Here is a 72,089-nt window from a genome sequence, read left to right as displayed (position 1 = left end):
GTAAAGAGACTTGCCGGTAACGAGATTGAACTAGGTATTGAGATAACGACGATCGAATCTCGGGTAAGTAACATACCGATGACAAAAAGAACAACGTATGTTGTTATGCGGTTTGACCGATAAAGATCTTCGTAGAATATGTAGGAGCCAATATGAGCATCCAGGTTCCGCTATTGGTTATTGACCGGAGACGTGTCTCGATCATGTCTACATAGTTCTCGAACCCGTAGGGTTCGCACGCTTAAAGTTCGATGACGGTTATATTATGAGTTTATGTGTTTTGATGTACCGAAGGAGTTCGGAGTCCCGGATGAGATCGGGGACATGACGAGGAGTCTCGAAATGGTCGAGACGTAAAGATCGATATATTGGACGACTATATTCGGACATCGGAAAGGTTCCGAGTGATTTGGGTATTTTCGGGAGTACCGGGGAGTTACGGGAATTCGTATTGGGCCTTAATGAGCCATACGGGAAAGGAGATAAAGGCCTCAAAGGGTGGCCGCACCCCTCCCCATGGGCTGGTCCGAATTGGACTAGGGAGGGGGGGCTTCCTTCCTTCTCCTTTTCCCTTCCCTTTCCTTCCCTCCTACTCCTACTACTTGGAAGGGCTCCTAGTTCTACTAGGAAAGGGGGAATCGTACTCCCGGTGGGAGTAGGACTCCCCTAGGGCGCGCCATAGAGAGGGCCGGCCCCTCCCCTCCTCCACTCCTTTATATACGTGGCCAGGGGACACCCCATAGACACAACAATTGATCCCTTGGATCTCTTAGCCGTGTGCGGTGCCCCCCTCCACCATAATCCACCTCGGTCATATCGTAGCGGTGCTTAGGCGAAGCCCTGCGTCAGTAGAACATCATCATCGTTACCACGCCGTCGTGCTGAAGGAATTCTCCCTCAAAGCTTGGCTGGATCGGAGTTCGAGGGACGTCATCGAGTTGAACGTGTGCAGAACTCGGAGGTGCCGTGCGTTCGGTACTTGATCGGTCGGATCGTGAAGACGTACGACTACATCAACCGCGTTGTGCTAACGCTTCCACTTTCGGTCTACGAGGGTACGTGGACAACACTCTCTCCTCTCATTGCTATGCATCACCATGATCTTGCGTGTGCGTAGGAAATTTTTTGAAATTACTACGTTCCCAACACGAGCCTGGAGGCAGGTTCAGGAGCCAGGAGCGGGCGCCATCCTTGAGGGCTATGGGACCAGTTCGCCATGACTTTCTCGTCGCCGTTGGCCGCCTCGATGCTCAGCTCATAGAGTTGCAGGAACTCCGCAGGGTCAGGGGTGCCGTCGTAGCGAGGAGGCAGATCTGGCTTGAACTTGCCCGGCCAGGCGACGCTACACAGCTCGGGGGTGAAGGCGCGGCAGCCGGCCGTGGTCACTGGGGCCCGCCTTGGAGGTGGAACTTGGTCTTGGCGCCCGTGCGCTGCTACGGCAAGTAGCGCGGGGCCTTGCCGCAGCAAACAATCCTGGCGCGGCGGTGCGAGGAGTGGCGGAGCGTTCTCTTGTGGCTGAGGGACTTCTTGACAGCTTCTTTCTTCACGTGCAGGCGCCGGACGCGGTGGGTCACGCCGTGGAGCCGTGCACCTTGGCGCTAGGGCGCCGTCTTGGTGTAGAGGTGGTGGAGGTGCTTCGTGAGCTACGTCACCCGTGGCTGGCGAAGGGCGAGGCAGAGAGAGGGACGGCGCAGGGGAGCCCCTGCGGCGCGGACAAGCTCGGCGATGCGGTCAAGCCAGTCCTCGTAGAGGTCGTCGACTGGGCGGTAGCGCAGGAGCTCGTGCGCCATGAGGAGCGCGATTCGTGCGTCCGTGGGAACGCGACGAGCGTGAGACGACAAACCGGCGGGAGTCAGTGATGGAGTGGCGGTGCGGCCGTCCTGTCGCACCGAGGGATGCAGCGAGGATGCTTGCTGCTCGTTCCCCGCTGCGCCGGTGGCGGCGTTGGCGGCAGGCGACGGAGAGCGACGGGGTGGCCCACCGACAGGGGCCGTCTGAGCAACGCGGGTGGCGAGGGCAGCCCGACGCTCGGCGCGGGCACGGCGTGCGCCATGGAGACGATGAAACAACGTGACACGGAGCAACGGAAGGGGAGCTTCGGCGCACCCCTACCTGGTGCGCCAAATGTCGGATCATGGGTTCCGGCAGAACCCTTAAGGTTCGAACATTGGGGTGCGCGCGAAGATTTCCCCTCTACTGATCCACGTCCTAACTCAGCTAAGATCTTATGAACTAACTCGACAAACTCGCAACACAAAGGACATGAGATTTATACTGGTTCGGGCCACCGTTGTGGTGTAATACCCTACTCCAGTGTGTGGTGGTGGATTGCCTCTTGGGCTGAGGATGAACAGTACAAGGGGAAGAACAGCCTCCTAAGGAGAGGTGTTCTTGTGCTTGGTGAACTTGTGGTTGTTCTAGTCTCTCTCGATCTGACCCCCCTAGCTATGGTGGCGGCTAGTCCTATTTATAGAGGCCCTGGTCCTCTCCCCAAATATTGAGCGGGAAGGGAGCCAACAACGGCCAATTTGAAAGGGGACAGCTAGTACATCTTATCCTGACAAAAATGGTCTTCGCCTGCAAAAGGCTCTGGTGGTGACGCCGCCTTGGGCTCCATGGTGACCTCCGTCTTGCCGCCCTACTGGTCTTGGTCTCGTTGCGCCAATATGGAAACCTTTGCTTGATGCCTCGGTACTCCGCGCATGTGCTTGCCCCCTTAGCACCAAAGAGGAAACAAGGACGCTGCGCGCGCTGGCGCCCGCCTGGCGCCCGCTTGGTCTCAATTGTCATGGCTCAGGTCATGAGAACCTCGTGAGGTTTGCCTTGCCTTGATCTCTCCACCCTTCGCGAGCCTGCCTGGTGAGGCCGCTCCTGAGGAGGTCTTGCGCCGTCCGCCTCGCGGGGCATGGCCCCTCGCGAAGGTCTTGAATGCCTTGTTGATGAAGATGGGCCGCACAGGCCTGCTAGCAAAGCCACGCCATGGGCCGCAAGCAGGCAAGTCTGGGGATCCCCGTTCCCAAAACGCCGACAGCAGCCGTGGCGGTGCCCTTCCAAACCAAGAAGTCGCCGATGAGAACTAAACGATCAATGTGTCAGTGCAGAGCGCTCACATGAGCGAGTGCGAGACTACGAGCTCCGCTAGATCCGCATTAACGATGCATGACGTGACACCCTATTTGCGGAGCTCGAGGACAAAGAGGAGGACAACAAGGCCGCCGCCTACCAGGTTGATAGAGATGCAATGGATTCGGCCACGGGCAATGACGATTAGGCCGGCAGCTCTGGGGTGATCAACCTCACCTCAGTAGGATTTAGAGTAGTTTTTAATGATCTCTTTTGCATTGTAAAAATGCAGAACTACTGTCCATCAACATTGCATGGATCTAGATATATTTTTTTATCATTTCTGGTGTTTGTTATACTTTTCTTAATGAAACACTCGTATTTCATTTAAGACACGGCTAGGTCGTCGGTTACAACACGGGTTACATCATCATGATAGTTATCGAGCCACACACATTTATTGTTAGTAGTTATCCTTGCACCCAACAATGTCGGCACATATGCTGCCTTGTTGCAACCACATTGAACATGCACCACACACGCCTGAAAGAACCGAGTTTCGATCTTCAGCTTAATCGCCTTAAAAATATGGTGTGTGTTATACTTTCATGATTGAAGATAAATAGATCGAAAGTTTCAAAACAAAAAACATTGCACTGATAAGTGTCTGCTTTTTTCAGGGGAAAGTGTTGGATGGCGGCGTCCGATTGAATACTGTTCGCAGACATTTGAGGGCGTTCCATAGGGCGTGTTTGGTTGGCTGCATCGATTTTAGCTGCATTGCATGTGTTTCTTGGATGGGTCTGGCTGAGGTAAGACAGCCTAAAAACCAGTATCTGCATATAGTTTGGTTGTCCGCATCTAGGCTCACTGCATGAGGGAACTAATATTAACCCACCGTTTGGTTAGCTGTGTTGCAGTAAGCGCACATATCACACGTTGTTTGGTTGCAAACTGCATAAGGTGTTGTCGCCACTTCTCACTAGTGGTGACCTTACCACACATGATTCGAACATAGTTTCAGTCCTAGCTAGGAAACAAACCGTGGTTCATCCGAACTACTCCCTTCGTCCCATAATATAAGAGCTTTTTTACACTAGTGTAGTGTCAAAACACTCTTATATTATGGCACGGAGGGACTACTATCAAATGGTAGTAAAAAATATTAAGATCCATACAACTAAATAGGGAAAAGTTCATCGATACTAACTAGGTGGAAGTCCATCCTCTTCCTCTTCTTCTGCTATTGTTGTTTCTTCTTCTTCGGCTTCTTCTTCTCCTCATCTGTTGCTTCTTCTTATCTTTTGCTGCTTCTTCTCCCCTTCTTTTTCTTCAGATCTTTGTCTGATCTCTATTTTCCCACATTCCCTATGCCCGCTCCATCCTTTTGCTCTTCCAGACTTCGTTGTCAAATCGCTCTACACTAGGGCCAGGGCTGACAGCATCGTGAGGCGTCACATCTTTCTCCTCAGGCACCAGTTCATCACAACCCCATTGCAGGATCCAGTTATGCAGAATGCAACAAGTAAGTGAAGGAAATATGCCCTAGAGGCAATAATAAAGTTGTTATTTATATTTCCTTATATCATGATAAATGTTTATTATTCATGCTAGAATTGTATTAACCGGAAACTCGATACATGTGTGAATACATAGACAAAAGAAAGTGTCCCTAGTATGCCTCTACTTGACTAGCTTGTTTATCAAAGATGGTTAAGTTTCCTAACCATAGACATGCGTTGTCATTTGATGAACGGGATCACATCATTAGGAGAATGATGTGATGGACAAGACCCACCCATTAGTTGATGTCGCTTGAAGCTACGTCGGTATTTCCCCAAAGAGGAAGGGATGATGCAGCACATCGGCGGTAGGTATTTCCCTTAGATATGAAACCAAGGTTATTGAACCAATAGGAGAACCAAGCAACACAACTTAAACAGCACCCGCACACAAATAACAACTGCTCGGAACCCGACGTGTTAAATGGGTTGTCAATCCCTTCCGGGGTACGGTGCCTCAAGATAGGCAAACGGACATGAGGTAAATTTGTAGTAGATTGATAGATCGAACGCAAAATAACTAAATAAAAATAAATTGCAGCAAAGTATTTTTGGGTTTTTGGTTTAGTAGATCTAAAAATAAAAGCAAAGGAAAATAGATCGCAAAGGAAAATATATATGAGAAAGAAGACCCGGGGGCCGTAGGTTTCACTAGTGGCTTCTCTCGAGAAAAATAGCAAACAGTGGGTAAACAAATTACTGTAGGGAAATTGATAGAACTTCAAATACTCATGACGATATCCAGGAAATGATCATTATATAGGCATCACGTCCAAGATTAGTAGACCGACTCCTGCCTGCATCTACTACTATTACTCCAGACATCGACCGCTATCGAGCATGCATCTAGTGTATTAAGTTCATGGAGAAACGGAGTAATACAATAAGAACAATGACATAATGTGGACAAGATCTATCTATGTAGAGATGGATGAACGAAATATGCCCTAGAGGCAATAATAAAGTTGTTATTTATATTTCCTTATAACATGATAAACGTTTATTATTCATGCTAGAATTGTATTAACCGGAAACTTAATACATGTGTGAATACATAGAGAAACAGAGTGTCCCTAGTATGCCTCTACTTGACTAGCTCGTTAATCAAAGATGGTTAAGTTTCCTAGCCATAGACATGTGTTGTCATTTGATGAACGGGATCACATCATTAGAGAATGATGTGATGGACTAGAACCATTCGTTAGCTTAGCACTATGATCGTTTAGTTTATTGCTATTGCTTTCTTCATAACTTATACATGTTCCTATGACTATGAGATTATGCAACTCCCGAATACCAAAGGAACACTTAGTGTGCTATCAAACGTCACAACGTAACTGGGTGATTATAAAAATGCTCTATAGGTGTCTCCGATGGTGTTTGTTGAGTTGGCATAGATTGAGAATAGGATTTGCCACTCCGTGTTTCGGAGAGGTATCCTGGGCCCTCTCGGCAATGCTCATCATTATAAGCCTTGCAAGCAAAGTGACTAATGAGTTAGTTGCGAGATGATGCATTACGGAACGAGTAAAGAGACTTGCCGGTAACGAGATTGAACTAGGTATGATGATACCGATGATCGAATCTTGGGCAAGTAACATACCGATGACAAAGGGAACAATGTATGTCGTTATGCAGTTTGACCGATAAAGATCTTCGTAGAATATGTAGGAACCAATATGAGCATCCAGGTCCCGCTATTGGTTATTGACCGGAGATGTGTCTCGGTCATGTCTACATAGTTCTCGAACTCGTAGGGTCCGCACGCTTAACGTTCGATGACGATTTGTATAATGAGTTATGTGATTTGATGTACCAAAGGTTGTTCGGAGTCCCGGATGAGATCACAGACATGACGGGGAGTCTCGAGATGGTCGAGACATAAAGATTGATATATTGGACCATCTTATTCGTATACCGGAAGTGTTCCAGATAGTTTCGGATAAAACCGGAGTGCCGGAAGGGTTACGGAACCCCCCGGGGAAGTAATGGACCTTAGTGGGCTTTATGGGAGAGAGAGGGCAGCAGCTAGGAGGTGGCGCCCCCCAAGGGGAGTCCGAATACGACTAGGGGAGGGGGTGCGGCCCCTCTTTCCCTATCCCTCTCCCTCTCCTTCCTTCTTCTCCTACTTGGACTAGGAAAGGGGGGAGTCGATTCCTACTTGGAGTACGACTTACCCCCTCCCCTTGGGCGCGCCCCCTAGGGCCGGCGGGCCTCCTCCTCTCCTCCTTTATATACGACGGAGGGAGCACCCCATAGACACACAAGTTGTTCTTTAGCCGTGTGCGGTGCCCCCCTCCACAGTTTTACTCCTCGGTCATATTGTCGTACTGCTTATGCGAAGCCCTGCGTCGGTAACTTCATCATCACCGTCACCACGCCATCGTGCTGACGAAACTCTCCCTCGGCCTCAACTGGATCAAGAGTTCGAGGGACGTTACCGAGCTGAACGTGTGCAGATCACGGAGGTGTCGTGCGTTCTTTACTTGATCGGTTGGATCGCGAAGACGTTCGACTACACCAACCGCGTTACTAAACGCCTCCGTTTTCGGTCTATGAGGGTACGTAGACACACTCTTCCCTCTCGTTGCTATGCATCTCATAGATAAATCTTGCGTGATCGTAGGTAAATTTTTTGAAATACTACGTTCCACAACAGTGGCATCCGAGCCAGGTCTATTCGTAGATGTTATATGCACGAGTAGAACACAAAGAGTTGTGGGCGATAATAGTCATACTGCTTACCAGCATGTCATACTTTGATTCGGCGGTATTGTTGGATGAAGCGGCCCAGACCGACATTACATGACCGCGTTCATGAGACTGGTTCTACCGCCGTGCTTCGCACACAGGTGACTAGTGGGTGTCTGTTTCTCCAACTTTAGTTGAATCGAGTGTGACTACGCTCGGTCCTTGTTGAAGGTTAAAACAACACACTTGATGAAAAATCGTTGTGTGTTTTGATGCGTAGGTAAGAACGGTTCTTGCTAGAAGCCCGTAGTAGCCACGTAAAACTTGCAACAACAAAGTAGAGGACGTCTAACTTGTTTTTGCAGGGCTTGCTGTGATGTGATATGGTAAAGGCGTGATGATATATAAATTGTTTTATGAGATGATCATGTTTTGTAACAGTTATCGGCAACTGGCAGGAGCCATATGGTTGTCGCTTTATTGTATGAAATGCAATCACCATGTAATTGCTTTACTTTATCACTAAGCGCTAGCGATAGTCGTAGAAGCAATAGTTGGCAAGACGACAACGATGCTTTGATGGAGATCAAGGTGTTAAGCCGGTGAAGATGGTGATCATGACGGTGCTTTGGAGATGGAGATCAAAGGCACAAGATGATGATGGCCATATCATATCACTTATTTGATTGCATGTGATGTTTATCTTTTTATGCATCTTATTTTGCTTATCACTTATTTGATTGCATGTGATGTTTATCTTTTTATGCATCTTATTTTGCTTAGTTCGGCGGTAGCATTTATAAGATGATCTCTCACTAAATTTCAAGGTATAAGTGTTCTCCCTGAGTATGCACTGTTGCTATAGTTCGTCGTGCCGAGACACCACATGATGATCGGGTGTGATAAGATCTACATTCACATACAACGGGTGCAAGTCAGTTTTGCACAAGTAGAATACTCAGGTTAAACTTGAAGAGCCTAACATATGTAGATATGGCCTCGGAACACTAAGACCGAAAGGTCGAGCGTGAATCATATAGTAGATACAATCAACATAGTGATGTTCACCATTGAAAATGTCTCCATCTCACGTGATGATCGTACATGGTTTAGTTGATATGGATCACGTGATCATTTAGATGAATAGAGGGATGTCTATCTAAGTGGGAGTTCTTTAGTAATATGATTAATTGAACTTTAATTTATCATGAACTTAGTACCTGATAGTATTTTGCATGTCTATGTTGTTGTAGATAAATGGCCCGTGCTACTGTTCCTTTGAATTTTAATGTGTTCCTAGAAGAAAGCTAAGTTGAAAGATGATGATAGCAACTACATGGACTGGGTCCATAACTTGAGGATTATCCTCATTGCTACACAGAAGAATTACGTCCTGGAAGCACCGCTAGGTGCAAAGCCCGCTGCTGGAGCTACTCCAGATGTTATGAATGTCTGGCAGAGCAAAGCCGATGACTACTCGATAGTTTAGTGTGCCATGCTTTACGGCTTAGAATCGGGACTTCAACGGCGTTTTGAACATCATGGAGCATATGAGATGTTCCAGGAGTTGTCGTGGGTTTGTCACGGCAGATGTCCTCGTGAAAGGACTTAGTCGTGGAGCCATCCCTATGGGTTAGCTTAAAGGGGTTAAACCGGACAAGGGGACACGAGGGATTTTATACTAGTTCGGCCCCTTCGTTGAAGGTAAAAGCCTACGTCTAGTTGTGATTGGTATTGCTAGGGTTTCGATGACCAGGGAGTGAATCCGCTTTGCCTGGCTCTCGAGTAGTTGTCTGTTGTCCCTAAACCACGGCCGGGTCATCCCTTTACATACATAGGTTGACGCCCGCCGGTTTACAGAGTCCTGAGGCCGGATCATAAACGTGTCCAGCTCGGTCTCTATTCCTTTAACTTACAATACAAGTTACATGAAAAAGTCGGTTTACATCTACAGGCCTATACCCGCCTTTGGGCCTTGGGCCTTCGTAAAGCACCTCCATCCTCACGTCTTCGTGGGCTTCTATATTTATGGAGCTAACCCGGCCACTCCTAACCGGTTTACCTCCAGTAATCATATCCCCAACATTAGGCCCCAGATTGATTTGAACTTGTTCATGTCAATCTTCAATACTTAGAAAAATTCTTGCCCTGTCACCTTCATATAGATCTGGTAAACCGCCATGATGTCATCCTTTAGATCCGTAGTAAACCGCCATGACGTCATCTATTCATTGAAGCCGAAGATTCCCTTCATTAATGAATATCCAACCATCGAGGTGACATCCTTATTAACTATCCATTTTGAGCTCCTCGATTCATGCACTTGTCCCTTATCACTTCGCCTTATAAATAGGACCACGGGCCCTTCTCTTTTTCCCCTTCGTCTCCTTCACTTCTTCTTCCTCCTTGCGACGCCTCTGCACCTAAGCGTCGCCGCCGTCACCGAGCTTCGCCTTCGTGTCTCCGCCGGCCGCTGCATCAACCTGGTTGCACCAGAGAGCCGCGGCATACCTCCGCTACTTCAACAGCCACTGTAAGTCCCTTCCTTTCTCCGTTGTAGATCTACCTAGGGTTTCCTCGTTCGTCAAAGTTCATCGAGGCTCCGGCACTGTTCTTCCCTATTTCTTCTTAGTGCATGGATAAAAACTTCAAACTTGATGTATTCCACATAATGGCTTAACTTCTGTTACCAAAACAAACCTTTACGCGCATAAAACACTGATCTGGTCCTTTGTGAACTGCTTCGGGATCAACCTTTTAGGTCTAAATCCTTTTATTTTCCTATCTTACGGTAGATCCAAAATTTCCCTGCAACCTTATGAAATCTGTTTTTACCTTACTTAGTCATTTTTGCCTTAGATCTGTATCCTCTTTACCACATAGGCGACTTACCTTTGTAAAAGAAATCTATCCTATACCATTAGTCCCCTGGTGAACCGGACAAGCCTTTTACCTCTGTTGTTATACTCCGGTTTAACAACATGTGCATACCATTGTTCTGATATTGCCTTGTCATTCATTATTGTATCAGCCTCCGGTTTACGCAATTTACATACCTGTATGTCTTTATTCCGTCGCATCTTATGTATCACCATGAATGATTTGTAAACCAGTATTTCCTTTCAGCTTTTCGCTTGCAATGGCCAAACAGTTTTATGCTTGTAACTGGGTTCCTTCCCGGGTTACCGAACAACTGCTTAACGGAATGGTCAAGATTGGTACCTTACCAAAAAAGGATGAGATCCGGTGGCGAGTTCCTGGATCGGAGAATCCTCCTACCCCAAAGCAGGGTGAGGTAGTGGTATTTGTTGACCACATAGGCCGTGGTTTCAAACCGCCCGGGTCAAAGTTTTTCCGGGATGTGCTTGCCAGTTTCCAGCTCCACCCTCAAGATATTGGACCTAACTCAGTATCCAATATATGCGACTTCCAAGTCTTCTGTGAAGTGTAACTACAAGAAGAACCAACTGCTGAGCTATTCCGGGATTTTTTTTCCATCTGAACCGGCGCACTGAATTTGTAGACGGACCCAACACTGAACTTGGGGTGTCTCAATTCAAAAAAGAAAAGAGGTCGAATTTCCTCATGCCAAGCTGCACAGCCACCCCAAAGATTGGAACCAAACTTGGTTCTACTGTAAAGATACCTCCCCTGAAGACGAGAACCCTCTGCCGGGCTACCGTGCCCACTGGCTCTCCAACATGCATCCACTGCCGCAACGTCTAAGCGCTATGGAACAGGCCTCATATGCCCCTCAATTCGCCAAGCTCCGAGCCTTTATGGCCAACGGTTTATTCGGCGTCGACTTTGTGTGTTGCTGGATATCCTGGAGCATCTTGCCATTAAGTCGTCGCTCCAGTTTAATGTGTGAGTACACTGGTGAAGTAGAAGACTCTCAACATCACATCAACATTCAGTTAACTGATGAAGAAGTTACTGAGGGTGTCAAGAAGATTTTGAACGAATCAGAATCTGTCTTCCGCCAAACCGGCTTAAACCCCTTTTACACAAAAAAACAAACTGCCTGCTGTAAGTACTGTCCTTCCTTTTTACCTTTGACATCTTTTTCAACTATTCAACCTGTGAATATCCTTCTGTTTGTTTATAAACAGGGTGACGATCCATTCTAGAAGAAGAAACCTGCAGAGAAAGCGGCAAAGCCCTCCCACCCCAAAACAAAAACCGTCAAGAAAACCTCAAAGCGGAAGGCAGTTGAACGTATCAGCATGGAACTGGATGACGACACGGATGAACCGGAAGTTGAGGTAGAACTTGATTCACTTGGTTCGCTATTTATGCATCTCATTAACAATGATATTTATCAGGAGGGCGCGGAAGGCAGCCAAGCCGACGATGTAGAGGTAATTGTCCTTTCCTCTGGTTCAGACTCCCTGCCAACACAAAAAATCCTTCAAGCGATCCGGAAAGTAAGCTTTTCACATCCTCTTGCTCACTTGGATCCAACATTTATTTTGAAGAAGCAGCAGCACGAGGCTCTCCGTACAACCTGGCACAGCGACCAAAAGGTCACTTCGACCGGTTTACCTGACACCCCGGTTCGAAATCTGAGGTCTCAGCTCCTTCTGACAATTCTTACCCCAAGGCAGGTTATTTCCGACAACCTCTTAATCCGTCCTATTCAAATTATCAGGTGGCACCTCCCTCATCATCTGGCGAGTCAACAGCAAGCCAACTCCCTCCTCTCAAAACTGTAGTTGGGTAAGTACTTAAACCCCTTCTTTGAATGTTTTCATACCTTGTATACCATGCTTAATTTTCACATCTTTTTTTTGTTTGTAGAGCCAAAGCCAGACCCAGCAAAAAGGCTCGGGTGAACAATCCGTCTGAAGACCAGGTGGTTCTTGAACCAGAGCAAACAGGTGAACCGGACCAAAGTGGTGAACCGGAGGGTCCCAATCCTGAAGTCACCTTTGATGAGCCACCCCCTCAAGATCACAATATCGATGAACAACCAGAAGCTGATACTTCTATGCCTGATATTGAACCGGCAGATCCAATCCAGGCTAGTCCGGTGAGAGCTACTGAAACTCCATCAACTCCAGACAAAGCTGCTGGAGATAAAGAAGGTGAGGTTACCATTACTGGTATTAGTCACACCTCTCCTGGCCATCCTGTAATCTTGTCCCAACATAGTGCCAAGGAAGAGCGTGCTGCCATGGAAAAAGGTAAATGGAGCACTGACTTGTCAAGCTACGCTCATCTCAGCACTCAAGAACTCCACTCTGGTTTTCTAAACCGTCTGCACTCAAACCGTGATTATGAAGCCGGTTTGGTGAACCTGATGAAAGTACGCTATGAGGTATTTTCATCACCTTTCCTTTCTTGATTTCAAAGTATAAACATCAGCCCAAGTAGCCTCCAAGGGCCGGTTTAGCTTTTGCGAGGTAAACCGGGTCTTTGTAATATCTTAATCCTTGCATGTTGATCCTCCATATGTGAAATCATCGTTTAGAAACAAACCGGTACTTTATCATTGTACTCATGTAGTGTTCATCGGTGTAGCCCCCAAGGGTCGGTTTAGCTTTGCAAGGTAAACCGGGTCTTTAATCAATGTGTCTGTTTTGAACAGATGTACATTAGCCCCCAAGTGTTAAGGATAATGCTTGCATTGTACTTGAGACTTGTGAAAAATATGTTGATGAGAAAGCAAATAGGCATTAGCCCCCAAGTACAAAGTGCATAACTTGTTATACGCTTGGTACTTAGAAAATACACATCTCATTGTTGATATATCTTCACCTTTGCAGGCCGAGCTGAGTAAAAGGGATGTTCAAACCGCTGATCTTCAAGAGAATGTAAAGTCTCAACAAGCATAGGCTTCCAAATCCAAAGAGGAGCTGACCAATGCCTTGGCAGCTATGGAGAAGTTGAAAGAGACCTTCAACAAGGAGCGTGCTGATTGGGAAACAGAAAAGGCCGGTTTGATAAAAAAGGCTGAGGATGCAGAGGCAGCCCTGAAACTGGTAGTGGAAGAATTGTCCGGCTTAAAGCGGTAGATTGACACCATGACATCCGCTGTATTTGGTAAGTTCTCTCTCGTGCAGTTTGTCTAATCATAAGATTTTATCAATGGCCGGTTTACTGATGCTGAACCATGACAGGGACCCGCATTGCTCATCTGGGCTCTGACATGCGGATGAAGCTTAAAGCGGCGTACACCTTGATAGAATAGCTATTCTCTGGATCCTAGCGTGCTATTTGCACTGCAGCGTATAACAAGCCGGGGCCATCGTTGATAAAGGAAACACTTGAGAAGCTGGCCATGCTACCTGCCCGGATCACCGAACTGAAGAGATCAGCCGCAAGATCAGGAGCGCTGACCATGCTAATCCGGGCCAAGGCATGGATTCCGGATCTTGAACCAGCAGATATCATCAAAGGATATCCTGGCGTGAAAGAGGACGTCTCAGACTTCAATAATGACGATCTGCGAAGGCTGACAAAGGAGATGCGGCCAATAGCAAGCAAACTGGCGGAGGACACCGATTTATCTCACTTCCAACTGGTTTACGATGCTGAGGGAAAGAGACAGCCCGCTATGATCCATGATGTTGAAGAGCTTGTGCCTCCAATTCGTAAGCATACTTACGCTCCTGACATTGACCCCTCCAGCCTTATCCATGAAGAGGTCGTGTTTCAAGCTTTAACCGGAATCGATTGGTCAACGGTTGATTTCCAGCATCTGGGGAGGGATGAAGAGGATGTGACTGCACAAGATGACCCTCAATCGTCAAGCCGTCCCGATGAAGCATCCTAAACCGGCGACCGGTTTATCAGCTACAGTCTGCCACTGCTTGAAAACAATTATTCAATTTGGGCCGTTTTGAAGCTCCTTGTAATAGGATAGCAGAAACACCTTTAACTGCCATGCCATCGAGCATGCTTGTGTTGCTTGATATTTTGAAAACTTGTTCCACTTTTGGGATCTATTTATGCATAGTCCATTATACTTTGTGTTCCTGCATATAAGAACTTGAAAGCGTCCTAGTGGTTTACCGCTGGAGGGGGCATGATGCCCAAAAAATATATACATAACTTGGATGGATAACCAAGATTTATATTAACCAGATAAAATAAATAATATCTGTGACATACCTCGTTGGCTGACCAACTGCTTGTATGGTAAAGGTGAAAAAACACCAATCCGGAGTGTTGACAACTCCTTGCCCTCTTGCCGGTTCATATAGAAACCATATCGGGCTATAATAGCCGCATAATGCTGGTGACATCTAGTCAAAACCAGACCGGAAGAATATCATACCGATGTAAAACTGATCATATACTGACAACTAACCATTGAAAGTCATGCCGGGTTGTAATGAACACCGGTTTATCAGAAAATATTCATAAGTCCCTTATCATAAAAAACAGCAAAGACAAGAAATATGCAAGGCTTTTCATGGGCTGCCAGGCCCTAAATCGAGGCTTTTCATGGGCTGCCAGGCTGCTGAATTAAACCATTTTGCAAAGCCTTTTAAGATGGGCCTCAATCTTTAACCAATCACCGTTTTAACTTTGACAAGTTCAGGGTCCATGGGATTGACTTGTCAAACGTTCGATGGGTCATACCAGGTTTACCTAGGCGGAGTGGCTTACTTAAAGAGGCAGGATAACCCGGGGTTTTAGGTGAATACACCTGGCTTCCAAGCCTGGCTTGATAGCCTATTACAAGGGTGCAAGCTCGTTCTTCTTTGAGAAGCAAGGAGCCCCCAGGTAATATTTGAGCTATGCTCAGTGGTTACCTATGTCTGAGATGTGCTTAATGCAACATACTCTCTTTGGTTCCACATGATTTCCTTTTGGCTTGAAGCCTATCAAGAGGTGTAGCTATGGTGTGAAGACAACCAAGCCCCCTAGTGATATCCCTTTTTGGTTTTAAACCAATCAAGAGGTGTAGCTATGGTTCAGATACGACCAAGCCCCCTAGTGATTTTCTTTATATCTGTGTGGCCGTGTAGGCCGGGTTAATAAAACGCCGCTTTGTCAGTAGAAGCTCCTGTAGGCTCACAATGATGTAAAAAGAACAGAGACCCCGCTTTATTCGAGGCTCCGGTTTATTATATAATATATACATTGTCATAAGTATGTACATAAGAAGAGCCTGTGGCTCAAGTATAGTAAGGCCGAAGAAGAGCTATATTCCACGGCCGCTTGGTCTCCTCCTCCGATTTACGTGAGTCTTTGTGCTCTCGAACATCAATGAGGTAGTATGACCCGTTGTGCAGATTTTTGCTGACCACAAAAGGTCCTTCCCAAGGTGGGGATAGCTTGTGCATATCAGTCTGATCCTGGATGAGCCGGAGCACCAGATCGCCCTCTTGAAAAGTTCTGGTCTTAACCCGACGGCTGTGATAACGTCGGAGATCTTGTTCATAAATCGCCGAATGTGCTGCTGCAAGATCACGCTCCTCATTTAGCAGGTCCAGTGAGTCCTGACGTGCCTTCTCATTGTCAGCTTCAACATAAGCCGCCACACGGGGCGAGTCGTGACGGATGTCACTAGGAAGAACCACCTCTGCTCCATAAACCATGAAGAAAGGCGTGTAACCCGTAGATCTGTTAGGTGTGGTGTTGATGCTCCATAACACAGAAGGTAACTCCTTCACCCAACAACCCGGTGTCTTCTTTAAAGGAACCATAAGCCAGGGTTTAATACCTCTCAAAATTTCTTGATTTGCCCTCTCTGCTTGACCATTAGACTGGGGTGAGCCACTGATGCTACATCAAGCCGGATGTGCTCTCGTTGGCAAAATTCCTCCATCTCACCCTTTGACAGATTAGTACCATTGTCACTTATAATACTGTGTGGGAAACCAAACCAGAATATCACCTTTTTGATGAATTGAACCGCCGTGGCTGCATCACACTTACTAACTAGCTCTGCTTCCACCCACTTGGTGAACTTGTCCACTGCCACTAATAGGTGGGTCTTTTTGTCCTTGGATCTCTTAAAGGGTCCAACCATATCAAGCCCCCAAGTTGCAAATGGCCAAGTTATTGGAATCATCCTCAACTCCTGAGCCGGAACATGAGCGCGGCGTGCAAATTTTTGACAACCGTCACACCTTTTGACTAAATCCTCAGCATCAGCATGGGTTGTCAACCAATAGAAACTGTGACGAAAAGTCTTAGCCACCAAGGATTTTGAACCGGCGTGGTGACCACAATCTCCTTCGTGGATTTCTCGCAAAATCTCACAACCCTCTTGAGGAGATACACAACGCTCAATTGCCCCTATGACGCTGTAATGATGTAACTCCCCATTGATTATGGTCATTGACTTGGAATGCCGGATTATCTGCCGGGCCAAGGTTTCATCCTCAGGTAACTCGCCCCGGTTCATGTAAACCAAGTACGAGACTGTCCAATCCGGTATAACATGCAAAGCTACCACCAGTTGGGCCTCCGGGTCAGGAATAGCCAACTCCTCCTCTGTTGGTATCTTAACCAACGGATTGTGTAGGACGTCGAGGAAAACATTAGGTGGGACCGGTTTACGCTGAGAGCCAAGGCGACTTAAAGCGTTCGCTGCTTCATTCTTTCGCCGGTCTATATGGTCAACTTGATAACCCTTGAAATGACCAGCCACTATGTCCACCTCTCGTCGATACGCAGCCATGAGTGGGCCCTTGGAATCCCAAGTGCCAGATACCTGTTGAGCCACCAGGTCCGAGTCACCGAAGCACTTAACCCGGCTTAAGTTCATCTCCTTAGCCATCCGAAGACCGTGGAGTAAGGCCTCGTACTCAGCTGCATTGTTAGTACAAGGGAACATTAAGCGAAGAACATAACAGAACTTGTCACCTCGTGGGGAAGTTAATATAACTCCAGCCCCCGAGCCCTCCAATTGCCTGGACCCATCAAAGTGAATAGTCCAATACGTGTTATGTGGCTTTTCCTCTGGTGCATGCAACTCTGTCCAATCATTGATGAAGTCCACAAGTGCTTGAGATTTGATTGTTGTGCGAGGTGTACACTTGAGCCCGTGAGGTCCAAGCTCGATAGCCCACTTGGCAATCCGGCCAGTTGCTTCTCTGTTTTGAATGATATCTCCCAGAGGGGCTGAACTGACCACTATGATAGGATGACCCTGAAAGTAATGTTTGAGCTTCCGGCTTGCCATAAACACCCCATACACCAGCTTCTGCCAATGTGGATACCTCTGCTTTGATTCGATAAGCACCTCACTGATATAATAAACCGACCATTGAACCGAATATTCCTTTCCAGCCTCCTTGCGCTCCATAACAATGGCCACGCTAACAGCCCTGGCATTAGCAGCCACATACAGTAGTAAGGGCACTTTATCGACTGGAGCTGCAAGCACAGGCGGTTCAGCTAACTACCTCTTCAGATCCTCAAACGCTTTATCAGCCGCATCGCTCCATACAAACTCATCTGTTTTCTTTAACATCTGGTATAAAGGGATAGCTTTCTCCCCGAGACGACTGATGAACCGACTTAAAGCCGCAACCTGGCCGGCTAAACGTTGAACGTCATTGATACACGCCGGTTTAGCCAAAGACATGATTGCTGATTTTTTCCGGATTAGCCTCAATGCCCCTGTTTGACACCAGAAAGCCCAAGAGTTTGCCTGCCGGGACAGCAAAGACACATTTGTCCGGATTGAGCATCATCTTGTAAACCCGGAGGTTGTCAAAGGTTTCTCTCAAGTCATCTATCAATGTTTCCTCTTTCCTAGACTTTATCACAATATCATCCACATATGCATGAACATTGCGCCCAATCTGCTTATGAAGACAATTCTAAACACATCGTTGATAAGTCGCCTGGGCACTCTTGAGCCCAAAGGGCATGGAGACATAGCAGAAGGCTCCAAAGGGAGTTATAAAAGTTGTCTTCTCCTGGTCCTTAACTGCCATTTTGATCTGATGATAACCAGAATAAGCATCCAAAAAACACAAGTGGTCACAACCCACCGTAGCATCAATAGTCTGATCAATACGAGGGAGGGCAAAGGGATCTGCTGGGCAAGCCTTGTTCAAGTCTGTGTAGTCCACACACATACGCCAAGTGCCATTTTTCTTGAGAACCAGCACCGGATTAGCCAACCACTCCGGGTGAAATACCTCCACGATAAACCCTATGGCCAACAACCGAGCTACCTCTTCACCAATAGCCTTGCGCCTTTCTTTGTTGAAGCGGCGGAGAAACTGTCTGACTGGTTTAAAATTAGGATCTATATTAAGTGTGTGCTCAGCGAGTTCCCTCGGTACACCTGGCATGTCAGAAGGCTTCCATGCAAAGATGTCTCGGTTCTCACGGATGAACTCGATGAGCGTGCTTTCCTATTTGGGATCCTAGTTAGCGCTGATGCTGAACTGTTTGGGTGAATCGCCAGGAACAAAATCAACCATCTTAGTGTCTGTGGCCGATTTAAACTTCAACGCCGGATTGTGCTCCGTACTTGGCTTTTTCAAAGAAGTCTGCCGGATCAACCTTGTCTTTGTAAAACTTCAGCTCTTCCGTGGCACAAACCGACTCAGCGTAAGCCGCATCACCTTCCTCACATTCCAAAGCAATCTTCCTGCTCCCATGTACTGTGATGGTCCCCTTATGACCTCCCATCTTAAGCTGCAGATAAACATAACATGGCCTCGCCATGAACTTGTCATAAGTCGGTCGCCCAAATAGAGCATGATACGGACTCTTGATTTTCACCACCTCAAAAGTCAATGTTACTGACCTTGAATCATGATCATCTCCAAAGGCCACTTCTAGGGCTATCTTGCCCACTGGATATGCAGATTTACCGGGCACCACACCATGAAAAACGGTGTTCGACGGTTTAAGATTCTTATCTGTCAACCCCATACGGCGGAAGGTGTCATAGTAGAGAATATTGATACTGCTTCCCCCATCCATGAGCACCTTGGTGAACTTATACCCCCCCCCCCCCAACTTGAGGTGCCACCACTAAAGCCAGATGACCCGGATTATCAACCCGGGGTGGGTGATCCTCTCTACTCCATAAAATGGGTTGCTCAGACCAGCGCAAATATTGAGGCACTGCCGGTTCAACAGAGTTCACGGCCCTCTTGTGAAGCTTCTGATCACGCTTGCACAATCTAGTGGTGAAGACATGATACTGCCCACTATTCAACTACTTCGGATTGCTCTGGTAACCCGACTGATGTTGCTGCTGATTCCCCTGATGGTTATAACCTCCCTATTGCCCTGGTTCCCTTGATTGCTATATCCGGTTTGATTGCCTTGAAATCCTGAACCGGAGCTACCGCCTCCATAACCCGGCCCATGAAAACCACCTCCTGAACCACCGGGCGGGCCATTGTCGTACTGAAACATATTGGAGTTCTTCAATTCTCGCATGATATAACAATCCTTCCAAAGATGCGAAGCTGGCCTCTCCTTTGATCCATGCTTTGGACAAGGTTGATTTAAAAGGCGCTCCAGATTGGGGCCTGAACCTCCGCCCTTCTGGGGTTGTTTACCCTTATGACGCTGACCGTTATCCTGAGCATTGGTGTTAGCCACAGTCCAAACTATTGTCTGCCTTGCGCTTACCATTGTTCCCATGACCTGCCGGGTTATGCTGCTGTCCCTTGGTGTTGTCGTTCTTCTTCCCTTTCCCCTGTTTGTCCTCCTCTGACTCGGGGTCTTTGTATTATCTGAATCGGCATATTTAACCAAAGCGGCCATAAGCGTTGCCATATTATTGCAGTGACGTTTGAGCCTTCCTAACTTCTGTTTTAGCGGTAGAAACCAGCAATTGCCCTCCAATGTTAACACTGCTGTGTCCGCATTGATGCGATCCGATGAATGCAAAATAGCTGAGACCCGCTTTGCCCAACGGGTTGTAAACTCCCCATCCTCTTGAACATCAACGGCTAGGTCCACAATCGACATAGGTTGCTTACAAGTATCCTTAAAATTCTGGATAAACTGGTGTTTTAACTCGGCCCATGATCCGACAGAGTTAACTGGTAAGCTCTTTAACCAAGTACGAGCTGTCCCCTCCAACATCTTGGTGAAATATTTAGCGCACACTGCTTCATCCACATCTAACATCTCCATTGCCATTTCATAACTTTCAACCCATGACTCTGGTTGCAAATCGGCGGTGTAATTGGGCACCTTACGAGGGCCTTTAAAATCCTTGGCCAGTCGCACATTACGTAAAGCGGGGGTGAGACATGGAACCCCTAAGGAACTGAAGACCACACCTGGCTCCACTGAAGCGGTAGGGCGAACTGGAGTAGGTTGACGAGCTGCATGCAAAGCTGCTAACTCGGCCTCTCGACGTGCACGACCATGATCCACCACATCCTGCGCATTAGCACCTCCACCTGCTGGGTTGTGCCCTCGTGGCGAGTTACGGTGACGTGCACTGCTTGATACAGCCGGTTCATCCTCAACGTGCCTGCTGTAGCTCCGACTTGGACGGGGGGTGGAATGAATCCTCTCGTGACTATGTGAATAAGCCTGCTGCTAGTTTAAAGCTGTTTGAAGGAGCTCTCTGACCCGTTGTCTCAATCGCAACTGGTGACTCACTGCCGGTCGGGAGGGCTGCCAATTGTGAAGCGGCAGCCACAATGTTGTCCAACGGGTTGGAGTAATGCCCCGAGGGCGTCGGAACATACTGTAGCACAACGTTGTTCTGACGAGGCAGGTCCATCGTGCGCGGCTGAACTGATGCTCCTATTCCCGGCGCCTCCGTCTGGTTTACCACTGGCTGGTTACTAGTTCCTGCTCCTGGCGTGTTGAAGAGATTTCTTGGCTCATAACCCAGCGGGAGGTGCGACCGGTATCTTCTCCCCATGACCTCATCTGAAGCATTCTGGTCCAACCTAAGCCGGTAGGCCTGAGCTTCCAACTCGGCCCGTTCTGTAGCCATCCTGGCATTCTGAAGCTAGTTTTGCACAAGTAGAATACTCAGGTTAAACTTGACGAGCCTAACATATGTAGATATGGCCTCGGAACACTAAGATCGAAAGGTCGGGCGTGAATCATATAGTAGATACGATCAACATAGTGACATTCACCATTGAAAATGTCTCCATCTCACGTGATGATCGGACATGGTTTAGTTGATATGGATCACGTGATCATTTAGATGACTAGAGGGATGTCTATCTAAGTGGGAGTTCTTTAGTAATATGATTAATTGAACTTTAATTTATCATGAACTTAGTACCTGATAGTATTTTGCATGTCTATGTTGTTGTAGATAAATGGCCCATGCTACTGTTCCTTTGAATTTTAATGCGTTCCTAGAGAAAGCTAAGTTGAAAGATGATGGTAGCAACTACAGGGACTGGGTCCATAACTTGAGGATTATCCTCATTGCTACACAGAAGAATTACGTCCTGGAAGCACCGCTAGGTGCAAAGCCCGCTGCTGGAGCTACTCCAGATGTTATGAATGTCTGGCAGAGCAAAGCTGATGACTACTCGATAGTTTAGTGTGCCATGCTTTACGGCTTAAAATTGGGACTTCAACGACGTTTTGAACGTCATGGAGCATATGAGATGTTCCAGGAGTTGTCGTGGGTTTGTCACGGCAGATGTCCTCGTGAAAGGACTTAGTCGTGGAGCCATCGCTACGGCTTAGCTTAAAGGGGTTAAACCGGACAAGGGGACACAAGGGATTTTATACTAGCTCGGCCCCTTCGTTGAAGGTAAAAGCCTACGTCTAGTTGTGATTGTTATTGCCAGGGTTTCGATGACCAGGGAGCGAATCCGCTCTGCCTGGCTCTCGAGTAGTTGTCTGCTGTCCCTAAACCGCGGCCGGGTCATCCCTTTATATACATAGGTTGACGCCCGCCGGTTTATAGAGTCCCGAGGCCGGATCATAAACGTGTTCGGCTCGGTCTCTATTCCTTTAACTTACAATACAAGTTACATGAAAGAGTCGGTTTACATCTACAGGCCTAGTTTACGCGTTGCTTCGTAAGGGGCTAATTTGGATCCATATGTTTCATGCTACGGTTAGGTTTACCTTAATACTTTTGTTGTAGTTGCGGATGCTTGCAATAGAGGTTAATCATAAGTGGGATGCTTGTTCAAGTAAGAACAGCACCCAAGCACTGGTCCACCCACATGTCAAATTATCAAAGTACCGAACGCGAATCATATGAACGTGATGAAAATTAGCTTGACGATATTCCCATGTGTCCTCGGGAGCGCTTTTCCTTATATAAGAGTTTGTCCAGGCTTGTCCTTTGCTACAAAAAGGATTGGGCCACCTTGCTGCACTTTATTTACTTTGGTTACTTGTTGCTCGTTACAAATTATCTTATCACAAAACTATCTGTTACCACCTATTTCAGTACTTGCAGAGAATACCTTGCTGAAAACCGTTTATCATTTCCTTCTGCTCCTCGTTGGGTTCGACACTCTTACTTATCGAAAGGACTACGATAGATCCCCTATACTTGTGGGTCATCAAGACTCTTTTCTGGCGCCGTTGCCGGGGAGTGAAGCGCCTTTGGTAGGTGGAATTTGGTGAGGAAAAATTTATATAGTGTGCTGAAATTTACTGTCACTTGTTATTATGGAAAGTAATCCTCTGAGGGGCTTGTTCGGGGTATCTTCACCCCGACCAGTAGAGCAAAGAGTTGCTCCTCAACCTACTGAACCTACTGAAAATGAAAATGAAAATACTTGCTTTGAAGTTCCTTCGGGTATAATAGAAAAATTGCTAGCTAATCCTTTTTTAGGAGATGGAACAAAACATCCTGATGAACATCTGATATATGTGGATGAAGTTTGTGGATTATTTAAGCTTGCAGGTGTATCCAGAGATGTTGTTAAGAAGAGGTTCTTCCCCTTATCTTTGAGGGGAGATGCATCGACATGGTATAGGCTATGTGATGATATGCGGTCTTGGAATTCCAAATGATTGAAATTGGAATTTCATCATAAGTTTTATCCTATGCATCTTGTTCATCGTGATCGCAATCATATATATAATTTTTGGCCTCGTGAAGGAGAAAGCATCGCTCAAGCTTGGGGGAGGCTTAAATCAATGTTATATTCATGCCCCAATCATGAGCTCTCGAGAGAAATGATTATTCAAAAAATTTATGCTCGGCTCTCTGAAAATAATCGCACCATGCTTGATACTTCTTGTGCTGGCTCTTTTATGATGAAGACTATTGGATTTAGATGGGATTTATTGGATAGAATTAAACGCAACTCTGAAGATTGGGACCTCGACAATGGTAAGGAGTCAGGTATGACACCTAAGTTTGATTGTGTTAAATCTTTTATGGATACCGATATTTTCTGTAAGTTTAGCACTAAATATGGACTTGATTCCGAGATAGTAGCTTCTTTCTGTGAATATTTTGCTACTTATGTTGATCTCCCTAAGGAGAAGTGGTTTAAATATCATCCTCCCATAGTAGTAAAAGTAGCTGCTCCTATTAAAGTTGAAGAAAAGACTATTACTTATAATGATCCTATTGTTCCTACTTCTTATGTTGAGAAACCACCTTTCCCTGTTAGGGTAAAGGATCATGCTAAAGCTTCAACTGTGGTTCGTAAAAGCAATATTAAAACATATACACCCCCTGAGCAAGTTAAAGTAGAACCTAATATTGCTATTGTTAAAGAGCTCCTGTCTGATAATATTGATGGGCATGTTATTCAGTTCTGCGGTGAAACTGCTAGAATTGCCAAACCTTGTGCTAAAGATAAACATCGACCTGTGGTAGGCGTGCCTGTTATTTCTGTTAAAATAGGAGATCATTGTTATCATGGCTTATGTGATATGGGTGCTAGTGCTAGTGTTATACCTTATGACTTGTATAAATAAATCAAGCATGAAATTGCACCTGCTGAGTTAGAAGACATTGATGTCACAATCAAACTTGCAAATAGAGATACTATTTCATCAATGGGAATTGTTAGAGATGTTGAAGTCTTGTGCGGGAAAACTAAATATCCTGCTGATTTTCTTGTTCTTAGTTCCCCACAAGATAGCTTTTGTCCCATTATATTTGGTAGACCCTTCTTGAATACAGTTAATTCTAGGATAGACTGCGAAAAGAATGTTGTTACTATTGGCTTGGATGATATGACTCATGAATTTAATTTCTCTAAATTTAGTAAACAACACCGTGAAGAAGAATTGCCTAGTAAGGATGAAATTATTAGTCTTGCTTCTATTGCCATACCTCCTAGCGATCCTTTAGAACAATATTTGCTAGACCATGAGAATGATATGTTTATGAATGAAAGAAGGGAAATAGATGAAGTATTCTTTAAACAGAAACCTATGCTGAAACACAATTTGCCTGTTGAAATCCTAGGGGATCCTCCTCCACCTAAGGGTGATCCCGTGTTTGAGCTTAAACCGTTGCCTGATAATCTTAAATATGCCTATATTGATGAAAAGAAGATATATCCTGTTATTATTAGTGCTAACCTTTCAGAGCATGAAGAAGAAAGATTATTGAAAACTCTGAAGAAGCACCGTGTTGCTATTGGATATACTCTTGATGATCTTAAGGGCATTAGTCCCATTCTATGTCAACACAAAATAAATTTGGAAGCAGATGCCAAACCAGTTCGTGATCCTCAACCACGTCTGAATCCTAAAATGAAAGAAGTGGTAAGAAAAGAAACACTAAAGCTTCTGGAAGCAGGTATAATTTATCCCGTTGCTGATAGTCAGTGGGTAAGTCCTGTTCATTGTGTCCCTAAGAAGGGAGGTATTACTGTTGTTCCTAATGATAAAGATGAATTGATTCCACAAAGAATTATTACGGGTTATAGGATGGTAACTGATTTCCGCCAATTAAATAAGGCTACTAAGAAAGATCATTACCCCTTACCTTTTATCGATCAAATGCTAGAAAGATTATGCAAACATACACATTACTGCTTTCTAGATGGTTATTCTGGTTTCTCTCAAATACTTGTGTCGGCTAAAGATCAATCAAAGACTACTTTTACATGCCCTTTTGGTACTTTTGCTTATAGACGTATGCCTTTTGGTTTATGTAATGCACCTGCTACCTTTCAAAGATGCATGATGGCTATATTCTCTGACTTTTGTGAAAAGATTTGTGAGGTTTTCATGGACGACTTTTCCGTCTATGGATCTTCTTTTGATGATTGCTTGAGCAATCTTGATCGAGTTTTGCAGAGATGTGAAGAAACTAATCTTGTCTTGAATTGGGAAAAGTGCCACTTTATGGTTAATGAAGGTATTGTCTTGGGGCATAAAGTTTCTGAAAGAGGTATTGAAGTTGATAAAGCCAAGGTTGATGATATTGAAAAGATGCCATGTCCCAAGGACATCAAAGGTATAAGCAGTTTCCTTGGTCACGCTGGATTTTATAGGAGGTTCATTAAGGACTTCTCAAAAATTTCTCGGCCTCTGACCAATTTATTACAAAGAGATATACCATTTGTCTTTGATGATGATTGTGTAGAAGCATTTGAAATACTTAAGAAAGCATTAGTCTCTGCACCTATTGTTCAGCCACCTGATTGGAATTTTCCCTTTGAAGTTATGTGTGATGCTAGTGATTATGCTGTAGGTGCTGTTCTAGGGCAAAGAGTTGATAAGAAATTAAATGTTATCCATTATGCTAGTAAGACTCTAGACAATGCTCAAAGAAATTATGCTACTACTGAAAAAGAACTTTTAGCAATTGTATTTGCTTGTGATAAGTTCAGACCTTATATTGTTGATTATAAAGTAACTATCCACACTGATCATGCTGCTATTAAATATCTTATGGAGAAGAAAGATGCTAAACCTAGACTTATTAGATGGGTTCTCTTGCTACAAGAATTTGATTTGCATATTGTTGATATAAAAGGAGCCGAGAACCCCGTTGCAGACAACTTATCTAGGTTAGAGAATGTTCTTGATGACCCACTGCCTATTGATGATAGCTTTCCTGATGAACAATTAAATGTCATAAGTACTTCTCGTAGTACCCCTTGGTATGCTGATTATGCTAATTACATAGTTGCTAAATTTATACCACCTAGCTTCACATACCAACAAAAGAAAAAGTTCTTCTATGATTTGAGACATTACTTTCGGGATGACCCACATATTTATAAAGAAGGAGTAGATGGTGTTATTAGACGTTGTGTACCTGAGCATGAACATGAACAGATCCTACGCAAGTGCCACTCCGAAACTTATGGAGGACACCGTGCGGGAGATAGAACTGCACATAAGGTATTGCAATCCGGTTTTATTGGCCTACTCTCTTCAAGGATGCCCGTAAGTTTGTCCTATCTTGTGATGAATGTCAAAGAATTGGTAATATTAGTAGACGTCAAGAAATGCCTATGAATTATTCACTTGTTATTGAACCGTTTGATGTTTGGGGCTTTGATTATATGGGACCTTTTCCTGCCTCTAATGGATATACACATATTTTAGTTGCTGATGATTACGTTACTAAGTGGGTAGAAGCTATTCCAACTAGTAGTGCTGATCATAACACTTCCATTAAAATGCTTAAAGAAGTTATTTTTCCGAGGTTTGGAGTCCCTAGATATTTAATGACTAATGGTGGTTCACATTTTATTCATGGTGCTTTCCGTAAAATGCTTGCTAAATATGACGTCAATCATAGAATTGCATCTCCGTATCACCCACAGTATAGTGGTCAAGTAGAATTGAGTAATAGAGAACTCAAATTAATTTTGCAAAAGACTGTCAATAGGTCTAGAAAGAATTGGTCCAAGAAACTTGATGATGCATTATGGGCCTATAGAACTGCATATAAAAATCCTATGGGTATGTCTCCGTATAAAATGGTATATGGAAAAGCATGTCACTTACCTCTCGAACTAGAACATAAGGCATATTGGGCTATTAAAGAACTTAACTATGATTTTAAACTTGCCGGTGAAAAGAGGTTGACATTAGCTCACTTGATCAATGGAGAACCCAAGCTTATGAAAATGCCAAGTTGTTTAAAGAAAAGGTTAAAAGATGGCATGACAAAAGGATACAAAAGCGTGAGTTTAATGTAGGTGATTATGTATTGCTATACAACTCTCATTTGAGATTTTTTGCAGGGAAACTTCTCTCTAAATGGGAAGGCCCCTATGTTATCGAGGAGGTCTATCGTTCCGGTGCCATAAAAATCAACAACTTCGAAGGCACAAATCCGAAGGTGGTAAACGGTCAAAGAATCAAACATTATATCTCAGGTAATCCCATAAATGTTGAAACCAATTTTATTGAAACCGTAACCCCGGAGGAATACATAAGGGACACTTTCTAGAACATTTCAGACTCCGAAAAGGAATAGGTATGTGGTACGGTAAGTAAACCGACTCCAAAACAATTTTTAAGGCAATATTTCTCCGTTTTGGAATATTTAGAAAAATAGAAAATTAAGTAGCAGTCTGGGATGGACACGAGGGCCCCACGAGGGTGGAGGGCGCGCCCTACCCCCCTGGGCGCGCTCCCTACCTCGTGAGCACCTCGTGTGCCTTCCGGACTCCGTTTTCTTTGCATGATACGTATTTTGGTCGGTAAAAATTCATAATATAATCTCCCGGGGGTTTTGACTCCTGTATCACGCAAAAATCTCCTATTTTTGTTTCGAGCTATTTTCTGTCAGGGTTGTCAAGGCCAGGCACTATGTCGTCTCCCTCCTCCTCCAACCATGAGGGCAACGATGCTTGGCTAATGAAGATAGAGCTGAAGAGAGAAGAACCTATGGAGATCAACAAGGATGAAGGGATCAAGAAGGCCGTGGAGGACCAAGTTCCAGCAACAGAAGACACCCTTCAACTGGATCATAATCTTCTTACCCCTACAGAAATCGAAGCTTTCAAGATGATTGAGTTGGCTCGTATACAAAATAAGTATCTCACACGTGAAAATATTTTGTTAAAGGAGCATATCATCGCACTCAAGGGCATTATCCGCAAGTTAGAAGACCTCCTACGCTCGATGTGCGACTATCCGTCATCAACAACTCCACCTTCTTCATCAACCAAGGAGACATAATCACATGGGTATGGGCGCTCCCCTTGGCAACTGCCAAGCTTGGGGGAGGTGCCCCGGTATCGTATCACCATCACTTTTATCTTTACCGTTTTCCTTAGTTCGATCTTATTAGTAGTATCTTGATCTATTAGAATAAAAGTTCTTAGTGTGATGTAGTTGTGAGTTTTGCTTTATTATCCTTCTGTATAATCAAGTCCGTGAGCTATATAATAAAGATTAGTGTTGAGTTAAGGGCTTGATTATTTTGCCATGATCCTAAGTGAATAAAAGAAAAGAGAAAGAAATAAAAAGAAACAAAGAGATCATTTGGATCTCATGGAGGGTAATGAGCTCACATAGAAAAAGTATGATGAATAAAAGTTGTTGAGAGTTGACAAGCATAGTTTTGGTCATCGTTGCAATTAATAGGAAGTAATAAAGAAAGAGAGGTCTTCACATATAGATATACTATCTTGGACATCTTTTATGATTGATAGCACTCAATAAAATATGACATGCTAAAGAGTTGATATTGGACAAGGAAGACAACGTAATGGGTTGTGTTTTCTTACATCTGAGATAAATTATATTGTCTTGGATCCTCCAACATGTTGAGCTTGCCTTTCCCCCTCATGCTAGCCAAATTCTCAGCACCAAGTAGAGATACTACTTGTGCTTCCAAATACCCTTAAACCAGTTTTGCCATGAGAGTCCACCATATCTACCTATGGATTGAATAAGATCCTTCAAGTAAGTTGTCATCAGTGCAAAGCAATAAAAAATTCTCTCTAAATATGCATGATTGATTGGTGTGGGAGAAATAAGCTTTATACGATCTTGTGATGTGGAAGTAATAAAAGCGACGGACCACATAATAAAGGTTCATATCATAAGGGGCAATATAAAGTGACGTTCTTTCACATTAAGATTTTGTACATCCAACAATAAAAGCGCATGGCAACCTCTGCTTCCCTCTGCGAAGGGCCTATCTTTTATTATTATCTTCTACCTTATGCAAGAGTCATGGTGATTTTCACCCTTCCTTTTTACACTTTATCCTTTGGCAAGCACAGTATGTTGGAAAGATCCTGCTATATATGGCTAATTGGATGTGAGTTTTCATGAACTATTACAGTTGACATTACCCTTGAGGTAAAACGTTGGGAGGCAAAACTATAAGCCCCTATCTTTCTCTGTGTCTGATTAAAACTCCATACCCATAAGTATTGCGCGAGTGTCAGCAATTGTGAAAGATTATATGATAGTTGAGTATGTGGACTTGCTGAAAAGCTCTTATACATTGACTCTTTCCTATGTTATGATAAATTGCAATTGCTTCAATGACTGAGATTATAGCTTGTTAGTTTTCAATAAAGTTTACGATTCATACTTGATATTGTGATTGAATTATTACCCTAGTATAAGATATCATATGACAAGAAGTATATAAGTTGCTGTTCTAAGAATGATCATGATGCTCTCATGTCCGTATTTTATTTTTATCGACACCTTCATCTCTAAACATGTGGACATATTTTTCGATTTCGGCTTTTCGCTTGAGGACAAGCGAGGTCTAAGCTTGGGGGAGTTGATACGTCCATTTTGCATCATGCTTTTATATCAATATTTATTGCATTATGGGCTGTTATTTCACATTATGTCACAATACTTATGGCTATTCTCTCTTATTTTACAAGGTTTACATAAGGAGGGAGAATGCCGTCAGCTGGAATTCTGGGCTGGAAAAGGAGCAAATATTAGAGACCTATTCTGCACAACTCCAAAAGTCTTGAAACTCCACGGAATACCTTATAATAAATAATGAAAAATCCTCGCCAAAGATGAAGGCCAGGGGGCCCACACCCTTCTCACGAGGGTGGGGGGCGCGCCCCTACCTCGTGGGCCCCCTAGTGGCTCTCCGATGACCATCTTCTCATATATGAAGTCTTTCATCGAGAAATAAATAAGAAGCAACCTTTCGGGACGAAACTCTGCCGCCACGAGGCGGAACCTTGGCGGATCCAATCTAGAGCTCCGGCAGAGCTGTTCTGTCGGGGAAACTTCCCTCCCGGAGGGGGAAATCATCGGCATCGTCATCACCAACGCTCCTCTCATCGGGAGAGGGAAATCTCCATCAACATCTTCATCAGCACCATCTCATCTCAAAACCCTAGTTCATCTCTTGTATCCAATTCTTGTCTCCAAGTCCGGGATTGGTGCTAGTAGGTTGCTAGTAGTGTTAATTACTCCTTGTAGTTGATGCTAGTTGGTTTAATTGGTGAAAGATCATATGTTCAGATCCTATATGCATATTAATACCCCTCTGATTATGAACATGTTTATGCTTTGTGAGTAGTTACGTTTGTTCCTAAGGACAAGGGAGAAGTCTTGCTATTAGTAGTCATGTGAATTTGGTATTCGTTCGATATTTTGATGAGATGCATGTTGTCTAGCCTCTAGTGGTGTTATGTGAACGTCGACTACATATTACTTCACCATTATTTGGGCCTAGAGGAAGGCATTGGGAAGTAATAAGTAGATGATGGGTTGCTAGAGTGACAGAAGCTTAAACCCTAGTTTATGCGTTGCTTCGTAAGGGGCTGATTTGGATCCATATGTTTCATGCTATGGTTAGGTTTACCTTAATACTTTTGTTGTAGTTGCGGATGCTTGCAATAGAGGTTAATCATAAGTGGGATGCTTGTTCAAGTAAGAACATCACCCAAGCACCGGTCCACCCACATGTCAAATTATCAAAGTACCGAATGCGAATCATATGAACATGATGAAAATTAGCTTGATGATATTCCCATGTGTCCTCGGGAGCGCTTTTCCTTATATAAGAGTTTGTCCAGGCTTGTCCTTTGCTACAAAAAGGATTGGGCCACCTTGCTGCACTTTATTTACTTTTGTTACTTATTGCTCGTTACAAATTATCTTATCACAAAACTATCTGTTACCACTTATTTCAGTACTTGCAGAGAATACCTTGCTGAAAACCATTTATCATTTCCTTCTGCTCCTCGTTGGGTTCGACACTCTTACTTATCGAAAGGACTACGATAGATCCCCTATACTTGTGGGTCATCACTCGGCAGGCCGATATCTTCCATAATCGAAAGCATCGCCGAGCTCCCTGGAATAGCTTCACAAGCTCCTCCATACTTCCTGGAGGGGAGGCGGATGGCCACAAAGCCTTGGCAACACTCCGCGTTGCTTGCCGAGCTCGCTCGTGCACTTGGGACAGCTCTTGCAGCAGATCACCTTGAGATCCGGACATTTCCTCTTCGGGACGACCAGTCAGCATACCTGCAGACATAAATTTGTCAGCTCATTTTTTTGCTGAATTACACGGAGGTAAGTTCAAAAGCATACTAAATTTGCCGCCTCGTATCCTCCTATTTTCCTTTACAACGTCAGCTAGCTGGGCTCGTACATCTTTTAGATTTTCTCCCAGCAGGGTGTTGGAATCCCGTAGCTTGTTCTTATCATCCCTAACTCATGTCAGCACATGTTCGCCCGCGGTATGTCGCCTTTCGGCCTCTTGTTTACCCGCTTGCGCGACTTTCAGTTGATCTGCGGATCCTGTCATCGGAAACGCAACAGTATTCGCATTACTGGTACATGATTATACTTTTTCTGCATGGAGGGGAACATTACCAGGCGGTGCCTCCTTGGACTTCTCCAGCTCGGTGGTAACAACAGCTAGCTGAGTCCGGCACTTTTCCAGCTCATGAGACAGCCTGTTGTTCTTCTCTGTGAGTACCTGGTTATACAGTGATCCTTAAATCACTTGGTTCAACTGTTTCAAGTCTCAGGGGCTACTGATATATGATTACCAGATCTGTACAATGCATGCTTACCCGCATATCTTTCAAATGATGGTCAGTGGCTCTGGCAAGACCGTCCCGAGCAGCTTAGATGTACGCATCAGCCGAGCTGAAGGCATTGAACGCCTCTTTAGTAAAATCAGGGTCGCAAAGAGCGGCCCTTCGGCGTCGATGATTCATGGCGCTCTCCACTTCAGAGTTCGTGACAGATACATTATCTGAATCCTTTGAAGGAGGACAATCCGGCGTCTCTCCCGTGTCTGCCCCTGCCCTAGAGGCAGGGTCTGTAACCTGACTGGTGGAGGCTGATAATCCCCAAGTGCAGGGAATCATCGTAGCAATTTCCAAAGGTGGAAGTGATAAGTATGGAGTGTCGAACCCACAAGGAGCTAAAGGTAAGATCAATATTCTCTCAAGCCCTATCTACCACTGATACGACTCTACGTACACCGAACGTTTGCTTCCAACTAGAAACGAGAAATAAAACTACGTTGTGGGTATGGAGTAGATAACTTTGCATGATATCGGAGAGCTAAAATATGAAAGTAGGTGATGTTATCAATAAGTTAGAATATGTTACTAAATATTATAAATAGCGAGTGTGGAATAATGGTGGATTGGTGTGCAGAATTTTCCTAGGCAATTGTTAACAAGACCGGTAATCACTATTGCAATTTCATATGAGGGAGAGGCATAAGCTAACATACTTTCTCTTCTTGGATCATATGCACTTCTGATTGGGACTCTAGCAAGCATCGGCAACTACTAAAGATCATTAAGGTAAAACCCAACCATAGCATTAAAGCATCAAGTCATCTTTATTCCCATACGCAACAACCCCCTTACTCGGGTTTGTGTTTCAGTCACTCACCAACCCACTATAAGAGAATCATGAACGTATTGCAACACCCTACAGCGGGAATCCCTCACGCTTGCGCGACACGGAGGGCACCATAGGACAGCATCAAAGTAAAACATACAACTCATACCAATCTAGATCATCAATCAACGCAAAGGCAAAAGATATCTACTCAAAACATCATAGGATGGAAACACATCATTGGATCATAATATGTGGCATAAAGCACCATGTTCAAGTAGGGATTACAGCGGGGTGCGGGTGAGTGGACCGCGTAAAAGAGATGAGGATGGTGATGTTGATGAAGACGATCACCACGGCAATGATTCCCCTCTCGATGGCACTCCGTTGCCACCAAGAGAGAGCGGGAGAGGTTCTCCCCCTTGTGCTTCCTCCTCCATGGCCTCCCCCTGGATGGGGAGAGGTTCCCCCTCCGGTCCTTGGCCTTCATGGTGATGATGGACCCTCCGAGATCCTCCTCCATGCCCTCCGGTGATGATGGCCCCCTCCGGCAGGGTGTCGGAGAGGGCCTAGATTGGTTTTCGGTGGCTACGGAGGCTTCTGGCGGCGAAACTCTTGATCTAGGTTATTTTCGGAGGTTTCTGTATTTATAGGAGAAGTTGGCATTGATTTCACGTCAGGGGGGCCCTCGGGGAGTCCACGAGGAAGGGGGCGCGCCCCCCACCCTTGTGGGGCCCCCGTGACTCCCCTCTGGTAGATTTTCGTTCCAGTATTTTTCATATTTTCCAGAAAAAATCTCCGTCGATTTTCATCGCATTCCGAGAACTTTTATTTCTGCACAAAAATAACACCACGGTAGTTCTGCTGAAAACAGCGTCAGCCCGGGTTAGTTCTAATCAAATCATACCAAAATCATATAGAAGTATTGTAAACATGGCATGAATACTTCATAAATTATAGATACGTTGGAGATGTATCACAGGCGCGACCGGTAGGATTCCCGGACATAGTCCAGTGAACACTCTTCCTGAGAAAACATGGCGGACAATGTCACAGTTCAATGTGACTGCCAAAGTGCATATTTAAAGCCATACCTCTTTGATGAAGGCTCGGCCGTGTTGTCATTTGCCTTCCTCTTCGAAGACCCGCCCGGCGTAGGAGCCGCTCTCTTATGAGACGCCTCTGGTGCGGCATGACGTGCCAAGCGCATCCCCTTTGGAGCACGAGATAGTGCGGTGGGTGATGCATAACGAGGAAGCTCTTTCGGAGGAGATGTCTCCTTATTACTTACATGTGAGGCAGGAAGGTGGCCAGGATAATCGGCCATGATGGGCACTTCTTTGCCGTCATAGCTCGCCTGGTAGAAGACTCCCTCTTTGAGTTCTACAAATATGTCCGGATCCTCTTCAAATCCGGGATCGAGGTCCCGGTTATGGTCCTCCGGCTGTGGAGCGGGATTATAAATCTCCATGATAGCCTTCCGCCATTCCTATTAAGAATGGATGGGTAAATGTCAATTAAACATGACTCGGGGAAAGGATTGAGTAAGGAGGTGAGATTAAAACTCACCCAGCTAGGGGAATTATACATGGAGAATTCCTCTTGGCGCTTAAGATGAGTAAACTCCTCTTTCTCCCCTTTATACAGATCGGCCAATGTTGTGGCCAGGGCGGCAGGGGTGTCCGGACCCTTCCATCCGCAGTGTGAGGCGTCATCTTCCGCATTGTAGTGCCACATGGGGAGCCCTCTGAACTAGATGGATGAACACCTCGCATTATGGAAGTTGACATTACCTCGATTATTGATAATCCGGACTGGGCAAGTGTCCTTATCCTGCCCATTAACTGTTGAACTTCTGCGCTGTCTTCCTCCTCGAGGCTCCGAGGACGCCAGCTGTGGCGTTTCCTCAACAGAGCGCTGGAAAATTCGGGGAGGCCCATTCGGAATGGGTCGGGGAGAGCGACATCTTCAATATAAAACCACTCCGAGGACCACTCTTCGGATGCCTTCTTCGGCGTACCGGACAAGTATCCGGTCCCAGATATGCGCCATATCTCGACGCCGCCCACCTCGAATATGGATCCCTTTTGGGTACGAGGGATGAGGCAGAAAAGTTTCCTCCATAAATCAAAGTGGGCCTCGCAGCCCAGGAATAGCTCGCAAAGAGCGACAAAACCCGCGATATGCAGGATAGAGGCTGGAGTGAGATTGTGCACTTGGATGCCGTAGTACTCCAGTAGACCTCGGAGGAAAGGGTGGATTGGAAACCCAACGCCTCTTATTAAGAAGGATACAAAGCACACTCGCTCCCCCCTGGTTGGATTAGGGGAGCTTTCCGCCAGGGCTTCACCTGTAAAGGAGGTTAATCCTGCCCGATCGGGGACTAGATCCGCGGGGGGAAGGAATCCCTGTGTTTGAAGCTTACTCAGCTGGTCATGGGATACTGAACATTTCTCCCAATCGCCTTTTTCGGAGACGTGGGGGCGGGAGGAAGAACTGGGAACGCTAGCCATGTTGGAATGGTTTCTCCTAGCAAGCTCTAAGGATTTTCCGCCTGGTGTGAGATGGCATATGAGATCCAATCCACTTAAGTATACGCCTTTCTTACATGGCCAGGGTGTTATGTGCAAAAATACTCTGACCTTTCATGTTCGCTCGACACGTGGAAGCCGAAGCAATGGAGGAGCAGAAGCCAATGGGTACGACATTAAATGGAAAGCCAAGTATAACTCTTCGGATCAGACGCTTTGAAGTATTCGGAGGAAGAACCCGCCTTGCAATGCCGAAGACTATCAGCACACCGGACACATCGTCATTGAAGTCTGGTTTGGGGGCTACCGAGGGAGTCCTAGACTAAGGGGTCCTCGGGCGTCCGACCTATGTGACGTGGGCCGGACTGATGGGCCATGGAGATACAAGACCGAAGACTTCCTCCCGTGTCCGGATGGGACTCTCCTCTGCGTGGAAGGCAAGCTTGGCGTTCGGATATGAAGATTCCTTCCTCTGTAAACCGACTTTGTACAACCCTAGGCCCCTCCGTGTATATATAAACTAGAGGGTTTAGTCCGTAGAGGTAATCACAATCATACAGGCTAGACCTCTAGGGTTTAGCCATTATGATCTCATGCTAGATCAACTCTTGTAATCTTCATATTCATCAAGATCAATCAAGCAGGAAGTAGGGTATTACCTCCATTAAGAGGGCCCGAACCTAGGTAAACATTGTGTCCCATGTCTCCTGTTACCATCGACCTTAGACGCACAGTTCGAAACCCCCTACACGAGATCCACCGGTTTTGACACCGACAGGAGCTCCGTAGCATTTCCGATATTATATGTGGATGACATATTGTTGATCGGAAATGATACTAAATTTCTGAATACCATAAAAGGATACTTGAATAATAATTTTTCAATGAAAGACCTCGGTGAAGCTGCTTATATATTGGGCATCAAGATCTATAGAGATAGATCAAAACGCTTAATTAGACTTTCACAAAGCACATACCTGATAAAGTTTTGAAGAAGTTCAAAATGGATCAGTCAAAGAAAGGGTTCTTACCTGTGTTACAAGGTGTGAAGTTGAGTCAGACTCAATGCCCGACCACTTTAGAAGATAGAGAGAAAATGAAAGTCATTCCCTATGCCTCAGCCATAGGTTCTAGCATGTAGTAATGTTGTGTACCAGACCTGATGTGTGCCTTGCTATTAGTTTAGCAGGGAGGTACCAAAGTAATCCAGGAGTGGATCACTCGACAGCGGTCAAGAACATCCTGAAATACATGAAAAGGACTAAGGATATGTTTCTCATTTATGGAGGTGACAAAGAGCTCGTCGTAAACGGTTACGTCAATGCAAGCTTTGACACTGATCCGATGAATATAAGTCACAAACCAGATACGTATTTTTATTGAATGGTGTAGCTGTCAGTTGGTGTAGTTCTAAGCAGAGCGTCATGGTGGGATCTACGTGTGAAGCGGAATACATAGCTGCTTCGGAAGCAGCAAATGAAGGAGTCAGGATGAAGGAGTTCATATCCGATCTAGGTGTAATACCTAGTGCATCGGGTCCAATGAAAATCTGTTGTGACAATACTGGTGCAATTGCCTTGGCAAAGGAATCCAGATTTCACAAGAGAACCAAGCACATCAAGAGACGCTTCAATTCCATCCGTGATCAAGTCAAGGAGGGAGACATAGAGATTTGCAAGGTACATACGGATCTGAATGTTGCAGACTCGTTGACTAAGCCTCTCTCACGAGCAAAACATGATCAGCACCAAGACTCCATGGGTGTTAGAATCATTACTACGTAATCTAGATTATTGACTTTAGTGCAAGTCGGAGACTAAAGGAAATATGCCCTAGAGGCAATAATAAAGTTATTATTTATATTTCCTTGTATCATGATAAATGTTTATTATTCATGCTAGAATTTTATTAACCGGAAACTTAGTACATGTGTGAATACATAGACAAACAGAGTGTCCCTAGTATGCCTCTACTTGACTAGCTTGTTAATCAAAGATGGTTAAGTTTCCTAGCCATAGACATGTGTTGCCATTTGATGAACGGGATCACATCATTAGAGAATGATGTGATGGACTAGACCCATCCGTTAGCTTAGCATTATGATCGTTTAGTTTATTGCTATTGCTTTCTTCATAACTTATACATGTTCCTATGACTATGAGATTATGCAACTCCCGAATACCGGAGGAACACTTAGTGTGCTATCAAATGTCACAACGTAACTGGGTGATTATAAAGGTGCTCTACAGGTGTCTCCGATGGTGTTTGTTGAGTTGGCATAGATCGAGAATAGGATTGGTCACTCTGTGTTCCGGAGAGGTATCTCTGGGCCCTCTCGGTAATGCTCATCATTATAAGCCTTGCATGCAAAGTGACTAATGAGTTAGTTGCGGGATGATGCATTACGGAACGAGTAAAGAGACATGTCGGTAATGAGATTGAACTAGGTATGATGATACCGACGACCGAATCTCGGGCAAGTAACATACCGATGACAAAGGGAACAACGTATGTTGTTATGCGGTTTGACCGATAAAGATCTTCATAGAATATGTAGGAACCAATATGATCATCTAGGTTCCGCTATTGGTTATTGACCGGAGATGTGTCTCGGTCATGTCTACATAGTTCTCGAATCCGTAGGGTCCGCACACTTAACGTTCGATGACAATTTGTATTATGAGTTATGTGATTTGATGTACCGAAGGTTGTTCGGAGTCTCAGATGAGATCACGGACATGACGAGGAGTCTCGAGATGGTCGAGACATAAAGATTGATATATTGGACCATCTTATTCGTATACCGGAAGTATTCCAGATAGTTTCGGATAAAATGAGTGCCGGAAGGGTTACCGGAACCCCCGAGGAAGTAATGGGCCTTAGTGGGCTTTAGGGGAGAGAGAGGGCAGCAGCCAGGAGGTGGCGCGCCCCCCCAAGGGGAGTCCGAATAGGACTAGGGGAGGGGGTGTGACCCCTCTTTCCCTCTCCCTCTACCTCTCCTTCCTTCTTCTCCTACTTGGACTAGGAAAGGGGGGAGCCGATTCCTACTTGGAGTAGGACTCCCCTCTTGGGTGCGCCCCCTAGGGTCGGCCGGCCTCTTCCTCCCCTCCTTTAAATACGAGGGAGGGGGGCACCCCATAGACACACAAGTTGATCTTTAGCCGTGTGTGGTGCCCCCCTCCATAGTTTTACACCTCGGTCATATTGTCGTAGTGCTTAGGCGAAGCCCTGCGCTGGTAACTTCATCATCACCGTTACCACGCCGTCGTGCCGACAAAACTCTCCCTTGGCCTCAACTGGATCAAGAGTTCGAGGGATGTCACCGAGCTGAACGTGCAGATCGCGGAGGTGCCGTGCGTTCGGTACTTGATCGGTTGGATCGCGAAGACGTTTGGCCACATCAACCGCGTTACTAAACGCTTCCGCTTTCGGTCTACGAGGGTACATAGACACACTCTCCCCTCTCGTTGCTATGCATCTCCTAAATATATCTTGCATGATTGTAGGTAAAAAAATTGAAATACTGTGTTCCCCAACAATAGACCCCATCGTTTTATCCTTAGTAGCAATGATACATACGTGTTGTTTCCCTTTCTGTCACTGGGATCAAGCACCATAAGATCGAACCCACTACAAAGCACCTCGTCCCATTGCAAGATAAATAGATCAAGTTGGTCAAACAAAACCCAAATATCGGAGAAGAAATACGAGGCTATAAGAGATCATGCATAAAATAGATCAAATAAACTCAAATACTTTCATGGATATAAAAAGATAGATCTGATAATAAACTCAAAGTTCATCGATCCCAACAAACACACCGCAAAAGAGTTACATCATATGGATCTCCAAGAGACCACTGTATTGAGAATCAAGAGAGAGAGAGAGATGAAGCCATCTAGCAACTAACTACGGACCTGAAGGTCTACAAAGAACCACTCACGCATCATCAGAGAGGCACCAATGGAGGTGGTGAACCCCATCCTAGATGGTGTCTAGATTGGATCTGGTGGTTCTATACTCTGCGGCGGCTGGATGAATATTTCGTCGACTCCCCTAGGGATTCTGGAATATTGGGGTATTTATAGAGCAAAGAGGTGGTCCGGGGGGGAACCGAGGTGGGCACAACCCACCAGGGCGCGCCTGGACCTCCTGGAGCACCCTGGTGGGTTGTGCCCCCCTCAGGGCACCCCCCAGGCGCAGCCAGGGCCCGTTGTGTTCCTTATGGCCCATAAAAATTCTTCGTGAAGTTTCGGGGCATTTGGACTCTGTTTGATATTGATTTTCTGTGATGTAAAAAACATGGAAAAAAACAACAACTGGCACTTGGCACTATGTCAATAGGTTAGTACCAAAAAATGATATAAATCACTATAAAATGATTATAAAACATCCAAGATTGATAATATAACAGCATGGAACAATCAAATATTATAGATACGTTGGACACGTATCATTCGTTTAGCATAATGATCATTAAGTTTTATTTCTATTGCTTTCTTCATGACTTATACATATTCCTTTGACTATGAGATTATGCAACTCCCGAATACCGGAGGAACACCTTGTGTGCTATCAAATGTCACAACATAATTGGGTGATTATAAAGATGCTCTACAGGTGTCTCCGAAGGTGTTTGTTGGGTTGGCATAGATCGAGTTTAGGATTTGTCACTCCGAGTATCGGAGAGGTATCTCTGGGCCCTCTCGGTAATACACATCACTACAAGCCTTGCAAGCAATGTGACTAATGAGTTAGTTGCGGGATGATGTATTACGGAACGAGTAAAGGGACTTGCCGGTAACGAGATTGAACTAGGTATGATGATACCGACGATCGAATCTCGGGCAAGTAACATACCGATGACAAAGGGAATAACGTATGTTGTCATTGCGGTTTGACCGATGAAGATCTTCGTAGAATATGTAGGAACCAATATGAGCATCCATGTTCTGCTATTGGTTATTGACCGGAGATGTGTCTCGGTCATGTATACATAGTTCTCGAACCCATAGGGTCCACATGCTTAACGTTCGATGACGATTTGTATTATGTGTTGTGTGTTTTGATAACCGAAGATTGTTCAGAGTCCCGGATGAGATCACGGAAATGACGAGGAGTCTCGAAATAGTCGAGAGGTAAAGATTGATATATTGGACGATAGTATTTGACACCGGAATGGTTTCGGGACGTTTCAAATATTTATCGGAGTACCGTGGGGTTACCGGAACCCCTCGGGAAAAGTAATGGGCCTACATGGGCCATAGGGGAGAGGGGTGTCCGCGCCCCCTCCCCTAGGGAGTCCGAATTGTACTAGGGGAGGGGCACGCCTCCCTTTCGCTCTCCTCTTCCCTCTCCCTTCTCTCTTTCCCCCTCCATGAGAAGGAAAAAGGGGGGTGAATCCTACTAGGACTAGAGTCCTAGTAGGACTCCCCTCTCCTTGGCATGCCCCTCGTGGCCGGCCTCCTCCTCCCCTCCTTTATATACGGGGGCAGGGGCACCCCAAAGCACAACAGTTATTCTCTTAGCCGTGTGCGGTGCCCCCTCCACAGTTTACTCCTCCGGTCATAGCGTCGTAGTGCTTAGGCGAAGCCCTGCGCGGATCACATCACCATCACCGTCACCATGCCGTCGTGCTGACAAAACTCTCCCTCGACCCTGTGCTGGATCAAGAGTTCGAGGGACGTCATCGAGCTGAATGTGTGCTAAACTCGGAGGTGCCGTACGTTCGGTACTAGATCGGTTGGATCGCGAAGACGTTCGACTACATCAACCGCGTTAACCTAACGCTTCCGCTTTCAGTCTACAAGGGTACATGGACACACTCTCCCCCTCTCGCTGCTATGCATCTCCTAGATAGATCTTGCGTGATCGTAGGAAAATTTTGAAATTGCATGCTACGTTCCCCAACAGTAAGAACAAGCTTAACCTGGATGGGGAAAGTGTGGAATGGCTTATGATCCATGATCTTAAACCTATTCTTCAGAGCTCCAAATGCCCCCTCGACAATAACTCTAAGGTCGGAGTGTATGAGACTAAACAGTCTGTGGAGTCCTAGGATAGTTCGTACCAACGAACTCGTTCAGATGGTACCTGGTTTTTCGGAATGGTGGAAGAACACCTGGCTGACATGCATAGCTAGCATCTCCTAGGTAGAACTTGCCATCGGGATGTTGATGCCATTAGGACGACTCATGCTGTCACTGAAAATGTTAGCATCATGTGCTGATTCTTCCCAGACAACCATCACATATGTGAACTTCATATCAAAGTTAACAACAATAAACACATTCTGGCTAATGTAGTGCTTTCTACCCCTGTATGCTGCAGATTGTGACCTCGACACTCTGGGAGTGACATGAGTACCATCTATTGCCCCAATGCAATCCTGAAATGACATTATAAGATTGTGGTATGGCTATAGCCGAACAATACAAGCATATCAAGGCTTGAACTACATATTGGCAGTGCTCACCTTGAAGTATGGATACCATCTTGGGATAGTGTGAATCTTGCTAGGAGTCCAGCCGGTTGGTGACCTGATCATCTCTCCTCTGAGTTCCCTAGCAGCATACAACACTTGCCTGAAGTACTTGGAGATGGTCTCCATTGATCTCCTGAAGGTGTTGTGCATAACCTTGAACCTCTGGTTATAACCAACAACATGGAGGAACATGGCCGCTCTTCCATACTGGTGTGGATGCAATCTTGTAGTAGCCCTCTGCTTCTGAAGGTCTACACAAGCCTGGCAAAAGGTGCTCTCTTCATTCGAAGCATCCACAGAGCCTCTGTGTTGCTGCAGTTGTAGATGTAGTTCAGATTCACCATCCTCTCGTGATCCCGGATTAACACTGAACCATAATGGATGACAGGCTTATCACCCCGACGAACAACTCTCTTGTGGATCAACATGAGCCATGCCTGAATCACATCTATCAGTGCCTCGGCCTAAACTATCGGCTTCATCCGTGCATCCATAACCTAGTCGACATCAAGTGTGCATTTGAGCAATGGGGAAATCGATCTTACACCTAGCCTAACGACCTAACAACGAACCTAACATAGGGAGAAGGGGGGCCATGTTGCTTACCGGCTTCGGAGACAACGACGATGAAGGGGGGGCATGGCCGAGTCGAGGACGACCAGACGGTGGCCACGAGGAAGGGAAGAAGCAACTCCTGCTGCCGGAGAGTGCTGCTGTCGCGTTCACTGATACGTCCATTTTGCATCATTCTTTTTTATCGATATTTATTGCATTATGGGCTGTTATTACACATTATGTCACAATACTTATGCCTATTCTCTTTTATTTTACAAGGTTTACATAAGGGAGAATGCCGGCAGTTGGGATTCTAGGCTAGAAAAGGAGCAAATATTAGAGACCTATTTTGCACAGCTCCAAAAGTCCTGAAACTTCACGGGAGTTATTTCCAGAATATAAAAAATACTGAGCGCAAGAAGTACCAGAGGGGGGGCATCCACCAGCCACGGGGGTGGGGGGCGCGCCCTACCCCCTGGGAGCCCCCCTACCTCGTGGGCCCCCTGGTGGCCCTCTGATGCCCATCTTCTACTATATGGAGTCTTTCGTTGAGGAAAAAATCATAAGCAAGCTTTCCGGATGAGACTCCGTCGCCATGAGGCGGAACCTTGGCGGGGAAACTTCCCTCCGGGAGGGGGAAATCATCACCATCGTCATCACCAACAATCCTCTCATCGGGAGGGGGTCAATCTCCATCAACATCTTCACCAGCACCATCTCATCTCAAATCCTAGTTCACCTCTTGTATCCAATCTTTCTATCCAAACCTCAGATAGGTACCTGTGGGTTACTAGTAGTGTTGATTACTCCTTGTAGTTGATGCTAGTTGGTTTACTTGGTGGAAGATCATATGTTCAGATCCATTATGCATATTAATACCCCTCTGATTATAAACATGAATATGCTTTGTGAGTAGTTACGTTTGTTCCTGAGGACATGGGAGAAGTCTTGTTATTAGTAGTCATGTGAATTTGGTATTCGTTCGATATTTTGATGAGATGCATGTTGTCATCCCTCTAGTGGTGTCATGTGAACGTAGACTACATGACACTTCACCATTGTTTGGGCCTAGAGGGAGGCATTGGGAAGTAATAAGTAGATGATGGGTTGCTAGAGTGACAGAAGTTTAAACCCTAGTTTATGCGTTGCTTCGTAAGGGGCTGATTTGGATCCATATGTTTCATGCTATGGTTAGGTTTACCTTAATACTTCTGTTGTAGTTGTGGATGCTTGCAATGGGGGTTAATCATAAGTGGGATGCTTGTCCAAGTAAGGACAACACCCAAGCACCGGTCCATCCATATATCAAATTATCAAAGTACCGAACGTGAATCATATGATCGTGATAAAAACTAGCTTGACGATAATTCTCATGTGTCCTCGGGAGCGCTTTCCTTCATATAAGAGTTTGTCCAGGCTTATCCTTTGCTTAAAAAGGATTGGGCCATCTTGCTGCACTTTATTTACACTTGTTACTTGTTACTCGTTACCAATTACCTTATCACAAAACTATTTGTTACCGATAATTTCAGTGCTTATAGAGAATACCTTGCTGAAAACCGCTTATCATTTCCTTCTACTCCTTGTTGGGTTCGACACTCTTACTTATTAAAAGGACTACGATAAATCCCCTATACTTATGGGTCATCATTCACCGTCGCCGCCGCCGCTTGCGCACATTGGAATCGCCACCGTCGCCGATGCTAAAAACAGAGGAGTAGCTTGTCCTAGAGTTAACGATGACCGAGTAAATGTGGGGTTGAGGCTAGATTTGGCGCCATACTGCTGCACCCGATTTTCATCTCCCGCCATCTTCATTTGATTTCGCGTTGCTCCCCCCATGCGAGCTGCATCCTTTTTGCGCCGCACTTAGTCTGACTCGCTGGAAATTGCCAATCTAAAGGTTTCAAGCGAGCCAGGCTATGTGCCGCTTTTAAAATTCATGCCGATGCGAGCCAGCCCACACCGTTTGCAACCAAACTTGTTTTTTTTCACACTTAGGTCATCTCCAATAGTTTGTATGTTAGCTTGTTGATAAAATACGTCATGTCATCAACCAAGACCGTAACATACAACAACTCCAATGGGTTGTATCTAGTTGCCCAATAGAATGCGAGATAATAAATAAGGTGTTCTCTCATTCTACATTGGAGCTTATGCAAGGGATGTTGGTTCATGTACATACAACATTCCTCTCTTTCCTTATTTATTATATGCCACATCATCAAAAATCCTATGTGGCAAAATCTACCAACAACTATCTTACAACCATTGAAGATGCCCTTAGATAATAGATAATGCACGCTGGAAATATCCTCGTATCCGAAATCCGTTTCCCAGGCGTTGCTTCTTCCATGCTCCGATCCGGCCATTCCCCGCCGGCGGCAACGGCAACGGCGACCGCGCCCGTAGTACACCGTACGCCCTCACCCCGCGCCACTGCCCCGCGCGCACGATAGTTAAGTGATAGTCCCAACACGGCAACGCCACCGCGTGACGCGCCAGCTATCTCGCTCGCTGCCGACCTGCTGCGTCCCGCGGCCGCCGACGCCTGGCAGCTCGGCCGTGGCGGCGGCAGCGTGGGGACAAAAGCGGGGGCGAAAAGAAAGACCACGGCACGGGCGCGCGCAACGGCCGCGGTTGGACTCCGCATTTCCTTTCTTTTTTTGCTGCTTTCTTGCACTCGTGTGGGGTGGGGTGGGTGCCGTCCGTGGTGGTAGACGGTGACGACTTCACTGCCCCTCCCTCCGTCCGTCCGTCTGTCCGCGCATCTGGCTCCCTCCCTCCCTCCCTTCCTCCCCTTTTCAGCGCCGCTTCCTCCTCGCCCTGCCTTGCCTACCTTCGCCGCAACCAACCTTCCGGCAGCTCCGGCGTCGAGCCGCCGTCGACCGAGGTACCCTACCGCCCGCCCCTGCTCTCCTCCCCGCTCCGCCAAGCTGGTCAGATCTGGGTTTTCTTTTCTTTGGTCGAGTCGCGGGGGCTTGCCGTGGTCAAGGGGTGGAGGGGTTGATTTTTGGGGGAGGAGCCATCGGTGCCAGGGCCGGCGGCTTCCCGTCGCCGTCGCTGAGCGTTCTTGGCTCCGATCGCTTGCCGGCTTCGGGCGGGTACTGTGCCGTGCTGCGTGTTGATGTCTAGTGGGGAAAGGGGGAAGTGGCTTGAGGTGACACGCGGTGCTGAAATGCGACGGGTGTGCTGAAATTCAGAAAATCTTTCTTCAAAATTCAGGGATGCCAGTGGAAGGCAGGCGTGATCATGAGCTAAGAACCACTTGCAGATGGGTGATTGGCTCATATTGTGTGTCTGAGCGCTCTATTCGTATGCTATATGTGCTCACGAGCTTTCACTGCTATTTCATTCCTATTACATATATACCTAGTTCCTATTATTAGGAAATGATATGGACCTGCTGTTGCAGTTCCAGGAATGTGCACCAGTGGGTTGAGCATGGTGACTCATTTCTGCATTTGTTCTTCTGCAGGGAATGTTGTGACAACTGATGTGGTGCTGAACCTTCGGCGATGGAACGATGCGACTGCATCGAGCCGCTGTGGCCGACTGACGAGCTGCTCATCAAGTACCAGTACATCTCCGACTTCTTCATAGCCCTCGCCTACTTCTCCATCCCGTTGGAGCTCATCTACTTCGTGAAGAAGTCGTCCTTCTTCCCATACAGATGGGTCCTGATCCAGTTTGGTGCCTTCATAGTCCTCTGTGGAGCGACCCATCTCATAAACCTGTGGACTTTCACCACACACACGAAGACCGTCGCCATGGTCATGACGGTTGCCAAGGTTTCGACGGCCGTCGTTTCCTGCGCGACGGCTTTGATGCTTGTTCACATCATCCCTGACCTGCTGAGTGTCAAAACGAGGGAGCTGTTTCTGAAGAATAAAGCTGAGGAGCTTGATTGGGAGATGGGCTTGATAAGGACGCAGGAAGAGACCGGGAGGCATGTTAGGATGCTAACTCATGAAATCAGAAGCACACTCGACAGACATACGATTTTGAAGACTACCATTGTGGAGCTAGGAAGGACCTTGGGTCTGGAGGAATGTGCCCTGTGGATGCCGTCAAGAAGTGGCTCGAGTCTCCAGCTTTCGCATACTCTGCGCCACCAAATCACTGTTGGGTCATCTATATCAATTAGTCTTCCTGTTATCAACCAAGTTTTCAGTAGCAATCGAGCAATTATAATACCGCACACATCCCCTCTGGCACGGATTCGGCCTCTTGCGGGACGATATGTCCCACCAGAAGTGGCTGCAGTGCGAGTACCTCTCCTGAATCTTTCAAACTTCCAAATAAATGACTGGCCAGAGCTTTCAGCAAAAAGCTATGCTATTATGGTTCTCATGCTTCCATCTGATAGTGCAAGGAACTGGCATGTGCATGAGTTGGAGCTAGTTGAGGTCGTCGCCGATCAGGTAAATCCCGCCTCTTTTTTCTCGAACACAATGCCGCTTTTTTCCCCTTGGTTATTTGTAATATAGATATTTGTAGGGGTGAATGCTGTTTAAGGTGTTGTCAAATGCATATGCATGTGATGTTTCGACCGATAGAGACTCTTCAACTGGGAAATGTTTTATTTATTCACAACTATGAATTGTTCAAGGGCTTCTGCAAATAACATCAGACCATTCTAAAAAATCTATGTTTCCTTGAAACCAAAAGATACCAAGATATAGATGTGGTCTAACATGAATACATTATCATGAAATGATATTGAAGTAGATTTTTTCCCTATTTTTTTCAGGTAGCAGTTGCACTCTCTCATGCAGCTATTCTTGAAGAGTCCATGCGTGCACGTGATTTACTAATGGAGCAAAATGTTGCTCTGGATTTAGCTCGACGAGAGGCTGAAATGGCCATCCGTGCTCGGAATGATTTCCTAGCTGTTATGAATCATGAAATGCGAACACCAATGAATGCAATCATAGCTCTTTCATCCTTGCTCTTGGAAACTGAACTCACCCCTGAGCAGCGTTTAATGGTGGAAACAGTATTGAAAAGCAGCAATCTTCTAGCAACACTTATCAATGATGTGTTGGATCTTTCCAAACTCGAGGATCGCAGCCTTGAATTGGAGATCAGAGCATTCAATCTTCATGCTGTTTTCAAAGAGGTTGCAATATTATCCTCTGCTTTTCTATAAAGTCTATATGCATAGTTCACTTGCCTGAAAGTTTTTGTTCGTGTTACAGGTGATGGGTTTCATCAGACCAATTGCAGCTATCAAGAGGCTGTCTATGTCGGTTATGTTAGCGCCAGATTTACCATTATGTGCTATTGGCGATGAAAAGAGGCTAATGCAAACTATCCTAAATATCTCCGGTAATGCTGTTAAGTTCACCAAGGAGGGCCACATTACACTTCTAGCTTCCGTTCTCAAGCCTGATTCTTTAAGAGAGTTCAGAACCCCAGATTTCCATCCAGCTGCAAGTGATGACCATTTCTATCTGAAAGTTCAGGTAACTATTATAGAGATTTGTGTGAGCGATTTTTCTTGTCAAGGCTATGAGCTCATATTCTCGCCATAGGATTCAGAAATCAAGATCTAAATACAAGACAACTTAAATGCACTGTGCATCTTCAGTCATTGGACAAACCTTTGCTCAACATGTGCATGTATGAAATTAGAGACTTCTGACCATTACTTGTCACTATTGGGCTATGGGCATGAGGCACATCCAAAATCTCGGCTGAACTGTTTCGTCAAGTCATCTTCAAGTTGTCCATATGACTGTCTAGGTCCAGATGTTTTTCCAGTTCTCCCTATTTGGCTTTATAACAACAAAAACATGAAGCAGTGGTACATGAGCCGAGAAACCCAAACCAACCCATCGCCTTGTCAACTATGCAGGAGCAATGTTAAGATATAACAACAAAAACTTCCATCTGATTCAGTTAAAAGAACATTTCATCAGGAAAGCTCGCATGCTGACATGACTAAAAACTCCAATTTAGCTGCTCCCAGTGTTCCTGGGATTAGAACTAAAATAAAAGAAAATGTTTTATTTATGATTACAGATCATGAACATGCCACAGAAACATGATGGATTTTGAGAGAAGTGGTTGGTCAAAAACAATATCCAACTGTAAAACTGATGTGTAATCATTCACTCCCTCCGTCCCATAATGTAAGACATTTTTGACACTACACTAGTGTCAAAAAAGTCCTATATTATGGGACGGAGGGAGTATTTGTTTAGCAATTTTCTTGATTATTAAAGCCTCTGTTATTTTTCTGTTGCAGCTAAAGGATACAGGCTGTGGCATTAGTCCTCAGGATCTACCCCATGTATTCACAAAATTCGCTCAAACTCAGCCTGGAGGTAACCAAGGTTACAGTGGTAGTGGCCTTGGACTTGCCATTTGCAGGAGGTAGATTACTATCACGTCTCGATCTCCTTACTTGTAAACCTTCTAGAGTGTATGTTATTGTGCTTGGTAATTCTGCTTCTCTTGAAGTAGCACACAAAGATGTACTGCCGTGTAACTTTTTATGAGACGTTTTAGAGTCTATGACAGTGTCAAAAAACGTCTTACATTGAGTTACAGAGGGAGTATATATTTTTATGTCATGGAGGGGTTCTTAACTAGCTAGTGAACCACTCGTTCTAAAACTCGGGAAACCGTTCTGAAAATCCTATGCAGGTTTGTTACTCTGATGGGAGGGCACATCTGGCTGGACAGTGAAGGAGCAGGAAGAGGTTGCACGGCTACATTCATCATCAGGCTCGGCGTATCCGACAACACCGACGCATATCAGCAGCAGCTGGCCCCTCTTGCCTGGCCAGGCAGTGCAAATGTCGAATCTGCCGGTCCGAAGGCGCTTCACGAGGAGACGTGGCCGCCATCTTCCCTGAAGCCTCGTTACCAGAGAAGTGTATGAGCTAGTGTAAACTATCGACGGCGCCGCATCAAGTAGGGAGTCGTAGCTAGTTTTGTCCCCCCTCTAATTTTGTGCCTAGTCTTCCTGTAGCTGGCATATATTGTACAAATAATGTGTATAGCAAATGGGACTTCAGATTGCAGTTAAGTTCCTGGGTACAGCACCAACTCGCTGCGTTCAGTAGCATATGCGGTCAGCCAATTTGCATATTTTGATTGTGCGTGAGTCCGGTTATATCAGATCGAAGCTACTTTCCGTGGAAACCATGTGTAAAAGTTTCGACAAATTCTATAGTATGTATACAGTGGTGGTGACAATATGTAGATCTGTAAAAATGTTAATGTTCTAGATCAAACTCATCTTATTTGGAAGGTATATAGAGAAAAAGAATAAGATAGGTATATCTTGTTCCAGAAACAGAAGTACTTGAAAATGCCGGGAATAAAGATCGGAGGTGAAATAGGTGGGGCTCCTTTCTGAGAAAGATGGGAACATGCATGGAAATGCCCAAGGAAACACCAAGGAATATCCTCACTACCAGTACTGCTCACTAAAAATACACAAACCGATATTCTGTGGCTCTGTAATGTGAAGATATAAGCTGCAACAAAGTTAGAAATGTATTTTTTATTTATTTATGTATTTATACATGGTGAATGTAATCTTTGCACGTCAAAATGACATTTATGTCTTGTACCAAATATCATCATGTCATCATATTTTTTCAAAATTGTTTTAGTCGGCACTGATTATATTTATTTGAGCATCAATTTCCAGAGGTGATACTAAAAAAACCATTTTAGAATATATTTTCATTATCTGTCCATATTCTTATTTAAAAAAATGAAGGGTAAAGGAGTAGGCTGAGGTGCCTATCATTGAAGATGGTACATTTGTACTTATGCACACCTAGCACGAATAGTTCATCCGTGCATTTTGTTAAAGGCATTGAAGCATAAGATTTGTGTACTACTAGGTGTGGAAATTATAGAATGATTGTTGTATTGATCTGACCCTCATATGGGCTATATATAGGAGTACAACGTGGGGGAGAGGATTGGAGTACAAGACAAGTCATGGTTGGTTTAAACCAAATATATCTCTATCTCTCATAATCCCTAACTAACACGTGTGTACTTCTAACATTCCCTCTCAGTCGTAGCGTGAGTGAAGCGAACGATTGCGACTGAATTTGAAGTCTTGCGCTTCCGCCGTCCTCTCCGCTGCACCATCATCAACTGCGTCTCTGATGGCTAATGGGTCGGCACCTAGGGCAGTGACTGCGTCCCCTTCTGGTGCCTTCCCTGTCTTCTCCTCTATCCCCTCCCGCAGTCACAGCGGGAGTGTTGTGGACGCAAGTGACGAGGCGGACGCTGTTGACTGGAGTTGTTGCCGATGAGTTGCTGTAGACGTAGCCATTAATGTCGAGGTAGCCGATCATGGTGATGTAGCCGTGGTCGAGGTAGTCGTGGTCGATGGTGTGGTCGTCGTGGATGATGAAGCCGCACAAAGCCGGAGGCGCAAAAAATGTGCTATGACGGAGCTGCAGACGTGGACGATGCACTGCGCAGATGTCGGAGGGTGTCGTCGGCGATGAGTCCACCGGTTTTGCCAAGACCGGAGGAAGCCCATCGAGCACACATCGGTTTTGCCAGAACCGTGTGGCCATGTAGGGTCGTCACTATAGTGACGCCGTGTTGATGCAGTCGTGCAGTTGTGGATGACGCGGTCGATGCCGTCGTCGTGACGCGGTCATTGCCGTCGTCGAGGTCGCTTCTTGCAGAAAAATCTGTCAGAGGACGCTAGGTGTCCATCTTGTGGACGAGGCGACGGCAGTGTGTTGACGATGATGGTGATGAAGACCACGTTGATGAAGACCTTGGTGATGAAGTGTCGGCGATGCAGCGGCGTGTCAACGATGATGTGTCGCTTGGAGGCGTCCCTCGTGGCGACGGGTGTTGATGCCGTGTCGTGCTGAAGAAGACAATGAAGAATGGCACGCTTTCCACACTGTCTTGGCGTGTGGATGGTGCATGTCGGGTCCGTAGATGTGCTCGGCGAAGATTTGTTTCTTTTCTTGATGTAGTCGTACAGCTTGATGAAGTGGTTCGGCCTGGTGTAGTTCGGCTAGATGCAGTGCAGATCGGTCGGTGTAGTTGTTCGTCTTGACGTAGATGACGGCTGGCGATGGAGGCCCGTCTGGCCGTGGGTTCGATGATGGAGGCCATGGTGTGCACCGGCGGGAATCGATCTAGGATCGTGGATGTATTCCACATCCCATGTTGCCCTGTCCGTGGATGCAATCTTGTTGCATGTGGCTCGCCGGGTACTGGCTGTCGAGGTCCCTCCCGTGCTCCAGCGCTGGTGTCTGGTGCGTCTTCAGGCGGACAGAGTTGGTTGATGTAGAGGCGGGCGCGGACGATGCAGGAGTCCGTCCATCGTACCATCGCCTGTTGGAGCACAAGGATCGAGGATGCATCAAGTGATTTGGCCGCCGTCTGGGATAAAGATTGTTGCACCAATCTGCTAGGATTTTTCTCACTGGAATTTGGGTCTTCAAAGATTTATTTGGTGGCTAAAGAAAACCTAATCTAATAGAATTTCGAAATTTGAAATTGATCTAATCTAAGGAATCAATCTAATGATGATGAACTCGAAAATTGGATCTAAAACTACGAGACCAATCAAATCTTTAACCGATCGGGTGCCGCGCCCCCGAGGAGAGAAGATTAATCTCCCCGGGGGCGGCGCGCTGCGAAAGTGGTAGAGGAACCTAGGATCGGCGTCGTGAGACTAACCGCTCTGATACCATGTGGAAATTGTAGAATGATTGTTATATTGATCTGACCCTCATATGGGCTATATATAGGAGTACAACGTGGGGAAGATGATTGGAGTACAAGACAAGTCATGGTTGGTTTAAACCAAATATATCTCTATCTCTCATAATCCCTAACTAACACGTGTGTACTTCTAACACTAGAAGCAGATGTAAATAACAAATAGCTATCAATAACATCGGATACGTCGCGAAGATACGATTATTAGTGAGAAAAGTGTTTGCATGCTTTATATTTCAGTTTACTGTCCGTGTATTCTCTATCAACCCTCTTCCGATATCCACTTTCCTCACGAGCTAATCCTTGACCTCAACCAAGAAGCATGATGAGATAAACAGAGATGAACTAATAGGGATGGGATGCATAGGGACATCTTCCACAACATGCTCACTTGCTAGCACATCGTTGGGCGTTTGGATGACCCAATGGTCTTGCCCAACTCCAAGCCACATTCATATCCCTAGCTTAGGGAGGCATGCTCATCACAGCAGCGCTGGCCCCTGATGAAGTTCGTTGATGGAACAGCGTTCGTTGCTGGTGTGCTTCTCCTTCGTTGTTGACACATGCTGTCACAGATGCCCCCTGCCTTCGTCAACATATGAAACTTGTGCAACAGTGGGATGATGTAGTTTGGCCTATTGAGATGTAATGTGGCAGGGTCCAAAATAAGTAGCAAAGCGAGTTCGAGGTTGCTACAAATAGTAGTTCAGGTGTCCAACGTAAGCTCATTGTAGCCTGACAACAATGTGGTTCTTGACAGGTAATTAGTAAGAGAAAGGGTTAATTAGGTAATATCGTCCTTAGATTTGTCATAAAAATACTATCTTGTACTTACGTAATTGTATTGAAGTAACAACCACATAGAGAGAGTGAAATCACCATCTATCTTGGCACATAAATCTAATAAAAACGACCATAATTGTTGGCGCATGAACTGATTATATGAAATCCTACCATCAAACCAAGGGAGCTCACTTCAGTGAAAAAGAAACATCACTTTAACACCCTCGTATGAGAGGCTCACCACAGCAACAAGGTAACAACAATAGTAATATTGGAGAAACATCATAACAATGTTGAAAACACCGCCACACGCAATGAAACATTTCACTGCCACTTCATATCGTACATGGGCATTGTAGATGTAGTGGACATTTCACTGTCCAAATATGAACAAGCATGGAGAATGCATACAGCAGTGTGGCCCTCCGAAAATCGCAGCAGGATCCTCTAATTTCACGCATGCGCATATCAACGCAACAATAAACAAAAATTGGGTGTTTAGTGTCTTTTTAGGGGATTGGGTGCTTAATGTTCACATCACTACAGATACACAAACTGATACTATGCAGCCCCATATGATTTCCAAACAAGATAATCAGCCGGTAATGTGAAGATATAAGCTGCCACAAAGTTAGAAATGTAACTTTTTATATATTTGTTTATGTATTTAGACATGGTGAATATAATCTTTGCACGTCAAAATGATATATTTATTTCTTGTATGAAATCTCATTGTATCATCATATACTTTTTAAAAACGGTATTACTCAGCGTACTTATATTTATTCGGGCATCAATTTTCAGAGATGACACTAGAAACATTTTCAAATATACTTTTATTGTCTATGCATATCCTTATTTTCAAAAGTGAAGGGAAAAGGAGTAGGTTGAGGTCCCTATCATTGAAGATGACACTTATGCCCACCTAGCATGAATACTCCATCTGTACATTTTGTTGAAGGCATCAAAGCATTAGATTTGTGTAGTACTACGAGCAGACGTAAACAACAAATGGCTATTAATAACATCGGATACGCCACGAACATGCGCTTTGTAGTGAGAATAGTGTCTGCATGATTTATATTTCAGTTTATTATCCATGTATTCTACCTCAATCTTTCTTCCGATATCCACCTTCCTCGCGAGCTAATCCTTGACCTCAACCTAGATCCTAGAAGCATAGCGAGACAAACAGAGATGAACCAATAGGGCTGGGATGCATGGGGAAATCTTTTACATCATGCTCCCTTGCGAGCACATCGTTGGGCGTTTGGATGACCCAATGGTCTTGCCCAACTCCAAGTTGCGGGCTTGACTCTAGCTTAGGGAGGCATGCTCATCACAACACTGCTTGCCCATGACCAGATTCAGTGCTCGAACATCGTTCGTTGCCAGTTGTTCTTTGTAGATGTATGGCACTTGTTCATCAATGGGATGATGTAATTTGGCCTATTGAGATGTAATATGGCAGGGTACAAAAAGAGTGCAAAACGGCTTCATGATGCAAAGCGTTGAGTTACCATCAGAAGGTATTGTGAATAATCACTCTCTTCCAGCATCTATTGTAGGTCCCTTGCCCACTTGAGACAAAACATTTTTTTTTGTGAACTACGAGATAGATATTGCGCTGAAATGTGTTGTTGACTGTTCATCCAAAGTACAAACTTCATTTCCCACTAAAACGAACAATTACAAGAATCATTTGAGATAGATAGGTGTTGTACTAACCAGACAAATCTAGTGATTAAACAACCAGTAGGGGATGTGGATGTTAGCGACTTAAATTACCTGCCTCATGTAAACCTACAAACTAGCCTATTACCTTATCTCTAGGCTTTGATATCTTGGATTCTGAATGTCAAATTTTTCTTTTTCAGAAGTTTCGAGTACAACGATCCGCCTTTGCTCAACACATTGAGGTAGAAAACCCGACAATGCTTCCAGCTTGAGATGTAGCTTGTTTTTTGCCATGTAGAGGATCTCGAACCGAGGCCAGGAGGCACCTTTAATTTGCTCATGCATAAGGACAGGTTCTGCTGGTAAAAAAACACTGGCCGCTCTTGAGAAAATGGTTGGGTCAGTATTGCTTCATTCAGGCATTTAGATTATGTGTAGCTATGAAACACTCTTGATGGTAAAATATTAGTATTCAGGCATTCAGAGCTCCCAGTTTAATTACTCAATGAAACTGAAACATGGAGTTCCGAATGTACCAGCGGACACAACAATAGTAGCTACTCCCTCCGTTCAGAAATAACTGACGTGGTTTTAGTTCAAATTCACACCAGTTATTTCCAAACGGAGGAAGGACTTTTCAAAACAACCATACGGTAACCTCACTGAAAAAAAATATAGAAACCAGAAATAAACTTCGATGTTCTCCAGTTTCAGATGGTTTGCAAACAAGACCATCAGCCGTCAATGCAAAGATATAATCCGCAACTTGCAGCGGCTGCATTGCCCCTTGGCGATGCCTGTCACGCAAACCTGCTCTCTGAAGTCCAACCCATGATCAGACTGCTTGGATCATATAGAAAGATATTTCTAAAACAAGCGACTTTACTGTTTTTCCACAAGGCCCAGAGCAGCGCCATGATCCCTACCTGCCACTAAGTTACGCATCTTACCATTAGAACACATTACCCACCTAAGTAACTAAAGAACTATGGATCTAGTTGCATCAATCTTCAAAGCATAATTAATCACATTCCAAACATATCTAACCATACTAGTACAATGTAAGAGAAGGTGATCTAGGGTCTCCTCTTCACTACAGACCATACACATCTTACTTCCTACCCAACCTTTCTTAATAGACTGTCCTTGGTTGAAATGTTATACTATCAAAGAACCAGCCAAATAAAAACTCTAGTTTTTAGAGGCACTTCAACAAGCCACAGGTTTTTATATGGACATCTTACCTGGGCTAATTTCAGGGTTAAATACTTAGCCTGTTGAGCATCCATCTACACCTATCCTCTTCGACAGACTCAGACTATCACACATCATCGTCCCATATCCAAATATCCTTCTAAAACCTAGTTTCGAGCCAATACCCCCACTATATTTCTACTAACCTATAACGACATCTCTCACTTTCAGGTCTCCATGAAGGAAATGGGATTGAGCAGCCTTAAATTGAACTTGTGCTAGATTAGCCTGCATAATACGTTTTCTAAGAATTGAACTCTGCAACAGTTCCTTCTAATTTTCGGACTTCCATGTCCATTTACTTAACAAAACAACATTCTTATTTTCAAAATGAAGGACAAAGGAGTAGGTTGGGGTCCCTGTCATCGAAGATGACACTTATGCACACCTAGCATGAATAGTGCTTCTGTACATTTTGTTGAAGGCATTGAAGCATTAGATTGTGTAGCGCCAGGAGTAAATGTAAGCAACAAATGGCTATCAATAACACCGAGTGCACGGACATGTGACTGCTAGCGAGAATAGTGTCTTCATGCTTTATATTTCATAGTTTACTGTCCATGCATTCTCCCTCAATCCCTCTTCTGACATCCTTAACCTCAACCTAGAAGCATAGTGAGACAAACAGAAATGAACCAATAGGGCTGGGATGCATAGGGACATCTTCTACATCATGCTTGCTTGCGAGCAAATCAACGGGCGTTTGGATGACCCAATGGTCTTTCCCGCCCAGCTCCAAGTCGCACACAACTCATCAGAATATATCTAGCTTCGAAAGGCATGTTCATCACAGCAGCGCTTGCCCATGACCAGGTTCAATGGTGGAACATTGTTCTTTGTCGGTGGTTCTCCTCTGTTGTTGACGCATGTTATACAAATGCCCTCTCCTTTGATCGCTGTATGCCAGTTGTTCATCCATGGGATGGTGTAATTTGGCCTATTGGGATGTAATTTGGAAGGGTTCAAAGTAAGTGATAATACACTGGAGAAACCTTTAATTTGCACATTCAAAAAGAACAAGTTCTTCTGGCAATAAAGAAAAAAAAAACACTGGCCCTCTTGAGAGAGGGGTTGGGTCTGTCCACAAATATGCAGTATTAAAATGGGCATTATTGTTTCATCCAGACATTTAGATAATATGTGGCTATGAAACATTTAGATACGAAAATGTTAACGCCCGCACGTGTGGGTGTTAACCAACTCGTCCACACGCCTTCATCACTGTCCAGTAACTTCTGCACGAATCTTGGCACGAATTAGCTGATTTTGTATGCCACGTAGGACAACTCGCGTGTGTGGTGTGTGAGAGAGGTCACCCACACATCTGTTTTACCACACGGAGGGGCCGGTGTGTGGGCGTTTAGCAGTTCGCCCACACATCAGTTTTCAGTCACGCACAAGGCACTGGTAGAAAAAGGGCCTGTTGTCCCGGTTCGTAAGGGCCTTTTGTCCCGGTTCCTGAACCGGGACTAAAGGGTCGGTACTAATGCCCTGTCCCTTTAGTCCCGGTTCAATCCAGAAGCGGGACTGATGGGCCTCCACGTGGCCTGTGCGCGGAGCCCAGGTAGGAGACCCTTTGGTCCCGGTTGGTGGCACCAACCGGGACCAATAGGCATCCACGCGTCAGCATTTCTGTGGCTGGGGTTTTTGTTTTTTTTTTTGAAAGGGGGAGTGGTTTGGGGGTTTTGGGGGGTTAATTTAGGTGTTTCATATATTGTGTTAGTGTAACACCCCGGATGTAACTTCCCTAATTTGTATTCCAACTCTTGCCGTTTCCGGCGTTAAGTTATTTTATTTTCTCGGGTTCGGGTTTTCGTCTCCGTGTGTTGTTGTCGTTGTCATGCATTTCTTATCATGTCATCATGTGCATTGCATTTGCATACGTGTTCGTCTCATGCATTCGAGCATTTTCCCCGTTGTCCGTTTTGCATTCCGGCGCTTCGTTCTCCTCCGATGGTCATTTCTAGCTTTCTTTCGTGTGTGGGGATTAAACATTTCCGGATTGGACCGAGACTTGCCAAGCGGCCTTGGTTTACTACCGGTAGACCGCCTGTCAAGTTTCGTATCATTTAGACTTCGTTTGATACTCCAACGGTTAACCGAGGGACCGAGAAGGCCTCGTGTGTGTTGCAGCCCAACACCCCTCCAATTTGGCCCAAAACCCACATAACTCCGCTCCATCATCTAGAGCGTTCGATCACGATCGCGTGGCCGAAAACCGCACCTCATTTGGACTCTCCTAGCTCCTCCTATGCCTATAAATAGGCCCCCCTCGAAATATCCCGGATCCCCTCTCCCCGAAACCCTAAATCCCAGATCCGCGCCGGCCGGACACGTCCGCCCCGGCCGGACGCGTCCGCTCCGCCGCCTGCGCCAACCACCGCCCGCCACGTGGCATCGCGCCGTCGCCGAAGCCCGCCGCGGCCCGGGCCAGGCCCCCACGGCCCACTTCCTCCGCCGCCGCGCGCCTGCACCCTTCTCCTCGCTCCGCCGCCACAGAGCCGCCGCCGGCCGCCTTTGCCTCGCCACGCCGCCGTGAGCGCCATTGCCGGCCGCCGGAGCAAGCAGTCGGCCGCCCCGCGCCGCCACCGCGCCGCCCCGCTGCCCTGCCGCGCCGCCCAGCCGCCGCTGCGCGCCGCCCAGCCGCCGCCGTCGCCGGGCCGCGCCGCCTCGGCCGTTTCCTCGCCGGTGAACAGGGCCTGGCCCCGCCTCGATTTCCGCGCCGGGTCAAACCCTAGATTCGGAGGTGTTTTTTTCGTCTAAGTCCTCAAATTTTCAGTCCATGTGCACATGTTCGCGGCTCCGTAACTTTGCATCCGTAGCTCCGATTCATGCATATAGCATATCAAAATGTTCATTTCAGAGAGTACATCATTTCATTCCATTGCATCATTTTCATTTGAGCTCATCTTGATGCCCGAAATGCTGTTAGAAGAGGGCTACTTGAGTTAATTGTCAGATCTGTTACTCCGTTTAGCACTTTTGTCATTTTTGCCATGATTAATGTGTGCATGATATGCCCGCGAGTTCTACATGTGTTTTGTTAAGGGTTTTGTCATCTCTCCAGAGGTGCAACCCATGTATTTTTAGGATGTGTTTGGTGACTTGTGCAAGCTTGCAAAGTGGTGCACTTGCTAATTCTGTTTTCAGGGACTTAGTAATTTCACTAAGTCCTGGAGCTGTTCATCTCATGATGCCATATGTTCGTGTTGTTTCCTAGTGATCCGTGCCTCTTTTGAGGATGATCAGTAAGGATGTTTTGTTAACCTTGTAGTTCTCTATCCATCCATGTCTTTGTTTGCAATTATGGAGCACCCTAGCTTGAGCCAATCGAGCTCTACTTTTGCTACTTTGTGAATCTGGGCAGATTGTCAACTTGTTTGCAATTTTGCCGGTGATGTTGTAGTTGGTCCATGCATGCTATGCTATTGTTCTTGCCATGTATAGCTTGCATTTTGTGCCTTCTTGATGGGTGTATGCTTGTCTTGCCATGACTTGCACCGTAGTGAGTGCATCGAGCTCGTAAACATGCCTACTTGAGTTATATTTCAGCATGTGCCAGTTTTCACTAAGTCTGAAAACTGATTATGTTTTTGCTATGTTCACGTGCTTGCAATTGTATTTTCTGATCCCTTTTGGCTCAAGGTCACTAAAGGACCTTTGTTAAGCTCTTTGAGTAGCTCCATGCCATGCTTTACTTTGCCTTGTTCAGATCCTGTAGCATGTAGTTTTGTTGCTATGAAGAGGGCTACCTGATCTGAAATTCCAGACAAGTGTTAATTTCATAAGTCTGAGATCTGTTTGTCATTTGCATTTTTGCCATACTTGTTTGAACCTGTTAATGGATGAATTGGCCGTAGATCAGTGCTAGACTTTTGTCAAGTATCTTGAATTCATCCCTGCCATGTATTGTGTTGTCATGTTTGGTTGCTGTAGCATGTTCATTTCGTTGCATTTAGATGCCTACTTGCTGTAAATCGCAGACCGGTGTCATTTTTGAATCGCTTGCCATTTCCAAACCGTAACTCCGATTTCGGCGTTCTTTATATCGTTTTCAAGAGATTTCATCTCATCTTTCCAGTGGCACACTTGGTTTTCCATGTTGAGGCCAGGTTCATGCATTTCCTGTCATATCTTGCATTTTGCATCCCGCATAGCATATCATCTTTGCATTGTGTTGTTTGAGTTTGCACGTGGTTGATTGTATCCTTGTTGCTTGTTTGTCTTGTTTGGGTAGAGCCGGGAGACGAGTTCGCTAACGAGGAGCCCGTTGAATTTGCTTTTGAGGATCCAGTCAACTCTGACAACTGTGCAGGCAAGATGATCATACCCTCGAAATCACTACTATCTTTGCTATGCTAGTTTGCTTGCTCTTTTGCTATGCCATTGCTACGATGCCTACCACTTGCTTGCAAGCCTCCCAAATTGCCATGTCAAACCTCTAACCCACCTTGTCCTAGCAAACCGTTGATTGGCTATGTTACCGCTTCTGCTCAGCCCCTCTTATAGCGTTGCTAGTTGCAGGTGAAGATTGAAGGTTGTTCCTTGTTGGATCATTTATTTACTTGTTGGGATATCATTATATTATCTTGTTATCTTAATGCATCTATACACTTGGTAAAGGGTGGAAGGCTCGGCCTCTCGCCTAGTGTTTTGTTCCACTCTTGCCGCCCTAGTTTCCGTCATATCGGTGTTATGTTCCCGGATTTTGCGTTCCTTACGCGGTTGGGTTATAATGGGAACCCCTTGATATTTCGCCTTGATTAAAGCTTTTCCAGCAATGCCCAACCTTGGTTTTACCATTCGCCACCTAGCCTTTTTTCCCTTGGGTTATCGGAGCCCAAGTGTCATCTTAGTTTAACCCCCCCGGGCCAGTGCTCCCTCTGAGTGTTGGTCCGAACTGAGCTGCCTGCGGGGCCACCTCAGGGAAACTTGAGGGTTGGTTTTACTCTTAGCTAGTCTCATCTGAGTGTGCCCTGAGAACGAGATATGTGCAGCTCCTATCGGGATTTGTCGGCACATTCGGGCGGTGTTGCTGGTCTTGTTTTAATCTGTCGAAGTGTCTTGAATTACCGAGATACCGAGTCTGATCGGAACATCTTGCGAGGAGGTCTATTCCTTCGTTGACCGTGAGAGCTTGTCATGGGCTAAGTTGGGACTCCCCTGTAGGGATTGAACTTTCGAAAGCCGTGCCCGCGGTTATGGGCAAATGGGAATTTGTTAATGTCCGGTTGTAGATAACTTGAACCTTAACTTAATTAAAATGAATCAACTGAGTGTGTTACCGTGATGGCCTCTTCTCGGTGGAGTCCGGGAAGTGGACACGGTGTTGGAGTAATGTTTGTGCAGGTTGTTCTCTAGTTTCTCGCTCGCGCTTTGCCTCCTCTTCTCGCTCTCTTTTGCGAATAAGTTATCCACCATACTTGCTAGTCGCTTGCTGCAGCTCCATATATTTACTTTGCCTTACCTATAAGCTTAAATAGTCTTGATTGCGAGGGTGCGAGATTGCTGAGTCCCTGTGGCTCACAGATTACAATTACACCAGATGCAGGGCCTGATAATTCCGCTCCAGGAGACGCGTATGAGCTCAAGTGGGAGTTCAACGAAGACTCTCAACGTTACTATGTTTCCTTTCCCAATGATCAGTAGTGGTGCCCAGTTGGGGGTGAACGGGACCGGGTCGCATGTTGGGTTCTCTTTTATTTTGGCGCCGTAGTCGGGCCATGAGTGTTTGGATGATGTAATGTTATTTATGTACTTGATTGACGTGGCGAGTGTAAGCCAACTATGTTATCTTCCCTTTTATTATCATATTACATGGGATGTTGTGAAGATTGCCTAACTTGCGACATATGCCTTCAATGCGATTATGTCTCTAAGTTGTGCCTCGACACGTGGGAGCTATAGTCGCATCGAGGGTGTTACAAGTTGGTAATCAGAGCCTTCCCCGACCTTAGGAGCCCCATTGCTTGATTGTTATTAGCGGCCGAGTTGTGTCTAGAAAAATGTTTTGAGTCATTAGGAATTATATATCGGAGAGTTTAGGAATTCTTTTTACTTTCCAGTCTCCTCATCGCTCTGGTAAGGCATCCTGACGTAGAGTTTTGACTCTTCTCTTCTCAAATTTCACTAAATTTTTTTTTAGGATCACGCGGGTATCTTGGAATCGTTCCGATGGTTTTATGATGAGAACATTGTCTTGGTGCCTCCTGTCAGGGGTTTAGTGGAAGTGTCCCGGGGAGTTGAGCTCTGAGGTGTTGTCATCATAATTTTATCGTTGTAGTTCTGGAATACCTGAGTTTAGTACGCCGACATCGAAAATCTCTTTTATGCAGTTCGTTGGTGAGATAACCTCGATGCCACCCAGTACTGGGGTGGGAGTTCGGGAGTATCGCCATAACTTGTATAACGGATGCTTTTTGAAGGTTGAGGTAGATGGTTTCCGAAGGTTTCTTGGTTATGTGTTGAAGGATGGATACAGCTGGATGTAGGATTTGCTAGTTTGGGTGAGATATTATGCTTCCCCTGTATCCCCAACACCTGATTGCATAACCGGAAAGGTTCGGCAGTTTCATAGGTGGGAATTCTAGTAGCTCTAGTTCTTCTTCCACGGATATTGGTTTGAGATTGGGATTTCTTACCGATTATTCGTTCTTGATCCGTACCTTGTTGATTTATTTCTCTACCTTAATTCTACGTGGCTTCTCAATTTATGGATTTGTGACCATTTCAAGAGAAATGCATTCGTTCATTTTGTTCGGATGTGAAGACTATATGTTGCAATTTTCATTCCGTTGGATTTAGCTTCAATATTTATGTGTCAATGTGCTAATGGTGGTCAACCTCTTCAGGATGGCCCCTCCAACGCGCACGACTCCGAATCCTGATCCGCCACCACCTCCACCTCCTCCGGAGGCATGGCAAGTTGTGATGGCCGCAACCAATGCAAACACATAGTTGATCATGCAAATTCTTCAAGAGCGCAACCAAGGGAATCAAGGCAGCAATCAGAATCACTTTGCTACACTCAACCAGTTCCTTACTAACGGGCCAAAGACTTTCAGCAATTGTGTTGAGGCAACCGATGCTGACGATTGGCTTGTGGATCTATGCAAGCATTTCGAGTGCAGTAACGTCAGGCCTGAGGACTTTGTCAAGTTCGCTTCCTTCCAACTCAAAGATCAAGCTGCAGAATGGTTCCAGCAGTACAAGGATTCCCGAGGTGGACGTGTTATCACTTGGGATGATTTTCGTCGAGATTTCCGAGCTCATCATATTCCTCAGAGCATGGTTGAAAGCAAGCATGAGGAATTCCGCAACCTGAAGCAAGACTCTTTGTCTGTCTATGACTACAACAAGTTGTTCCAGAAGCTCACCCGCTTTGCCAAGCAGGACGTCCATGATGAGAAGAGCATGATATATCAGTTCAGGGGTGGTCTCAGAGAAGAAATTCAGCTAGCTCTTGTTCTCTTCGAGCCCTTGAGATACGATGAGTTCTACAACATGGCACTGAAGCAAGAGGCTGCTCAGTTGAGGTGTGATGCTTCCAAGAAGCGAGTCAGAGATGTTACTCCTTCTTCCTCTACCCAAGTGGCCAAGCAGCAGAAGTATTGGCTTCCTCCTCCTCCGTTCCGTCAGCCGTATCAGCAGAAGAGCAAAGGTGGCAGTGGTTCTTCCCACCTACCCAACCCTGGCTTTCAGAACAAGACTTCGTCTCAAGCTCCAAGATCGAGTGCTCCGTATCACCGCCCGCTTTCAGAGGTCACGTGCAACAAGTGCCAACAGAAGGGTCACTATACCAACAAGTGTTTCAACCAGAGGCGTCTTCTTCCTCCTCCTCCTGTCAGATCGGCAAGTACAGCTGTGGTCAAGCATAACCCCAAGCATGCCAAGGTCAACTTGATGAATGCAGCTCAGGCAGAGGACTCGTCAGATGTCATCATGGGTAACCTTCCTGTTAACGATGTTCCCTCATAAGTACTTTTTGACTCTGGTGCATCGCATTCCTTCATGTCATTCCCATTTGCATCGGAGAACAATTTTAGTACTAAGGCTTTACCTAGAGCTATGCAAGTCGTCTCTCCGGCTAAGCGTCTGAGTTATAGTATGATGGTTCCGGATATTTCTATCTTGATGGGTGATTTCAAGTTTCTGGCTTCTCCAATGGTTCTTGGTAACTCGGATATTGATCTTATTCTCGGGATGGATTGGCTTTCTAAGCACAAGGCTCGGCTTGATTGTGCAGCCAGGCAGATTCAATTGACTCATTCATCTGAGGATGAAATTGTCTTTGCCGCTCGGGATAATACAATCCGTCTTTTTTCTCTCAATGAGAAGGGTGAATTGGATGCCATCTCTCAAATTCCAGTCGTTTGCGAATATCAATACGTCTTTCCAGAAGAGCTTCCAGGAATGCCTCCGCACCGGTCAATTGAATTCGTTATTGATCTTGAGCCTGGTACGGAACCTGTGTGCAAGCGTCCTTACAAGCTCGGACCTGAAGAGTTGAAGGAGCTGAAGAAACAACTCGATATTCAAGAGAAAATGGGTCTCATCCGGCCTAGTTCTTCTCCATGGGGTTGTGGTGTTCTTTTTGTGAAGAAGAAGGATGGAACAGACCGACTTTGTGTTGATTACCATCCAGTGAACAAGAAGACCATCAAGAACAAATACCCACTTCCCAACATCAATGAGCTGTTCGAACAACTCAAAGGTGCCCAAGTATTCTCCAAGCTTGATCTCCGTATGGGTTATCACCAGATTCGCATTCGTGAAGAAGATATTCCCAAGACAGCATTCAGAACAAGCTTTGGTTCATATGAATACACTGTCATGTCTTTTGGCCTCGCCAACGCTCCTCCGATGTTCTCTCGCATGATGAATTTCATCTTCAACGCCTACACCAATGACTTCGTTTTGGTCTATCTCGACGACATTCTGGTTTTCTTGAAGAACAAGGAAGATCATGCCAAGCACTTGCGTTTGGTTCTTGATAAGCTCAGAGAACACAAGTTCTACGCCAAGTTCTCCAACTGTGAATTTTGGCTTGATGAGGTTCTTTATCTTGGTCATATCATCTCTGCCAAGGGCATTGCCGTGAATCCTGAGAAGGTGTCTGCAATTGTGAATTGGGAACCTCCTCAGAACGTGAAGCAACTCCGCAGTTTTCTCGGTCTCGCAAGCTATTGCCGAAGATTCGTTGAAAACTTTTCTAAGATCGCGAAGCCTCTCTATAATCTTCTCCAGAAGCACGTCAAGTATGTTTGGTCTCCGGAGTGTGACATTGCTTTCAACACTTTGAAAGAGAAATTGATCACTGCTCCAGTTTTGACTCCTCCTGATGAATCCAAGCCGTACGAGGTCTTTTGTGATGCCTCTCTCCAAGGTCTTGGCGTAGTATTGATGCAAGAGAAGAAAGTTGTTGCTTATACATCTCGCCAGTTGAAGCCTAATGAGAAGAACTACCCCACTCATGATCTCGAGTTGGCGGCAGTTGTGCATGCTCTTTTGACTTGGAGACATCTTCTATTGGGAAGAAAAGTGGACATTTTCACTGATCACAAGAGTCTCAAGTACATCTTCACTCAGCCTAATCTCAACCTCAGGCAAACTCGGTGGGTCGAAATGATTCAAGAGTATAATCCGAGTATTGAGTACACTCCAGGCAAGGCTAATGTGATTGCTGACGCATTGAGCAGGAAAGCTTACTGCAACAGTTTGATTCTCAAGCCTTATCAACCCGAGCTTTGTGAAGCTTTCCGCAAACTTAATCTGCAAGTTGTTCCTCAAGGTTTCCTCGCCAACCTTCAAGTCTCTCCTACCTTGGAAGACCAGATTCATCAAGCCCAGCTTCTTGATGCTATGATGAAAAAGGTGAAGATTGGGATTGCCAAGAGTCAGTCCAAGTACAAGTGCTACCGCCTTGATGACAAGGACACTCTCTTCTTCGAGGATCGTATTGTGGTACCCAAAGGTGACCTTCGTAAAGTGATCATGAACGAGGCTCACAATTCTCTCCTCTCCATCCACCCTGGGAGCACGAAGATGTATCAGGACCTCAACCAAGCTTATTGGTGGATTCGAATGAAGCACGGGATCGCTCAATTCGTGAATGAATGTGATGTCTGCAGAAGAGTGAAGGCAGAACACCAAAGGCCAGCAGGTCTCCTCCAACCTCTTGCCATTCCAGAATGGAAGTTTGACCACATTGAAATGGACTTCGTGACTGGGTTTCCAAAGTCCAAGCGTGGCAATGATGCTATATTCGTTGTCATCGACAAACTCACCAAAGTGGCTCACTTTCTGCCTATCAAAGAGTCGATCACTGCAGCTCAATTGGCGGAACTCTATACCTCTCGTATTGTCTCTCTGCACGGTATTCCACAAGTGATCTCTTCAGACCGTGGCAGCATCTTTACCTCGAAGTTTTGGGATTCTTTTCAGAAGGCCATGGGCACGAACATCCGCTTCAGCACAGCTTTTCATCCTCAAACAAGCGGTCGAGTCGAGCGTGTCAACCAGATTCTTGAAGATATGCTCAGGGCTTGTGTGATCTCCTTCGGCATGAAGTGGGAGGATTGTCTTCCTTATGCTGAATTCTCCTACAACAACAGTTTTCAAGCAAGTTCGGGCAAGGCCCCATTTGAAATTCTGTATGGCAGGAAGTGCCGTACCCCTCTCAACTGGTCTGAAACCGGTGAACGTCAGCTTTTGGGTAATGACTTAATCACAGAGGCAGAAGAAATGTGCAAAGTCATTCGAGATAACCTCAAAGCAGCCCAATCCCATCAGAAGAGCTACTATGATAGTAAGCACCATGATTTGGTTTTCGAGATCGGAGATCATGTTTACCTCCGTGTCTCTCCTATGAAAAGTACTCGTCGCTTCGGTATCAAAGGGAAGCTTGCCCCTAGATACGTGGGACCTTTCAAGATTGTCAGCAAAAGAGGCGACCTCGCCTATCAACTCGAGCTTCCTTCAAATTTTGCAAATGTTCATGACGTGTTTCATGTCTCTCAGCTTCGAAAGTTCTTCAAGACTCCTGACCGCAACGTCAACTTCGAGGACATTGAGCTCCAAGAAGATCTCTCTTATTGTGAGCACCCAGTTGCTATTCTTGAAGAGACTGAACGCAAGACTCGCAACAAGTCAATCAAATTTCTCAAAGTCAAGTGGTCACACCATTCCGACCGTGAAGCTACCTGGGAACGCGAGGATCACCTCCGTTCTGAGTACCCGGCGTTCTTTCAGTCCTAGATCTCGGGACGAGATCCTTTCGTAGTGGTGGAGTGTTGTAACACCCCTGGTGTAACTTTCCTAATTTGTATTCCAACTCTTGCCGTTTCCGGCGTTAAGTTATTTTATTTTCTCGGGTTCGGGTTTTTGTCTCCGTGTGTTGTTGTCGTTGTCATGCATTTCTTATCATGTCATCATGTGCATTGCATTTGCATACGTGTTCGTCTCATGCATTCGAGCATTTTCCCCGTTGTCCGTTTTGCATTCCGGCGCTTCGTTCTCCTCCGGTGGTCATTTCTAGCTTTCTTTCGTGTGTGGGGATTAAACATTTCCGGATTGGACCGAGACTTGCCAAGCGGCCTTGGTTTACTACCGGTAGACCGCCTGTCAAGTTTCGTATCATTTGGACTTCGTTTGATACTCCAACGGTTAACCGAGGGACCGAGAAGGCCTCGTGTGTGTTGCAGCCCAACACCCCTCCAATTTGGCCCAAAACCCACCTAACTCCGCTCCATCATCTAGAGCGTTCGATCACGATCGCGTGGCCGAAAACCGCACCTCATTTGGACTCTCCTAGCTCCTCCTATGCCTATAAATAGGCCCCCCTCGAAATATCCCGGATCCCCTCTCCCCGAAACCCTAAATCCCAGATCCGCGCCGGCCGGACACGTCTGCCCCGGACGGACGCGTCCGCTCCGCCGCCCGCGCCAACCACTGCCCGCCACGTGGCATCGCGCCGTCGCCGAAGCCCGCCGCGGCCCGGGCCAGGCCCCCACGGCCCACTCCCTCCGCCGCCGCGCGCCCGCGCCCTTCTCCTCGCTCCGCCGCCACAGAGCCGCCGTAGGCCGCCTTTGCCTCGCCACGCCGCCGTGAGCGCCATTGCCGGATGCCGGAGCAAGCAGTCGGCGGCCCCACGCCGCCACCGCGCCGCCCAGCTGCCCTGCCGCGCCGCCCAGCAGCCGCCGCGCGCCGCCCAGCCGCCGCTGTGCGCCGCCCAGCCGCCGCCGTCGCCGGGCCGCGCCACCTCGACCGTTTCCTCGCCGCTGAACAGGGCCCGGCCCCGCCTCGATTTCCGCGCCGGGTCAAACCCTAGATTCGGAGGTGTTTTTTTCGTCTAAGTCCTCAAATTTTCAGTCCATGTGCACATGTTCGCGGCTCCGTAACTTTGCATCCGTAGCTCTATCAAAATGTTCATCTCAGAGATTACATCATTTCATTCCATTGCATCATTTTCATTTGAGCTCATCTTGATGCCCGAAATGCTGTTAGAAGAGGGCTACTTGAGTTAATTGTCAGATCTGTTACTCCGTTTAGCACTTTTGTCATTTTTGCCATGATTAATGTGTGCATGATATGCCCGCGAGTTCTACATGTGTTTTGTTAAGGGTTTTATCATCTCTGCAGAGGTGCAACCCATGTATTTTTAGGATGTGTGTGGTGACTTGTGCAAGCTTGCAAAGTGGTGCACTTGCTAATTCTGTTTTCAGGGACTTAGTAATTTCACTAAGTCCTGGAGCTGTTCATCTCATGATGCCATATGTTCGTGTTGTTTCCTAGTGATCCGTGCCTCTTTTGAGGATGATCAGTAAGGATGTTTTGTTAAACTTGTAGTTCTCTTTCCATCCATGTCTTTGTTTGCAATTATGGAGCACCCTAGCTTGAGCCAATCGAGCTCTACTTTTGCTACTTTGTGAATCTGGGCAGATTGTCAACTTGTTTGCAATTTTGCCGGTGATGTTGTAGTTGGTCCATGCATGCTATGCTATTGTTCTTGCCATTTCTAGCTTGCGTTTTGTGCCTTCTTGATGGGTGTATGCTTGTCTTGCCATGACTTGCACCGTAGTGAGTGCATCGAGCTCGTAAACATGCCTACTTGACTTATATTTCAGCATGTGCCAGTTTTCACTAGTCTGAAAACTGATTATGTTATTGCTATGTTCACGTGCTTGCAATTGTATTTTCTGATCCCTTTTGGCTCAAGGTCACTAAGGGACTTTTGTTAAGCTCTTTGAGTAGCTCCATGCCATGCTTTACTTTGCCTTGTTCAGATCCTGTAGCATGTAGTTTTGTTGCTATGAAGAGGGCTACCTGATCTGAAATTCCAGACAAGTGTTAATTTCACTAAGTCTGAGATATGTTTGTCATTTGCATTTTTGCCATGCTTGTTTGAACCTGTTAATGGATGAATTGGCCGTAGCTCAGTGCTAGACTTTTGTCAAGCATCTTGAATTCATCCCTGCCATGTATTGTGTTGTAATGTTTGGTTGCTGTAGCATGTTCATTTCGTTGCATTTAGATGCCTACTTGCTGTAGATCGCAGACCGGTGTCATTTTTGAATCGCTTGCCATTTCCAAACCGTAACTCCGATTTCAGCGTTCTTTATATCATTTTCAAGAGATTTCATCTCATCTTTCATGCATTTCCTGTCATATCTTACATTTTGCATCCCGTGTCGCATCCCGCATAGCATATCATCTTTGCATTGTGTTGTTTGAGTTTGCACGTGGTTGATTGTATCCTTGTTGCTTGTTTGTCTTGTTTGGGTAGAGCCGGGAGACGAGTTCGCTAACGAGAAGCCCGTTGAATTTGCTTTTGAGGATCCAGTCAACTCTGACAACTGTGCAGGCAAGATGATCATACCCTCGAAATCACTACTATCTTTGCTATGCTAGTTTGCTTGCTCTTTTGCTATGCCATTGCTACGATGCCTACCACTTGCTTGCAAGCCTCCCAAATTGCCATGTCAAACCTCTAACCCACCTTGTCCTAGCAAACCGTTGATTGGCTATGTTACCGCTTCTGCTCAGCCCCTCTTATAGCGTTGCTAGTTGCAGGTGAAGATTGAAGGTTGTTCCTTGTTGGATCATTTATTTACTTGTTGGGATATCATTATATTATCTTGTTATCTTAATGCATCTATACACTTGGTAAAGGGTGGAAGGCTCGGCCTCTCGCCTAGTGTTTTGTTCCACTCTTGCCGCCCTAGTTTCCGTCATATCGGTGTTATGTTCCTGGATTTTGCGTTCCTTACGCGGTTGGGTTATAATGGGAACCCCTTGATATTTCGCCTTGATTAAAGCTTTTCCAGCAATGCCCAACCTTGGTTTTACCATTCGCCACCTAGCCTTTTTTCCCTTGGGTTATCGGAGCCCAAGTGTCATCTTAGTTTAACCCCCCCGGGCCAGTGCTCCCTCTGAGTGTTGGTCCGAACTGAGCTGCCTGCGGGGCCACCTCAGGGAAACTTGACGGTTGGTTTTACTCTTAGCTAGTCTCATCTGAGTGTGCCCTGAGAACGAGATATGTGCAGCTCCTATCGGGATTTGTCGGCACATTCGGGCGGTGTTGCTGGTCTTGTTTTAATCTGTCGAAGTGTCTTGAATTACCGAGATACCGAGTCTGATCGGAACATCTTGCGAGGAGGTCTATTCCTTCGTTGACCGTGAGAGCTTGTCATGGGCTAAGTTGGGACTCCCCTGTAGGGATTGAACTTTCGAAAGCCGTGCCCGCGGTTATGGGCAAATGGGAATTTGTTAATGTCCGGTTGTAGATAACTTGAACCTTAACTTAATTAAAATGAATCAACTGAGTGTGTTACCGTGATGGCCTCTTCTCGGTGGAGTCCGGGAAGTGGACACGGTGTTGGAGTAATGTTTGTGCAGGTTGTTCTCTAGTTTCTCGCTCGCGCTTTGCCTCCTCTTCTCGCTCTCTTTTGCGAATAAGTTATCCACCATACTTGCTAGTCGCTTGCTGCAGCTCCATATATTTACTTTGCCTTACCTATAAGCTTAAATAGTCTTGATTGCGAGGGTGCGAGATTGCTGAGTCCCTGTGGCTCACAGATTACAATTACACCAGATGCAGGGCCTGATAATTCCGCTCCAGGAGACGCGTATGAGCTCAAGTGGGAGTTCAACGAAGACTCTCAACGTTACTATGTTTCCTTTCCCAATGATCAGTAGTGGTGCCCAGTTGGGGGTGAACGGGACCGGGTCGCATGTTGGGTTCTCTTTTATTTTGGCGCCGTAGTCGGGCCATGAGTGTTTGGATGATGTAATGTTATTTATGTACTTGATTGACGTGGCGAGTGTAAGCCAACTATGTTATCTTCCCTTTTATTATCATATTACATGGGATGTTGTGAAGATTGCCTAACTTGCGACATATGCCTTCAATGCGATTATGTCTCTAAGTCGTGCCTCGACACGTGGGAGCTATAGTCGCATCGAGGGTGTTACAGTTAGCTAGCTATAATTAATAGAGAGAAGTGTCCTCTCTTATGTCCGTGCTTGGTCGACGCTACGTACTATACATACATATAGAGAGGACTAGACACGCTAGCTAGCTAGTAAGCAAACGAAGGAAACAGAAGATCGTCATGAACATATATGCATACAGAGAGAAGTGATATGGACCACCTCTCCTTCTCCGAGAGATTGGTCGAACAACAAGTTCTCGTATATCTATCCGACACTACCGGCTACATATATACAATAATTATCTCTTACAAATATAATCATACGGACTCATGGTCCACATAGTATTCTCCGTCTTCAGCGATCACGTGGTCAAGAAAGAATGCCGTCAATTCCTCGTGAATTGCTCGCATGCGAGCTGGTGCTAGGAGTTCATCCCGCTTCCGAAACATCTAATTTGAAGAAGGGGGTCAATACATATATATATGAATGAATGAAACTCAACACAAATGATGGTAATAAAATAAAATTGTGAATGTTGTTATTTACGTACTTCATATTGTTCGTCAGTGTAGCCCCGCTCACAGGTCGTGTGGCGGATGGACTCGCAAACGTAGTATCCACAGAAATCATTCCCTTGTTCCTACCACAACCACTTTACAAGAAATAGAGGTCAATCAAACTGATAAGCAAGAA

The 72,089-nt window shown here is 45.7% G+C and overlaps 1 protein-coding gene across 2 annotated transcripts; it reads left to right on the top strand.

Annotated features, from left to right (window-relative positions):
• Positions 1-44,906: 44,906 nt before the first annotated feature.
• Positions 44,907-49,729, top strand: LOC125550365 (putative ethylene response sensor 1). 2 transcript variants are annotated; one of them, XM_048713346.2, is made up of 6 exons: positions 44,907-45,157; positions 45,997-46,942; positions 47,272-47,640; positions 47,720-47,986; positions 48,772-48,899; positions 49,173-49,729. In XM_048713346.2, the coding sequence occupies exons 2-6, from the start codon at positions 46,037-46,039 to the stop codon at positions 49,408-49,410; spliced, it is 1,908 nt and encodes a 635-aa protein (XP_048569303.1). In that variant the 5' UTR covers positions 44,907-45,157; positions 45,997-46,036; the 3' UTR covers positions 49,411-49,729. The 2 variants fall into 2 exon arrangements, with proteins under 2 accessions (XP_048569303.1, XP_048569300.1); XM_048713343.2 differs by lacking the exon at positions 44,907-45,157 and adding an exon at positions 45,212-45,411.
• The last annotated feature ends 22,360 nt before the right edge of the window (positions 49,730-72,089 follow it).

The sequence above is a fragment of the Triticum urartu genome, chromosome 4A, assembly GCF_056163025.1.
Source record: "Triticum urartu cultivar PI428250 chromosome 4A, HENAU_Tu73, whole genome shotgun sequence".
Taxonomy (NCBI): Eukaryota; Viridiplantae; Streptophyta; class Magnoliopsida; order Poales; family Poaceae; genus Triticum; species Triticum urartu.
The sequence above is the reverse complement of the archived record's forward strand: the minus strand, read 5'-3'. Positions and strand labels throughout refer to the sequence as shown.

What these genes read in the sequence shown, in the direction of transcription:
- LOC125550365 (XM_048713346.2), top strand. Translation starts at nt 46,037, where the DNA reads ATGGAACGATGCGACTGCATCGAGCCGCTGTGGCCGACTGACGAGCTG. An exon ending in TTGAGGTCGTCGCCGATCAG is followed by an intron (nt 46,943 to 47,271) that starts GTAAATCCCGCC and finishes TATTTTTTTCAG; the next exon opens with GTAGCAGTTGCACTCTCTCA. An exon ending in GGACTTGCCATTTGCAGGAG is followed by an intron (nt 48,900 to 49,172) that starts GTAGATTACTAT and finishes AATCCTATGCAG; the next exon opens with GTTTGTTACTCTGATGGGAG.